At 39.0% G+C, this 67,928-nt stretch overlaps 10 protein-coding genes and 1 non-coding gene across 21 annotated transcripts in view; 5 read left to right on the top strand and 6 right to left on the bottom strand.

Moving 5' to 3' along the window:
* LOC108511170 (uncharacterized) overlaps positions 1-1,721 on the top strand; it is a 6,710-nt gene extending 4,989 nt beyond the window's left edge. Inside the window, exon 2 of the transcript XR_015967581.2 lies at positions 1-1,721. This exon is cut by the window's left edge and continues 2,150 nt beyond it. This is a non-coding gene — a transcript (uncharacterized LOC108511170).
* A 1,525-nt stretch (positions 1,722-3,246) lies between these two features.
* Positions 3,247-8,500, bottom strand: LOC103703738 (isoflavone reductase-like protein). The gene is made up of 5 exons (XM_008786692.6): positions 6,767-8,500; positions 6,499-6,633; positions 5,942-6,170; positions 4,598-4,801; positions 3,247-3,619 (listed from the first exon to the last, which is right to left on the bottom strand). The coding sequence occupies exons 1-5, from the start codon at positions 6,950-6,952 to the stop codon at positions 3,450-3,452; spliced, it is 924 nt and encodes a 307-aa protein (XP_008784914.3). The 5' UTR covers positions 6,953-8,500; the 3' UTR covers positions 3,247-3,449.
* Positions 8,501-8,657: 157 nt separating this feature from the next.
* LOC103703736 (NmrA-like negative transcriptional regulator family protein) lies at positions 8,658-13,303 on the bottom strand. 9 transcript variants are annotated; one of them, XR_015967580.2, is made up of 7 exons: positions 13,013-13,300; positions 12,574-12,708; positions 11,488-11,725; positions 11,082-11,285; positions 10,467-10,600; positions 9,952-10,012; positions 8,658-9,297 (listed from the first exon to the last, which is right to left on the bottom strand). XR_015967580.2 is itself a non-coding variant. In XM_088701922.2 (7 exons), exons 1-7 carry the CDS (start codon positions 13,292-13,294, stop codon positions 9,252-9,254), a joined length of 1,104 nt encoding a protein of 367 aa, XP_088558048.1. In that variant the 5' UTR covers positions 13,295-13,301; the 3' UTR covers positions 9,002-9,251. The 9 variants fall into 9 exon arrangements, 8 of the variants coding, with proteins under 8 accessions (XP_088558049.1, XP_088558050.1, XP_088558051.1 ...); XM_088701922.2 differs by having other exon boundaries at positions 9,002-9,297; positions 10,463-10,600; positions 13,013-13,301; XM_088701923.2 differs by lacking the exon at positions 9,952-10,012 and having other exon boundaries at positions 8,658-8,964; positions 13,013-13,301.
* Positions 13,304-16,534: 3,231 nt separating this feature from the next.
* Positions 16,535-21,706, bottom strand: LOC103703735 (alpha/beta-Hydrolases superfamily protein). 2 transcript variants are annotated; one of them, XM_039127037.3, is made up of 7 exons: positions 21,468-21,706; positions 21,280-21,372; positions 20,254-20,392; positions 19,464-19,634; positions 17,818-18,061; positions 17,151-17,242; positions 16,535-16,979 (listed from the first exon to the last, which is right to left on the bottom strand). In XM_039127037.3, exons 1-7 carry the CDS (start codon positions 21,538-21,540, stop codon positions 16,706-16,708), a joined length of 1,086 nt encoding a protein of 361 aa, XP_038982965.1. In that variant the 5' UTR covers positions 21,541-21,706; the 3' UTR covers positions 16,535-16,705. The 2 variants fall into 2 exon arrangements, with proteins under 2 accessions (XP_038982965.1, XP_088558047.1); XM_088701921.2 differs by lacking the exon at positions 21,280-21,372 and having other exon boundaries at positions 21,468-21,674.
* Positions 21,707-24,192: 2,486 nt separating this feature from the next.
* LOC103703837 (alpha/beta-Hydrolases superfamily protein) lies at positions 24,193-31,622 on the top strand. The gene is made up of 4 exons (XM_088701920.1): positions 24,193-24,894; positions 29,084-29,186; positions 29,836-30,044; positions 30,375-31,622. Exons 1-4 carry the CDS (start codon positions 24,233-24,235, stop codon positions 30,631-30,633), a joined length of 1,233 nt encoding a protein of 410 aa, XP_088558046.1. The 5' UTR covers positions 24,193-24,232; the 3' UTR covers positions 30,634-31,622.
* A 1,944-nt stretch (positions 31,623-33,566) lies between these two features.
* On the bottom strand, positions 33,567-35,578 carry LOC103703734 (uncharacterized). The gene is made up of 4 exons (XM_008786684.6): positions 35,262-35,578; positions 35,056-35,174; positions 34,826-34,947; positions 33,567-34,072 (listed from the first exon to the last, which is right to left on the bottom strand). The coding sequence occupies exons 1-4, from the start codon at positions 35,311-35,313 to the stop codon at positions 33,931-33,933; spliced, it is 435 nt and encodes a 144-aa protein (XP_008784906.3). The 5' UTR covers positions 35,314-35,578; the 3' UTR covers positions 33,567-33,930.
* Positions 35,579-38,605: 3,027 nt separating this feature from the next.
* LOC103703733 (polyphenol oxidase, chloroplastic-like) lies at positions 38,606-42,380 on the top strand. The gene is made up of 2 exons (XM_008786681.4): positions 38,606-39,216; positions 40,651-42,380. Exons 1-2 carry the CDS (start codon positions 39,089-39,091, stop codon positions 42,161-42,163), a joined length of 1,641 nt encoding a protein of 546 aa, XP_008784903.3. The 5' UTR covers positions 38,606-39,088; the 3' UTR covers positions 42,164-42,380.
* A 3,496-nt stretch (positions 42,381-45,876) lies between these two features.
* TLP2 (tubby like protein 2) lies at positions 45,877-49,753 on the top strand. 2 transcript variants are annotated; one of them, XM_008786679.5, is made up of 5 exons: positions 45,877-47,314; positions 47,454-47,541; positions 48,259-48,321; positions 48,436-48,568; positions 48,651-49,753. In XM_008786679.5, the coding sequence occupies exons 1-5, from the start codon at positions 46,952-46,954 to the stop codon at positions 49,321-49,323; spliced, it is 1,320 nt and encodes a 439-aa protein (XP_008784901.1). In that variant the 5' UTR covers positions 45,877-46,951; the 3' UTR covers positions 49,324-49,753. The 2 variants fall into 2 exon arrangements, with proteins under 2 accessions (XP_008784901.1, XP_008784902.1); XM_008786680.5 differs by lacking the exon at positions 48,259-48,321 and having other exon boundaries at positions 45,913-47,314.
* A 3,913-nt stretch (positions 49,754-53,666) lies between these two features.
* On the top strand, positions 53,667-54,861 carry RD2 (Adenine nucleotide alpha hydrolases-like superfamily protein). Its single transcript, XM_008786678.6, has 5 exons — positions 53,667-54,038; positions 54,147-54,226; positions 54,338-54,456; positions 54,530-54,606; positions 54,705-54,861. Exons 1-5 carry the CDS (start codon positions 53,804-53,806, stop codon positions 54,728-54,730), a joined length of 537 nt encoding a protein of 178 aa, XP_008784900.1. The 5' UTR covers positions 53,667-53,803; the 3' UTR covers positions 54,731-54,861.
* A 148-nt stretch (positions 54,862-55,009) lies between these two features.
* NFD5 (pentatricopeptide (PPR) repeat-containing protein) lies at positions 55,010-59,552 on the bottom strand. Its single transcript, XM_008786677.6, has 2 exons — positions 58,297-59,552; positions 55,010-56,354 (listed from the first exon to the last, which is right to left on the bottom strand). The coding sequence occupies exons 1-2, from the start codon at positions 59,350-59,352 to the stop codon at positions 55,293-55,295; spliced, it is 2,118 nt and encodes a 705-aa protein (XP_008784899.4). The 5' UTR covers positions 59,353-59,552; the 3' UTR covers positions 55,010-55,292.
* Positions 59,553-62,532: 2,980 nt separating this feature from the next.
* Positions 62,533-65,583, bottom strand: LOC103703728 (basic helix-loop-helix protein 79-like). Its single transcript, XM_008786676.5, has 7 exons — positions 65,155-65,583; positions 64,514-64,723; positions 64,281-64,415; positions 64,080-64,151; positions 63,292-63,501; positions 63,076-63,178; positions 62,533-62,784 (listed from the first exon to the last, which is right to left on the bottom strand). The coding sequence occupies exons 1-7, from the start codon at positions 65,446-65,448 to the stop codon at positions 62,747-62,749; spliced, it is 1,062 nt and encodes a 353-aa protein (XP_008784898.4). The 5' UTR covers positions 65,449-65,583; the 3' UTR covers positions 62,533-62,746.
* Between the last annotated feature and the right edge of the window lie 2,345 nt (positions 65,584-67,928).

Genomic DNA, 67,928 nt, shown 5'->3' with positions numbered 1-67,928 from the left:
CCGACTCCGGGAACAGTTGAAGTCCTTCTACCCATAAACAATAGAGGTTATATGCACATAAATAATAGAAAGAAGAGCTTTAGCATCGTCGGTAGCAGGGCATTAACTGATACGTGGTGAATGGTTGATTGTTCATTGATGGTGATGCTTGGTGCTTGGCTTTGAGTAATGATTTTCAAATTGGATGCAAGGGTGTGAGACTCGCAGTGATGCATCTTGTTCATGCCTTGAACTTCTCATCTTCCAGCTTATAGACTGCGGCTTTATTTTCTCTCATATCGTAATTCACCATGATATCCTTTGTTCCCTTCTTTTTTTTTTTCCTCAAAAAAAATAATTCTCAAAAAGTTCATCCAACATCCTATATTTATATAACATTATTATATTAACTATACAACTACTGAAGAGGCTTTAAACAGTATGAGAATCCGTGCGGTCTATATGAGGACCGTGCGGGCGTGTATTTAGTCATATATTAGTTATTTGCCGAATATATCTTGCGTACTTATAAATAATACTTTCTAGCTAGCCATTTTGGATAAGGTCCTGGACTGTTACAAACAGAGTTTCAAATTTCAAAATCAAAAGTCTGAGATTTGAAGACAATAGATACATAGGTGGATAGAAATTTCTCTCACATTTAGCAAAATTTAGAGAACATGTTCACCATCAAACAACTGCGAGCTCTGATCTGATACTTTTGATTCTAATCCAATATTGTGCAGCAAATGTTAAAAAATCAGAGAAAAAAGGTCAAGCAAGATTCCTCAGCTTCGCATGCATAAAATAGGATACACAAGGCCATGGATTTATTGCAAACTAAAATACAATATGATAGACCTTTACTTTAGCAAGGGAAGGTCATCATGCTCTGAAATGACTGATAATCCTGTGGAAAGTGAGCTGATGAAAGACTGTCTTGCAGAGTTTGTCTTTGGACAAGGCTTGGGTGGCATTTGCAAGCTATCCAGATCCCCTTGCAGCATCTCAATGACTTTGCCCATGGATGGGCGATCGGGCGACTTCATCTGAATGCACCATAAACCCTTGTCGAGCGAGTTGATCATGTATCCAAGGGGGGATAGTATATCTGGGCTCGAATTCTCCGCTCTTGGATCCACATCCCTTCTCCTCCCTGCCATCTCCATTAGTAACGTTCCACAACAACGAACATCAGATTTCTCAGATACGACCCCAACGTTCCTATTGTCCCCCTGGCAGCACTTACGGACACTAGGCATCATCCTTTCGATACAACTTTGCAGGCCCAAAATCTGGTATCATTGGCATGAAATTATGGTCTAGGAGGATGCTGTGGGGCTTGATGTCAAAGTGTAGAATTTGCATATCCCATCCCTGATGATTGATGCCTCAAGCTACTCCCAAGGCTATATCAGTGAGTTTATCCCGAGTGAAGGGACGATGACTTGTTTCATTTGAGGAGAAGATGTACTCATCAAGTGATCCATTAGGCATGTACTCATAGAGGAGAGCCCTCTTCAATCCCTCTAAGCAGAATCCAACGAGCTGCACATATGGTTCTCACCTTTTTCCAGGCTGCGTTTGGTTCATGGATTGAAAAATAGAATAGAAAAGAAAAGTTTATTCTTTTCCGGTAGGGCAGGAAAAAGATAAAAAAATGATAGAGCCTGGATAAAGTTATTCCAGTTCCTTCTTGAAATTCTTGATCTAGAAATAAACAGATTTGATGGGAATAATAACTATTCGTCCCAGTAAGAGCATTAAAACCCCTATCTCCTGTAAATATCTCCCCTTGTCAATACTGTCCTGCTTTCACTCTCTTCTCTCAATAAAAGTTCGGGGAAGTTCTTTATTTCCTCCATTTTTTCCTAAAGAAAACACCGGAATAAACTATTCCTCTCCTATGTTGCTTCGAATATGTCTGGTAGAAGCAAGATTCTTAATCCAAGCTTCATTTCTGCTTTGCTCTTGCACAATTGCAGCTTGTGTTAGGGATATCTATCAACTACCGCTTTATTTAGCACTTCCTCAAGGTTGCATTTGAAATTCATTGGTCTGTTGGCCACACTATTTGCTTCGCCGTGCACATTCTAATCCGATGCTGAGAAGCTCACCTCATTAATCAATTTATAACAGTATAGATATGATATTAAGATATCTATGCTGATATTAATATAAAATTAATTTTAATGCAGTGAACAGTGATTTGAACTACCTTTCTGAAAAAGAGGAAAAAGTAAAGTAACTTGAGCTAATAAGGAATCCGAGATCAAGACTCCTAGCCTCTCTCTAACCACAAGGTCTTTGCACCCATAGGCTTGGATATAGACATAGAAAGGCATTTATGCGAACACTAGATTTTGTAAGAGTTGCATGATGCCATTGAAGCATGATGAGTCATGCCGTGTATTTAGATTGCCATATTGTTGGCTTTCACAGCAAAAACTACATAAGATTGTTGTAGTGACCGTTATAAAAAGATATGTTGTTGACAAAACCTAGTTTACTAAATCTATAATGATGAAATATAAATTGCCATCGGATTTTTGTTACGGGAGTTGAAAGCCATGTAGAAGGGTTTGTCTAGCAACCTAATCCTATAATAAACACCGTAACTCCTAACTTTATTGATGAAATTAGTGACAAGAAGGTTAAAATAAATCCCAAAACTTACTCAATTTTTTTTCATAATTTAACAGCTTAAATTATTCACTGCTATTTATTTGTGAAGCAGAGGCAGAGCCAGAATTTCAGCTAAGAGGAGCAATAGTAATAACTAATGATCTATAATTTAATTTCAGAAATTTAAGAAAATAAAATAATTTTACAAATCTTTTTAAATCCATTTTCTTGAGCAGAAAATAAGTGCACAAATTACAAATAAGGTATATAAAACAATCTATATTTCCTAGTTTCCTGATGAAGCATCCAGAAAACAAAGTATAAGTACCTCTAGTTCAAAACTAGTATCCAAGGTTCAAAGTAGAACTTTCTTCAAATCCCATATACGAACACTACACTCTGTTATTTGGCTCCTATGATTTAAGATACGACTCAAGCTATTTGCATTAAGGTAGACAGACTCCTGGCACAACATAACTAATTAGTGCCAACCAACAAGACAAGACAAAATTACTTGCTATTCCCATGATGCACCTATATGAGGCCCCAAATACATTCATATAGCCATATTACCCACTACATGAACAAAACAGCATGACAAGAGAGAGCAAGTGTGGCACTAGTTTTCGGCATGCATCAAGGTAGATAACTTGGGCAAATAGATTAGATGTTTAGCTTGAAAATTTGCAACTTTGAGGTCAATTATTTAAGCCCAACAAACCTCTTACTGAATTTACAAACACATAGATGTCACTTACATATATGAAAGATATTACATTACTTAAATTGAAAGATGCAAACAGGCCAATTCCTCAACTCAAAAGCAACTTGCATGTTTTGGGGGTTCACTGGATAACACGGTTAAGATACTCTTGAACGCTGGTGTATTTGACATCAGGATAGAGCTCAGAAGCATCCACACCAATTGATGGTTCAATTTCAATGTTAGCAGTGTCTCCTTTCACAAACACCAAGTAGTTGACTGCCAGCAGAATGTTGAATGGGAATGGAGACTCTGCAATGAAAAATAAAGCAAAGATAGTTAAAAAAGGAAAAATGATTGTAAAATCAGTTCATGTGGCAAAAAAAAAATAACTAAAAATTAAAATAATAATAATAATAATCATCTCCTTTTAGAATTTTATTTAAAAGATCATGTTTGCAAGAATATATACACAAAAATCATTTTTTGACTACCGTTTTCTTGGTGGAGATCACTTGACTCTTGTTCGGTAATATTGATGATGAAAAAGGGCAGCGTTCTATCGGTTATTGCATTTCTTTGGTTACATAAACTGGTTCTCTACAAGGCTACTTTGGCTACTGAGCATTAAATCTCAAAAGCGTAAGCACTTAAGAACAAGTTAACAAAATATATGGGTCTTAAACACCCATCAAGATGCATGTCTTTTTGAGAGATACAGACTATTAAGTAATATCTTAGGCGAACCTAGCAGCGTCAAATCCTAAATTGTTTGTGTCCATGTGTGTGCATTCCTTTAGCACATTATTTTCTGCCTAGTTTTCCATATATATGGGCACAATGCTATTTTTTATATTTGCTCATAGAATCTTGTTGCCTGTGCTGCATCTGCCATTCAGCTTTTATAACAAACACGTCTCATCTTCAGCATATATCTAAAAGCTTGTCTATCAGATGGAAGGTTCTATGTACATGCTAGAAGAGTGAATTTGTGCTCGATGTAGCTAATACATGCTAAGTTAAATGTCATATCCTTTTATTATGGAAATTTAAAATATCTTATGCATCAATCATTGTGAACTAGCATTTCTAGAAGATAATAATCATGTAATTGTAATGACCAGCAATGGTGGGTGACATGTAAATTGAAAGCAGAAGAACATAGGCCGACTTATTGAGTCCATGATTTATAATGGTATTATATAAATTATTGGTTTAAATAACGATGCTTTATGCATGCAAAATTCTGAAGGAAGCTGGCATTTGAAACTATCGAAAGTTTCGACTCACCCTGGATCTTCTTCAAGACCTCTTCTTCCGGAAGGTAAATCTTCTCCAATGTCTTGCCGGTCTTCCTTTCCCAGAGGGAGACAAGCTCGTTAAAGGAGTAGATGTTGGCAGGAGGTTGCACGTACAAAATCTTGTTCAAAGTCCTTGGGTCATCTACAGCTTTGATGGTATATGCGGCGATATCTTCTTCACAAACGAAAATAGCTGAACATAAACCCAGATATGACGAGAAGAACGTTAGAGAGCATTGCCTTTAAAATATGAGCATCTTTCTTCTTCTTTTTTTTTAAATTTTTCTCCAGATCTCGAGCTTCTTTGATTGGTATGGTGCACATGGTGTAGGGTATAATTTCTCTTTCTAGAAAAGCCTAAATTGGGTCTAGGTTTAAGAGAATATGTCTAGATTTTTTAGATAATTTTTCGTGGCCGAATTAGATTCTGTCCCTATATGCCAGATCCTGACCTGATTTTGTCGGCTGAGTGCGGGTCTTAGACCAATATCTATAACGGACACATGGGTCTGATCTACTCCAAACTTCTAGGGCTCGTTTGGTTCGCGGAAAAAGGAGGAAAAGTATGGTCAATGGAAAAATAAAGAGATGCCTCTTGTTTGGTTGAAGTTTTCAAAAGATAGAGACGGAAAAGTTGTATTTTCGTGGAAATATGATTCCCATATTTCATGGAAAAGTCTTTTTCATGAGAAATATGAAAAAGTTACTTTTCCATGAGCCGAGAATCAAAATATTTTTTTTTTTTTTTCAAAAAAGCCCTTCAGCATTAAAAGGTATTAAAGACCTAATTTTTATTAAGAGTATAATGGGAATTACACATAACTTTTCCAGAAAAGTGGAAGATTAACCAAACATAAGCACTCTGAAAATCTGTCACTTTTTCATAATCAACCAAACATAGCAAAAGTATTTTTTCAGGCATTCTCTTCCTAGGAATCTGCTTCTCAGAAATTATATTTCTATGAGAGAAAATGCTTTCCGAGAATCAAACGAGCCCATGAGGTGAATTGAGTCTAAAACTAGTTGATTATAGGTCATGAAACTACCATTAGTTTTGTGCATGGGTTTGCATGATCGCATCCTTGTTCTTGCACAGAATTCCATATTTATGCACCTAGTGCGTTGATGAACCTCATGAGGTTGCACGAATCATAGGGCAACTGGATCTGTTCCACGGTTCAGATGGATCCAATGATCATGGTAACTCCCTCACCGCATGCTAGATTAGAGTTGATAAATTCAGATGGAACACTAGATCGATCTATGTACCGATGTGACATGCATTGTTCGACATAAATCGCGTCCGATCTAACAAATTAGGAAGATAGATTACCTTTCGGATTTCCGTCGCCTAATATTACAACTTTGTCTTTTGGAGGCTCTGGCTGAGCTAGTGTTGGAAGAAAGTATCCGGCGAAGCAGTTGCTGCACACGATGGTGTAAGGGATCCCTTCCGCCTCAATGACCCGCCGAATCTGAGCCTTGAGTTGGAACACCGACGTCGCCGGCTCCACTTTGTGTATGCGGTCGACGTCTAAACCAAACTCGGAGGGCAAGAACCTCTGCAAAACACCATTATTTCATGATTCACGAACATGAATTAGCCAGGTAATTAATCTTATTTAACAAAGACCGTTTACGTCCTAAATGTCAAACTTAACTGTAAAAAAATATAAAATATGTAAATAAACCTACCTCATTCTACTTTTTGGGACAATTGAATTATAATTTATCCTTTGCTCGACCCTACCAACCATTTTCCAAAGTTTAAAAAGTAAACGAACGGTCCCGCACACGTCAGATAATGATGGATAGGGCCATCGATTTGATACAGAATAAATAATAATTCTCTACCAGATCCGAGACACACACACACAGAGAGAGAGAGACCTTAATCGTTCCGACTTCTTTAATGGCAGCAATGATCTTAAGCTGCTCAATCGCCTGCGGTGGGCCGACCGTTGAGATTACGACGTCCACTTGTTTAATGGCCTCCACCAAGCTCCCGTGGTCATTTAAATCCCCCTAAAACATTGTTACCGCATCAATGTGATGGCGAGAAGCAAGCAAAATCTTAACAAAAGTTTTGTTCTGAGTCCAATCTTCCGGAATTATTAGTGTTCAAGGTACAAAATAAAGAAAATATGTAGTTAATTACTTTGAGGATGGTGACGCCGGAGTTCTTGAAAGTCTCCAAGAGTTGGGCCTTGGCTGGGTCGGAGGGGGCGGTATTTCTCACCAGGGCGAAGGTGGGGTGACCGGACCGCGCGCTAGCTCCGACGACGAACTTACCGAGGTACCCAGTCCCTCCGATGATCAGAATCCTGCTCTTCTCCCCTGCCATCTGGACCGTCGGATGATCGAGGGCAAAAGCTATTACGTTGCTCCGCCGGTGCAAGCGGGACGAGGGAACCCTTCGAGACGGCCGCGATCGGCGGCGTCCGATCGCTCCGCTTTTATATCGGCGGAGTCGGTGTGCGGTCACCGTCGCGTAAACTTTACGATTAGCTTTTTTTCGCGTTGGAGGGTGCGAGATTTGGGACAGCAGCTCAGCTCGGGACCCGGGTTAGTTGGCTTACCTACTAGAAGGTGGGATTCAGCGTATCAGGTTGAAGATGGAACGCCATAGCTAGCAGATGATATTTTGGCATGTAGCTCCTTATGCTGTTTCTTTCTCTATGATTATCTAATGAGGTTACGTGTCGGCTTCTAGTTTGGGGCAGTTATCTGTGCGGTGTGATGGAATCTCAGGTCAGGTATACACTTATATAAAAGGACGGTACTGGCGCACCTACCGCACTCTTAAGTTGCCGCATCCAACTGCTGACAAGCGCGTGCTATTGAAAACTAAAAAAGAAAGGGTACGGTTGAGGGTCGAGGATCAAAATACAGTTTTAAAGGTGGTTTATGATCATGATTAAGATTTTCTCTGTTTAATATTGTTTTTAGCCGCTGCTCTATTTGACAAAGACTACAAAGTGAAGTGAAAAAAAGAAAAGAAAGATAAATTAAAGTGAATGCGTTTAATACAGCTTATGGATATAAAATTATCTTCGAAATTCGGTAGGGGAATAAACTGCTAAACAATCTGACCATTAGTTAAAATAACAGGAAAGATTTATGGCGCGGATGATTGATAGAATGAGCCATCCTACATTCATACAACAACCAGAAGACTCTTCATATCACTACGAGTTAATCCTATGTGGAGCTTACATTCTTTTCTAGTCGATCATTGTTTCAAGTCTTTATGGAGTTTGCTAAAGCAGGCTTTTTAAAGTAAAGGGTCTCCATATTTTATATCTAAAGTACTTCACTTGATCTTTTTTGCAATCGTAAGCTTTCACGGTATTTATCATGCACTTCTTGGATATGAGACTCTTGAAGAATGTTTTCTATTTTTCGGTTGTGTATAGGAAGATAGAAATAAAATTTAATTTTGGATGATCCAAAAGTAAAAGATTGAGAAACTCAAAATTGCTATGCTCGAACAATTTGGGGACAGACATTTTTGTGATAACTCTACTATCAGTTTTACGTCAATCAATAGATGGAATAACTGTCGATCCGTAAATTTTCTATAGACTATGGATGGAGATTGAGAAAAGTTAGGCAAACTTGATAACTAGATTGAAACTTGACAGTAGACTTCACCCACTTGCATCCATTTTCATGACATGGTCATGCAGACATATCACAAAACTTCCAAGTCAGCATAGGAGTTGTAGGAAAGCAATGAGCCCTTAGGCCATCGAAGATACGACCACTCTAAGAAGGTACACATGTTGATGGCCAACCATTGTGATTGCTAATGCACCTAGGTTTCAACAAGAGTAGGGTTTGGAGGATAGAGATGGGGGTTCTGATATTAAGGTTTGCCTTCTAGCTTCTATTTTGGAATGGCATTGGCTGGAGAAGGGAGGTTGGCCGAATGGGTTGTCCTGTCTCTATTCACACTTTATTCTTATTATTTTTCCCCTCATCAGATCATTTTTATGAAGATTTTTCAGGAAAATAGGTCAAGTTTATCACTTCGATTATTTCCAGGATTTTGCAGGACAAAATCAGTATATTATGGAATTAGCAAACAGCTTGACGTTACATTTGATTCTTTCCGGCCTCCAGCTTGGTAGCAAAAACTGTTCACACTCTCACACCAGCGCCGGTGCCTTGAAATGTCTCCAAATGAAGCTCCTTTGGAGAGGAGAGAATTGGACCTGGAGCTTAGGTCGGGACTCGGAGGGACGGACAGAAAGGAAGAGAGACGGCAGCTCTCCAATTCGATCAACTAACGAGCGTTCTCCATCAATCAAGCTCGGCGCCCCTCTTACAGTGCTCCCGTCCATCCAATGGCGTCTGCAACTACCGAGAGTTCTCAGTCAAGCTATAATCGTGAGCGATAATGTTGCTTCCTCCCGTGTCTCGTAATTTTGACGTATTCAAACTAACAAGGGAGATGATGGATAGATTCTACCACCACCTCAAAAGAGAGAGAGAGATTCTGCCACCAATGCATGGTGACCCAGAAATTCACTGCTCATTCCACTACATTTTACTGCATGGTTTCTTTTTAAAGTTGTCAAGATAAATCGTTTTCATTCTCACAGTATCCTAATTACTTTCGACTCTTCTCTTTTCTCGCTTCAGCTTCTCAGATTCCTGCTGTTCATCTTATATCCTTTATTGAAACTGCAAGGCAAACTAAATATTAGCACTAAATTCTTTCAGGTTATTGCTGCTCGGGTGCCTGAATCATCCATACAATTGTTTTGGTTTTGTGAAGATGGAGATTACAATTTCATGTGCATAAGTGTCTTAATTGTACAATTTGGCAAGTCTTTTAAGTTGTGGTAGTATCAGTATCGGTTTGAATGAAATTCTGCTGGTGGCAAGTTGTTTCTTTGGATGACCTAAGGGCTGTGCTGACTTCCAAAGCATTATCCGGATGTGCAACTTTTTCAACCAGTTGGCCAAAAATGTTGGAGGGGAGTCCCTTCTGTCGATAAGGCAAAACCTACTTCGGTATTGGAAACATTATCTGGATGATTAGCTTTTGTTTATTTTGGCTTCTTTCCTACTAAAATAATTTAAATAATCATGACAAACAAACCAGTTTCATTATTGTAGCTACTAAGGATCATTTTCAGTTTTGGGTTTTCCTTAACTTCTTTAGGATCTGAGATCAGCATTTTGGGCAATGCAAACTTTGAAGGCATGGTACCTTTTGGTCTGTTGAGAGAAACAGTTGTTCAACAAATGAGTGTAATAATTATTTATCGTCTTTTGCAACAGAAAAGTTGATAAAATATACCTACCAATGTTATTGCAACATCAAGTCACTACCTGAAGGGACTCCCCTCCCTGGTGTCCTTGGTGACTGCCGATATCCTGTCTCGGCCTAAACCTGCAAACCTCACTCAATTGAATCACAATGGGAGGGAGCTTATCTAAGCAAAGAAGGAAAGTGTCGAGATGGTGACAGCTCTAATTGGAACAATGTTGCAGATATCCCTGAAGAGTCTTCAGATAAATTGCAATCAAGCACTACTGCAGGCGGCCAAGAACATGCTACCAGCAGACAGCCTTATATCCAGTTCCAGTATTTGTTGGGGAAGGGATACTTATGGTTAATCCTATCTTAGAGACAGGGTTCTCGGAAACAAAATCTTATCTTAGCGACAGAAATAATTATACATTTAGAGTTCCCAAAAACAAGAATGTAACCTATAAAATTATGAAAAATGGTGCATTCATGGTAAAGTACAGTACACTAAGAGATAAGAAAGAGTGAGATCACCAGAATAATTCCAATTTTGATTAGAGTTTTCTTACAAGAGAGAATCCAAATACTCACTCACAGTGGTGTATTTCACGTGTGGATATAGTTTGCTTCCATCCAAGCCAGATGAGTCGATGCTAAAGTATGTGTGATCACCCTTTATGAAAGCAGAATATATAAAAATGAAATCCCTGTTGCCTGGAAATGGTGTCTCTGCAATTTAAAACAGTCGTATCACCATACAACAAAACAGTAAAACATGTCTTGGCAGGAGAAAAAAGAACAACCGAATCATTTATAAAGATGAGTTGACATATTGCAGTCTACTGCTATTCGAAGTTTCTTGAAGATTAACACCTGATGCATGATCTATTTTATAAGTAGGAGCAAAAGAAATAGTGAAATCATTTATAAAGATAGGTCGGCATGCTGCAAGCTTGCAGAGAAGCTATATTGTAAGTATTCTTGCACATCAATGTATCATTTATGATCTGTTTTATATAAATATATAATGCTCTTGTGGCTAATTTTAGATTTAAGAATCCTCAGCGCTTTCTTTTATGAGATGAACAAAAACAAGTAATAGACTAAAACTTTTGCTTCTATTTTTCTGTTATGGATGTCAATAAGAAGATGTTACATACTCATCAAAACCATTGGCCATATGCAGCAAGTAACAATGTTTTTAACATACCATGAATGATTCTAAGGAGTTGCTCCTCTGGTATATAAACCTTCTCAAGAATCTTTCCGCTTTTCATCTCCCACATCTCAACCAATTCATTCATTGAATAGACGTTACCTGGGGGTCTCAAATATAATACCATATTTAATGTCCTTGGATCATCTATGGTACAGATTGTGAAGGTGGCAACATCAACATCCATTAAAGAGACAGCTGCAGAGAACATTGCCACTAAAAGTATTAATATAAGATAGAGCATCCAATCACCATAACCCAATTCATGGAAAGAAATACAAACGGAAGCCAGTAATACTCCAAGAAAGCCAAATACAACTAGAAGAGTATATGTAAAATAGAGAAACTATGTTTCACGGCTATTAAAGGTAATATTAAGCATTAAGATTTGTCAAGTGACCTTTAACATTCCCGTCGCCAAAGATCTTTATTTCGTCTCTTGGAGGAGTGTTTAGACCTGGTTGCACAAGCGAAGGAAGCAAGTACCTCATCAGGAAATTGCAAGAAATGTAGGTGTAAGGAATGCCTTCATTCTCTATACAACGTCGAATTTCAATTTTCTCCTTATAATGGCCATGGTCCATGCCAAGGATTTGAACTTTATTAGGATCGGCTCCAAATTCAGATGGAACAAACCTCTGCAGCCATTTGGAGTGAATTCAGTAATAAAGACACAATAAGTTGCAGGACAATGTTTGCACGCCATTTCTCTTGACAAAAAATGGAAGATAATGAAGCTGTTTCATTAACCAATTATAGGAGGTAAAAAGGTGTGGGTAATTACAGTCAGACTGATGATCCAAAGTCTTAATGCAGAAAAAACCTTTTAAACAATTAATATCACAATGCAATAAACATTACCAACAAATTAGTCGTGTAAGCTCATGTTTATTGTTTCGGCAAGAACATAATTGTGTTACTCTGCCCCTCCTTCCATCAAGGAATTTATATAAACAAAAAGGAGAAAGTAATTTATGCTTGTCAGCATAAGGAACTTATACGTTCATCAACGAAGCCATAGTTATACCAGAAAAGCCTTGTGAGAAATAACTGCATTCAGCCACAGAAGCCCCCAACTACTTTCATACTATTCCAAGGAAGCATGTTCATACACCTGCCTGTTTTATATTTTTATTGAGTTATTGCAAATTCCATACCCCTACCCCCCTCCCCCACCCAAAAAAAAAAAACTCCATTTCATTTCTTGTTCCTAAAGACGTTGTATAGAAGCAATCGATTCATATTTGGAGATTTCCATTGACACAATGAATGAGTTTTGTCGATCATCTGTAAGTGAACAGTTAATTGTGTTCAACCAAATTCATGCTCTGTGCTGGGGTACTTCCATCATAAGTTTTACTTTAGAAGTTCGTTGACGTAGAAACATACTCAGTCAGAAAGGCCTCAAGGACCGAACAAAGAGTTGCTAGAGCAAGATGAAGATAAATTTTCTCATAGGTATTAAACAAATTGCAAAATTTTTCACCTTGATGCACCCTGCCTCTTTTATAGCTCGAATAAGAAGCTTTTGATCCAGCGTTTGCTTTGATGGCACCGCACATATTACAACATCTACTTGCTTGACAGCTTCAAGAAGACTTGGAAAGTCTTGTAAAGAACCCTAAATCAATTAAACATATTAACGAATAAGCAAAGCAAAGGATCCTAAGTCATAACTAACACGAAATCAACCGTGTATGTAGGAAAAAGGCTAATTTTTAGAGACCAACTACCAAAATCAGCATTTCTTTTCCCTTCGAATTATGACATACATATTATTTTGACGGGCTAAGAAGGATTTCATCAAGCGAACAGAGCAGTTAAGTCCTTTGATCCAGCGAGACATTTTAGCCATCAACATGAGCACATTTTCTTAGATGGAATACAGAGGGACAGAGAGAGAGAGAGAGAGAGAGAGAGAATACCTTGAGGAGAGTGACGCCGTCGGCGGCGAAGGAGCGGAGGAGGAGAGACTTTTGTGGGTCGGAGAAGGCAGGCTCCCGAACGAGGGCGAAGGTGGGGTGGCCCGCCGCAAGGCTGGCCCTCACCAGCTCCCGCCCTAGAGTCCCCGTCGCCCCGATCACCAGGATCCGGCTCTTGCTCCCTCTCTCCATCGCCATGGCCGTCGTCCAAAAAGCTCTCAAGTCCCAGATATCGCTCGAGAAAATGTCAAGGCCAGCGTCTCGCTCTCTTTCACCTCCATCCATTTGGGCATCATAAATAGATATATCGCGTCGTGTCGGCTTGTGGGCTAACGCCGACCCAACCCAACCCAACCCAATATGGGTTAGAGTGGTGTTGGGCTGGGCTCGTCAGGGTTAAATAGGATAGATCAAGTTGTATAGCCGTACAGGCAATTTAACATTGTTAAAAAGTTTGGATATTTTGTCTTAGATTAGTTAGTGAGGTGGTTGAGATTTCATTTGAATTCACTTACACAATTATAACACCTAAAATAAATTTTAATTTTTATAAATTTTTACATGAACATAAGTATACATTTATTTATTTATTTATCATATTTAGCAGTGTTGAACAGGGTTCAGATTGGACTGAAGTTAGAGTTGGTTGTTGAGTACAAGCTCAAATCTCATTCAACCCTATTTGTAGCTGGACTGAGATTCTTTAGTGCTTTCTCTGCCCAAGTTCGCAAAATCTCTATGTATTCGACTCAACAGGGGATCGAGCTGATCAGGTTTGCTTGAGTCCATGCCAAGCTGCCTTATGGGATAATGAGAATTAATAGGTGCAACTATATAGTTGTATTTCAAGATAAGCATCTTGATTTTTCTTAATTTGTGTACTTCAAATTTGGCAAATTACAACCGGAATCAACTTTTAGTAGTTTATCAAGGCAATAAGCTGGCCATTTAACATGTAACAAATCATACAACCTCTCTAGAGATATTTAGTTTTTAAAAACCAGCATATAGATACATACAATGCATGTTTAGTGAATGAGAACAAATTATTTAAAATAATAAGTAATATTAAATATATAAAGAAACACAGAAAATTAAAATGAGAGATGGATTTTGGTTGGGAATAATAATTTTGATAGAGAGGGATAAAGAGACAAAGGAGAATTTAGATTTAGCATGATATTTCTGTAAGCATTAATATCAACAAAAACTTAATTCATAATGCACAAGGAATTTTAGTACATTTATTATGGAGGTGATTGACGTAATTCTACATTTGATTGGATCGAAAAAATAGAAGAGAAAATAAAAGAGACAAGAAAGAAGAGGTCTAATAGCTATCAGCCTGTTTATAGGTTTTGCAAGTTGAGAAATCCTGCTAAAAAAGAAACCTTTTATCCAATTTGCTACCTCAGATATTATTTATATGAAGATACTAAGAACTACACCACTTAATTCAACAAAATCATATAGGGCTCGTTTGGTTCGCAGGAAGCATTTTCCTTTCTAAGAATATGATTCCTGGGAAACAAATTCCTAGGAAGAGAATGCCTAGGAAAATACTTTTGGCATGTTTGGTTGACCATGGGAAAGTGACAAATTTCCAAGGTGATTATGTTTGGTTGGCCATCCACTTTCCTAGGAAAGTTATATATAATTCCTATTATGCCCTTAATAAAAATTAGATTTTTAATGCCTCTTTAATGCTTCTTTAATGCTGAAGTTACTTTTTGGGAAAAAGTAAAAATGGAGTGATTCCCGCCTCATGGGAAAGTAACTTTCCCATGTTTCTCATGGGAAAGACTTTCCCATGAAATGTGGGAATCACATTCCCATGGGAATACAACTTTTCCTTCTCTCTCCTTTGAAAACTCCAACCAAACAAGAGGCATCTCATTACTTTCCCGTTGACCACACTTTCCCCCCTTCTTTTCCCGCGAACCAAACGAGCCCATAAGCATTCTAAAGAAGACATGTTTTCTAAACATGTACTTGCTAATGACTGAGGAAAAAAAAAGAACAAATATAGACAGATCTGGAAATGCCAACAAGCTGATCTTCTGAATTGTCCCCCAGAAGTGAGCTCGAGTGACTCCAGCTTATAGTCTGAATAAATGTGTGTGTGTGTGTGTTTGTTTCGGTAGCAACAAATGCATGTTATAGGTCACTTTTTCAGTGACTTTGATTCTTCAACTTCATTCAACTTGCATTGATTGCTACCTGTAGATTTCTCCCAAAATCTTGGTAATTGTGTCATGTCATTTCATTGGTTTTAATCTTTGAGAATGTTTGCCTAACTTTGCACGACACATGATGCTTCTAATGATGTTAATCTTCACATCGTCTATATATTCCTTTCCTCTTTTGTCTATACCTATTGAAAAGAGGTGAATACAATTTTTTTCCCTTTATGAATAATCAAAATTTTTGAATCCTCTTGTATTGTTAGTTTGTGCAAACAAATTACAGAAACATGACTTATGAATAACTTTGTTCAGACAAAAGATCGCTTCTTTTGGCTCTAGACTCGACTCTTCAAGATGCAGATTAAAAATATTTTATTATTGCATTGATATTCTCTGGATTAACAAGAAAAAAGATAATTGTATTTAGTAGTGGTAGAGTGGTATTTAAGGGTAGCAGCGCATGCTCCAATATTAACAAAGCATCAAATTTAATTGACTTCAAGGAGTATCAAAAATACACAATTAACAGTCAGAAGTCAATGTGCCGTGTCTCTTAAAGATGGTATTTATTTATTTATAATAGTAGCATCGTCTTGTCCAACTTGAAAGAATAGTTGTCATTGTTCATTAACATCAAACCACCAAAATTTCTATCAAATTAAAACAAATTAAATATAACACCAAACGAAAGTATAAACAATCAAAAAGGATCAATTATATTATTTGGGAGGAAATTTGGGGTAAAGGTATGTAAACAAGAGCATCATCCTACTAACATTGTAGAGGTACCGAAGGACCCAAGGGAACGAAAAAAAAAAATCTGAGCAACAAAATAATAAAAAAAAAACAGAAATTGGTGAACTCAAAGTCTGTATCATTTCTTTTTTTCAAAATCCTCCAATATCTTAAATATTATAATATTATAATATATTGATTTATTTTATTGTGATAGAAATATTTTTTTTGATCATTTTTGATGTTTGTAAGAAAGTTGGTTTTATATTAGTTCCTATCATAAAAAGAGGACTGCATCTACACAGCGAGCACATGACTCCATACTGAATGCATGACCGTCAAGCTCAAGTATATGGCATGTATGTATAAAGAATATTATTAGATAACCATGTTATGAACACCTATCTATAGTCTATATCTATAACAAATTGCCAGGCAATTTCATAAAACATGCCATGTCAATAGTTCAAGCCAGAATATAATATCTTGGACAGTTGGACCACACCCAACTCATGGTAATAATGTTGATAGGGCCACGAAAGCATAGCATCAGGTAAAATCGATTTTTGCTAGCACAAGGGAAATGCCAGGAACAGAACTCCCATCGCAAAGTAGACTCCAATTTTACAAAAGCTTGTTTATTTACAAAAGTTGATTTGAGTGCAACTGCTAATGTTTCAAATCATTTTCAGAGCATTTGAAGAATACTGTAACGGACAATCCTCTGCATGGCATAAATCAGGTAGTATAGCGGATGAGATTAAAAATGGAATAACTACAATGCCTGGAGGCTGGCTTCAAGCTGCAATGAAGATAACCAATCCAGTAAAGCACTATTGACAAGCTCTGGGACCTCATCATGTGGACAATGCCCTGCCTGCAAATTGACAATAACTGTATTTGGATAGAACTCCTTAATTCGGACTGCTTTGGCAGGCCCGACCCAGGGATCCAAATCACCCCATAATAGTAACAACGGGCATGACAGCTTGCTGAGGATGCTGTCCAGAGTGTACTTGCTCTGATTCGTCATAAATTTCGTCATCAATCTACAACAAGAATAAAACTGGGTAACTATTTTTTTTAGTTTTTCCTTTTCTACAAATTAAGTAATCGACACCAAAAATTCATGCTTCCATTGGAAGTTTTGAACATCAACATCTGCTATTCTACCAGCTATGAACTTGAAAATTGGACTACTATATGTTTAATGTCATCACCTGTAATAAACTTCGCCTGCATTGGGATCTCCTGCTGGTCTGATTATCGATTCCACGAGATAATCATCCACATTAGATGCATTTATATATACCTGAATTATTGGATAACATGCTCATCTAGGAAATGCCAAAAAGTGCAATAAACAACAGATAGAAACAGAATACTGTAGTCATAGACAACAACTAAATATTCATAACCATTTTAGGAAGCCCATATTCCATTGGCCATGGACCAAGAAGGTTATAAAGAGTTGTTGAAGAACAATTTGATTCGAAACTATGGATGATAAACAAGCATGACAACATGACCATAGAGGTGAAGAAAGATCCCTTCAGAAAATACTTGTTTCAGAAGGAAACATATCCTTCCAGACATTTCAGTAGGAATTTATAACCAGCTTCTTGCAGTGATAAAAATTGCCGGACTCGACTAGCCACATAACCTCTAGGATTAGGCACTTTTCCATTGGTCTTCTCCTGACAGAACCCTACTTGTCAAGGCCTGGGCCCTGTCAGGCACCGACCAGTAGAAAGCATTGCATCCTACATTGGAAGTGACTCCAGAGTCCAAACAGCACTGCTTCTTAAATTAGATATTCTAGTAATTTTTGCATGTCAATTAGAACGAAAAGAATGATCCACAAATTTAGTTAAAAAATCAACGTACACTTTTCAAGACTTTTTCAACACGAGCAGGTTGCTTTGCTTGCCAGAATAGAAACCCAAGAACGATACGCTGGAAAACTTCCTTCAGTGGGTTGACGATGAACTTCTTTATGACTGTTTCTTCATCGCTGCTATTAGATTGTCCATTCGGGTTCCCGAATTGTCCAGCAGAATTTAATAGTGCAACTCCAAGAACTTGCTGAGGTAAATATGCTGCAGTTATCAAAGCTGTAAATCCTCCAAGACTGAGAAGCAAGTGCAGGTTAAAAGTCAGCTCTTCCCAAAACTACTCTCATAATGGTCATCAATGAATAAACAGAAAGTCAAGATTAGGGATTCCATGGGAAGAAAAAAAAATGAAATCTCTTTTCATGTTGATATAACAAATATAGTCATAAAAAATTGCTATTTGCCTCGTATTAGAAGATTGTTTGCAGGGCCATGATATTTAAAGTAACAGAAGTAGAAAAATGTTGGTGCTGTTCAAGTAAATAAACTGTCCTTGCAAGCTGCGAGGATGTTTCATTCTTTTTTTTTCTTCTTTTGTCTGCGCCTCACAATGGTTTTCCAACTGATCATAGCTAAAGCCTTTAAAACCAGCTTCAGTGTTAAGTGTGCTCTTCAATGCATAGCAGTCTGGATCACGATTATATCCTTGGATATTGTGATCCAATTGAATAAGACCACAAATTGGTTGAGGAAAAGGAAGATATTACTGAGAAAATTTTACTATAGTTGCTTTTCATGGATTGGCAAAAATAGGAAAACTAACCTAAACAATATAGCATATACATTGATGGAAAGCTCAGATTGAAGGACGATCGAGAGGTGGGGGAAGGGGGGCTAATGTGGTTGTGCAACTTGGGTTGTACATAGAAGACCAAATACTAAAATCCTTCCATTTACTGATTTCTTCATGGGCTACATGATCATAATTCCTAATACCCCCTAACTATAAAAGAAGCAAAGAGATAAACCACTGAAATAATCTTATAGTCTACTAATGGGAAATTAGATGTATCTAAAAGTTATATAAGTTAAAGGAACACTGAGTAAGCAACTAAGAGCTGAATGTACTAAAGCAGGGAGGGTCTTGGATAAGTATGACCAAACCAAACAGGGACCAAACAGAGGAGGATCAGTTAGTGCTTATTGCCAGGGAAGTGGAAATTAACTACTAAACAAAGAGTGGCCGTGGAATGTGGATATCTTCACATATCAAGATCTCTCAAGCATGATGAAAGAAAGATACATGGGAAACACTGCATATATGAAGGTGAGGAAAGATTTGTTAATATAGACATCCAAATCAGCCTCGCATGAGCTATTAACCAATGCTAGATCTCTATATAAGCTTCTGTTGATACATAAGGTACACTTGGCCATATCGATATACACTGAATTGGAAGCCAAAGGATTATGCATTTAAAAATGTTAGGCAGTCATAGGTAATGGACCTTTTTGTTGGGTGCACATGGACTACTTACCAGACTAGATAGCAATATGAACCACATTTGCTACTTAATAAGATGAAGCAAGGAGTTACAATTGATCTGAAGACCACTTATCCGATGATGCTTAGAAAGCAAGCTGTATATATGGTCACATCAAAACTAAAAGAAAAGTGCCATCTTAATATTACATTACCTGTTTCCCACTAAGACTGCTGGTTCTTTTACAATCTCTTTCATGAAATCAGATACCTGGTCCCTCCATATTATTGCATCATACTCAATGATAGCCTTCTCACTCCATCCAAACCCTAGCAAATCTATGGCATAGACCTTATACTTCTTTGCCAACTCCGGTATATTATATCTGCAAAAGGAGTAATGAAAGAATTTCACCATATTGGTCCAAACAACAATCTATAACTGACAGTATGATGTGTTGAAGTAGACCAATTCAACATTTGTTATAACGTTCACGTAGGAAATTATGTGGAGATACAGTATTTATTACCAAAAGCAAAGTCTAATATCCTTAGATTTTGTATATTTTAATAGTAGAATGTTGTTCGCAATACTCAAGAACATGAAAATAGAAAAGAGAAAATATAGAAGAAATTGCCAATTAGAAAGTAAAATCGTAATTCATAACCTTTCAAGTATAGATATAGATCAATTCATATTACCACATGCATGAATTTAATTATTAATGGTCCAAACAACAGAATGCAAACGATTGCACCCTGATATATAGGCACCAAAAACCAGAATTTGGAGAAACTCTATCAAGTGCAAGTACTATGCTCCCATTCTGAGCAATAAATTTTGAATTTAAAGTGACAAATCATGATCCACTGCTCACAGAACACTGTATTCAAATTCTTTGATCAACAAGAAAATTGTGCTTTTGAAAATTTGAAATCAAATTCTTATTGCAGGTTCATACATGCCAGTTGTTCCAAGTAAAAAGAGGATAAGAATTAGCTAACCTCCAATGAAATGCTGAAGCACCAAATCCATGTATAAGTACAACCGGGTGCCCATGTCCTTGTTCTATATAGTGTATCTTGCGACCTTTCCATGTCCAAAAATTATAGCCTTCTGGCTTGAAAGCTAACTGATCCATTCCTAGAAATACAAAAACGAATATAAAGATAAACTCTATGGTAGAATTCCATCACCGAATAAGTTTTAGTGATTGAATATAGAAATAAAAAAATTTCATGCGTATAATAAAGATCGACTCTGAGATAAAACCTTTTTATGCGTACAAGTTGAGATTTGCCACATAAAACTGCTTCTCTTTGTCATTCAATATTCAAACATCTTCCAAAAAGAATCTGAAATTGATTGAATAACCTAAAAGTAATTCTAGATAATGAAAGACATGCACAAGAATGACACTAGGGTACAAACCGGACTATCAGATCTTCCCCAAAATTACAACGGTCACTCTAGATTAATGCATTCTGAGTTTACTAGAATCTTAAAAAGGTTTCAACTAAAAAACTCATGAAAAGACGTAGATAAAGTTCCTGGCAAAAATTATCATGATATATCACAATGTCGAATTATTTTTCATAGTCATCAAAATTAAAGTAGGAGCTAAATAATCAATAATTATCAGTTTATAGTCAATTTTTTAGCCAACTAACCCTTAGCAATGCATAATCATAGTGGACAAGTGCGTATGTTCTACATCATGGTGATTGGCGACTTTTGGATACACACATAGAATCGGAGGCTTTCTTCACCTCTATCCTTTACTGGGTGTGACAAAACTAACCGCAGCAAATATGTTATTCCTTGTGAACAAATCCAACATTGTGTGTGTGTGTGGGGGGGGGGGGGGGGGGGGGGGGACAAAAAATATAAATATACAAAAGGATTGTTCAATAATCTTTCTCCTTCCAGCGGACATTCTTGATGAAATTCCCCACATAAATAATCCATATTATTAGAACATTACAACATATAAACACTCAAAATGAACGTAAAGCTACTCAAAATCGGACCTTGAACCGGATGGGTGCTCAATAAAGAACCGAAGACCGAGAAGGCGATCCCTTTCGACACCAGATTTCTTCTCAGAATACCGCATTTACTTCCTTTCCACAAAAAAAAGACAAAAAAAAAAAAAAATCCAGTCCAAATAGTAAAGAATTGAACGAAGATTTGAACCGACTGGGGATTTAAGGCTGACCATTGAGACGCCGGTTGCCGGATTTGAAGAAATCTTTGACAACGGAGGGTGATGGAGCGAAGGAAGCAGACATCGAAACCCTAGAGTAACAATATTTAGGAAAACAAAACCATAAAAAGCTGCGAGCTTGGACGAGCAGTGAAGACTGAAGACACGAGACACGGGCTCTCTCGCCGCTCGTTTGGTTGGCGGGCGTTTGGATCTGTGGCACTTTTTAAGCCAACCAGAATTGTGGAATTGAGTTGACGAGAGAAGCGGGCTGGCAAATTATAAGTGAATCCGCATGTGCCCGTCTAATGTACCTGTTTTATTTTTTGGGTGGATGTGCTAATCCTCTCGTAAATTAGCAATTAAGGGACACGAGCTTGGGTGAGGACCTTAGACGACGGCCTCAGTCACCTAAAAATTGAGTCGGCCCTAATAAGAAAGAATTTACTTATTTCTTTTTTTTTTTTTCCTATCATGCCCCGTTGCTGTCCTATAAACATGTTGAAAAAATTTAGTATTATTTTTTACTGGTTGGCTTTGTGGGTAGGCCTCTCTACTCGCGTACGTATGTGTGTATATATATATATATATATTAATTTACCTCTTCATTCGGTCAAATGGTCTACTCTTCTAAAATATTATTTTATTTGAATCTTCTTTTTGAAAACCAAATGACTAGTTCTAACCCCTAAATTGGTTTCTTGTCTATCCTTGGATTTGGACTAGAATTTTGTGATGGTATTTTTGACGATATCAAACATTTGGTTCAGAAATAAGATTTATTTGCCCATATATATATACCAACTCATTAACATCAAACAACTTATGTCACTAGCATCACATCTTCGTCCCATCATGATACTTCTTTTAAAAGCCAATAAGGTTTGGATAAGCACAAAGTACTCTGCGAACTGGATGATAAATTGCACCGAAGTGGAGATTACTTCGATATCTCCTAATCCACATAAGTTAGGGGTCGACTTTGCTCTGATATCATTTCGTAACAACTCAAGATCTCATCTAAAATAGCTAGCTGGAACGTATTATTTGGGTTTCTTGATCTTGTATAAGTATCTAAGATCTATTCGGTAAATAACCGATATGAGCTAAACATACGCCCGCACGAGTCTTCACAACCCATATATGGCATGATCCAAACCTATGCACAAAAAAGGGATGACAAAATGCAACTTAGGAACTCAACTCGGTTGGTTCTTGTTATTAAACAAATGTGTGCTCCTCTTAAGCTCGTGGTTGTTTCTGTAATGGCAAACAAGGAACTTGGAGGAGCCGTTAGAGTTATGGGAAAGGGCTTCTTTTTTCTGAATTTGAAAACAAAAGAAAATATTAAATATGTGGAGCCAAGGGAGAGCAGATAAAGAAAATAGCAATACCAATTTCAAGAAATATATATATATATATATATATTGAATATGGGAACAGGGGCCTTCCAATCGCGAGCTCCCACGACGCCATCCATCCTTTCGAGGTGATTTTTTTTTAGCTTTTTTTTTTTCCTTCCCTGGTCATCTCGGTCAGACCGGGGGTTTGGCCCTTTACTCGGTTCAGTTCTGATGACTTTGGCTAACAGTAGAATAAGATAAAGACGAAGGATACCAAACCCTGAGCATGGAGAAGTCGTCTTGGTGTTGCTTATAATCTCCAACCTCCAAACAAGCCGCACTGATGGAGGTGAGCAAGCAGAAGAGAAGGCCAGAGGAGAGATGGTAACGGCACTCTCCGAAACTCAAAAAAAAATCGATGTTTCATAGAGGTAATAGACTCATTATTTCTCTTGAATTTTGTGAAATATTTGTCGATGCATCCTGGCTTTTTCTTTCAAGCACAAAAATATATGCAGAAGAGGATGGATGATGGACAACATGAAGTCATTCATCATATTTTACATCTCTTTGAGAGCAAGTATACAACTCAAAACAGATCTCTTGGTATGTTTTTAGAAAGCAAACATTTAAGTTCACCAGCCCCTACCAAACCAATCTTTCAAAAAAATATTTTAAGCATGTAACACATTGTAGACTAAGGCTGAAATTGAATCGAATACGAATTGGATACTAGCATATCCATATTCATATTTGTTTTACTTGACGAGTACAAATATGGATACCAATGTTAGTCGGATATAAAAATTCATATCCATATTTGTTTTAAACAGACACAGATACAAATTGGATACCAATATAGATATAAATCGGATAATTAAATTTTGTCCACAAAATCAAATATTTAATAAGTGGATGATAAATGAAGTTGATAGCATGTTAATACGGTCATCTATTTTTCTTAAATATTTATGAGTACCATATAAAATTAACTAGGATTATAAATGGAATCGAATATTCAGATACATAGTTGTCTATCCATATTTATATTTATTTATTTTTGACGTATATGGATACGGATAGTTGAATGCTCAAATTTTTATCTATATTTGAATAGATTTGGATTTGAAAATAGTTCTAAAGGCATATTATCCGATCTACTTTTATTCTTCTTATAGGCCGCGATGAAAAATGTGGGTAATCAAAATTTAAAAATACCATAACCATGTCCGTGGTTACGGCTGCATCCGGACCCAGCCCAAATAATTTATTTTAAATCCAGTGCGGGCACATGGGCCCGGTTTGGCTCTATGGACCGGGTTTGCTTTACTGGCTACTAGTGGCCCGGTCCAATATCTGCCCGTTTGCGGAGAACGGCCCCGTTATCAAAATATATGCGTTGGCATCTCGTCACCGCCTCCAATCTTCTCGCCTATGGAAGCTTCCGTTACCGTTAGGCTCGTCGGTTCCACCGCTGCCCTCCACCGCTGCCGCCTCCCTCTCTTCCCTCTCTCCCTCCGAAACCCTAACCCTAGAATCCTCACTAGATATGGCGACCTCTCTCCTATCCCTCCCCTCCTCCCCTTCCCCTCCTCCCAAGCCCCTTCTCGCCCTCGCACCGCCCTCCGATCCGCCTGGTTCCCCACTTCGCCGCTCCCTCCCTTCGACTCCCTCCTCTCACTCTCCTTTTCCCCCATCTTCCCCTCTGTTCCTCCCCAGGAACGCCTCGACTGCTTTAACTCCGCCTCAAAGGAGGGATTTTTACAGTGGGATCGGAGTTGGGAGGGCTTGGATGGAGGGAATCCAGGGTTCTGCGGGGGAAAGGGGGCGTCCTGGACGGTGGTGCTGCTGGGTTGGCTGGGGGCGGAGCAGAGGTACTTGAAGAAGTACGCGGAGATGTATAATTCTAAAGGGATTAGGTCGGTGCGGTTCGTTGTGCCGGTGAAGGACGTAGTGGGGCTTGATTTGGGGAGGAAGGTTGAGGGGAGGATTGCTGGATTGGCTCGGGAGCTGGTTTCCTGGTGCTCGGAGAGGGAGGAGGATGGGAGGGAGCGGTATTTGCTCTTCCACACCTTCAGCAATACTGGGTGGCTGGCGTAAGTGTTCGCTGCCTTTTTTTTTTTTCTTTAATTCTGAAGACGATGAGATGAGACAAAGGGTAGAATTTTAATCAACATTTCCTTCAATAAGTTAAATCTTATCTTATGAATTACAAATCTTGGAATTCTGCAGAGTTTCTTATGTGTAATCCCTATCTCTACCGTTTAGCGATGCATAGTGATAGTATTCAGCAAGGGCAAAGCATAAATTTATATTGAGTCAAAATGACACTTTAAGATGACAGTTGTTTGCGCAAAAAGTATTGGATCAAAAGCTTATTGATTTGAATGCTGTACAGTAAAAAGCACAATACTTTACCAACAAAATAATCTCATGAAATATTGTTGTTTTGAATTGAACGAAGATTAACTAACCTTTAGCTACATACATGTAATGCATGGCATTAGTAATACCCTTTGTGTCTATAGAACTTCCATTATCAAAACCATTTTGCATGGTTTTAACATTATAAGGCATTATTTACCCACAAAAAAAGTTAACGACATGCTTTTCAATCAGTTACTATTTATTTAATTAATCTTTGTTACTATTACAATAACATATAGTGGCAGATTAAAATGGAAAAATAGCATTATATCTTTTCAGCAGAGGAATAACAACATTATAAAGATTAAAATCTGTATGTTTGACATTTTTCTAATTTACAAAATAATAAAATAAAGTTCTTAAAGCAATTGTGATGTCAGTTAATGCCATTATGACATTGATGTTGTTACTAAAATTTGAGGCTTATACATTTTCACCTAATAGGTGCCAGCTTACTTAGCTAGTTAAGTCTTTGGTAGTTGAACCAGATGACCTAGGATCAAATCCCCTCTTCACTAGGGTTTCAGGGTTAGGGATACTTGGAGAGGCCTACCAATTATTGTGTAGCACGTTGCATATAAACCCTTTCTTAGAAAAGAAAAATGGGGCATATAACTTGACAAAGAAAGTACAAACATTTAGAGTGATTATCCTTGCACCTATACATGCATACATGAGTGCTTGCATATGATCTTGCGCGCCTAGACCTTATAGCTCATAATGCATACGCAACACAAAAACTTTTGGTGAATTTAATGAGAAGTAACAAAGAGAGAAAACATATTAGAAAAAATAAAAAAAATCTATACCTTGGTGCATAATGAAACAAAGTTACTGCACAGATCATAGCTTTCAAAGAGAGCTGAACTTTAAATTATATAATTCTGGGGTGGGTCTGAATATGCCATGGCAGCAATTGGTTCCATGGCTGAGAATTGAGTGGCCATGGGCCATGGGTTCCTCATGGTAAACCCCAGTAATAATCTGAACCTATGGAGTCAAGTAGTTGCATTGGAGTGGTTGTGGTTTCGAACGGGAGAAGAAATCTTGCATAGAATCTAGGACGGAAGAAGAACAGAGGGCTTTGATGCATGAGGAAATGGATGCTTTAGAGTTTTATTTGGGTTGGAATTGGTTTAGAGATTCAGATGAAACTCTATTTTCTCTTGAATAGGAAAGAGCAATGGCGCATGACTTGGCATAGGAGCCGTGTGAAATTGAAGCCGTTGAATAAAGACTTTACACATTTAATATTGTAAGATAGGCATCATCACATGAGGGAACTCTAGAATTTAAATGTAATTCTATCACTTTTTATAAAATTGTTTAAATTGAGACACTCCATACTCAGTCATAGTTATCCATGTCCAAAATTCCAATCATTGGATCAATGACCTATGAGGCACAAATTTAAGTTTGAGATGGATTCACCACTGATTATTTTTTTTATTTTTTTTTTGGGGGGGGGAGGGGAATTTGATAATTTCATGGTCTTGGACTCCCCTAGCTATATAATATATAATGCAAGGTACATCATTTCGGTACTGGGCCCCCTACTAGTGTCATCCTATTATTGTGTCGGTACGCTCGGTATGGAGGCTGCTTCGGTGTGCCGAGCGTCAGTAATCTTTTCGTACCACATACCGGTTTGGTACCATTATGGTACAATACGATATGCCTCATACCATCTGGTTTGATAAGGTATGGCGTACCTTATATAATACCAAGTCTTTTGTAGCCAACGTCTTTTTTGAAGTCAATCTCCCCTTTCATGTCTGTCCTTTTTTGGTTTGGGAGGGTGTGGTCATGCTTTAATTAGAGTCCCAATACAATCAGAAGAGAAAAAGAAAAAAAAAAGGAAAAGCCTTCACGATTTATTGTCCTGATACTCTGCATAGGAAGTGTTATAGTAGTACTTAATGCTTGCACATGCACTGGATATGCCAAATCTAGTCTGTGTAATATGAGAGCCTTCATATATTTGTATGAAAAAACCAATGCCGGAAAATCTTAATTTCAGATGTTTCATCACTCAGTGGGATCATGACTGTCTATTAAACGCGAGGTTTTTAGATCTCAATATATCAGTTGTCTTGGTTAGTAGGTGGAGACTGAGATGAACTTTTTTGATATCTTGGCCAATATGATGTGTGGGAAAACTTGGAGGAAATTGAGATTTCTGATATCTAAGCCAATATTTCAGGCCAAGATATCAAAATCTTGCAAATATTGAAAATCTAAGCTAGAACTATATCTAAGAAAGTAAAAAATATAGAAAAATATCAGCCAATATGAATGTATTATCAGTTGATATCTTGGATTTTATTGGTTTAAAACAGCCAAGATAATGGGGCCAAGATTTTGATGTATATGTCGGGGGATGCCCGATACTAGTACAAACGAGATCTTGACCGACATGAAAACCTTGATTAAACACAACTTTACTCTAGCAGCCATGTCCAGTATACATGCCTAATGCTCGTATCTATGACTAAAATAAAACTAGAGTCATTACCATCGAGCCTTCGCTCAATTGTTTATGAATCCCGCTCACCAACTATTTCTATTATGGCTTGCTTTGGTATTATTGCAAGCTTTCTGAATCTTTGTTTATAGCTTCTAGCTATGTTACTTTGGATGTCTCCATCCGTATCCTAAATCCATTGACAAAGATTCAATTATCTCTCCCTATCAGAGCCTCATGTTTTTATTATACATGCTCATGCCACCTTTAATTCCATCATTTTATTCTAAGTGATGTAAGTTTCATGTGCATGCCCATATTATCTTAGATTTTGTTGTTGTTTCAAATTTCCAGAGGCCAATCTAGAAGCCTAAACCCTTGTTTTTACCAATGTTTTACACAAGATTTTTAAGTACCGACTTGTACCAGCTAGATTGAGGTGTATCCTATCTAGTACAGTACCATACGGCATGGGGGCTTGATGCACACCCTAGTGACACACAACATGGTTGTTGTACTGACTCCAGCATTCCATGTGTCGATATGGGGGGTAAGGATATTTTATTACCAGTAACATTGAGTTACTGGTATGGGGTCTAATATTGAGACTTAAACCATCGATTTTAGAAATGCAATTATCTTTCATTGGTGGTTAGGAGACTACCAAAAAGTGGATGCTTAGATAGTTGTACCAAGCACAAACTTATAACTGCAAAACTAGAAAATAAGAAATAAATATCAAGAAAGTAAAGGAAATAAAGTTAAATTGTGGGAAAAATTTTACATTTATATATGGACTGCTTTTAATGCAACATGACATGTTAAATAATATTACTATACCATATAATAAATTTGATCATTCAAAAAAAAAAAAAAAGGAATGCTCAACTGTGACAAGTTAAGGCAATTAGCAGATTTATCAATGCTGAGTAATAAATGAATATCTTGTATATAAACATTTAAGTGAGGATCTTAGGACAAATGAAGTTTGTTGGGTGTAACTAAGTATGAATTTTTGTTACCAATGATTTAAAAAGTGGGTTTTTGCAATTTTGCCAACCTGGCATGCATGATACCTTATTTGCCCCATCTAATGCTCAACCTCCCTTAAAGAGTGGTCCGAACTCAATCCACCTAAGCCTCGGTGGGTTGGCTTGGGACTTGCTGGGTGGCTCACTACAGCAGCACAATTTTTTCTGATTTTTAATTGGGGCACATCTGGATTCAGATTTATCAATATTTCAACAATCCACTGAAGTAATTGCATGTTCCAGTCCTCAAATGATTTTTCTTTTTTTTCGTTTTTAATAAATCTTTAGGTTATCTTTTCCTTGACATTCGAGTGCCACTTCATCTTTAATAAGAAGCGGCATTTTTTTTCACTGGATTTGCAGTTATGGTCTGATACTTGAGAATTTGCGATCAAGGACTGATATTATTGAGAAGATCAGAGGTTGTATTATTGACTCTGGACCTGCCCCGGAGATAAGTCCTCAGGTTTGAATCATGATTTCCCCTCCCTGTGATTTGTAAGGCAGTGGACTGTGCTGGATTATTGGACCAGATATACAAGCTAGCAGCACTATTTCAAACAGAGAGGGTTTTGTAATTAAAAAGGACTAAACTGCACATTATTGTAGGTTACCAGAGTTATGTTTCCTGTCACTTCAGTATAAAGGGATAAAAACTCTCTTTTTTTGCTGCTAACTGGATAAACAATCTCAATGGATGGTTTGCAAAGCAGGAGCAATTCAACATTTTGGCACAAGAAAATTATATTATGATCAATCCTATTCAAATCAAAGCAACTATGAGTGGGGACTAGCAATGGTCTGACATATTCTTCTTCTTGTTGTTGTTGATGATGATGATGCTCTTATATGGTGGATGAACTCACCATAAGATTTACTTTAACTACTAGTACATTTTGCTGCAGAATATTTTATCAGTTTCTAGTTTTATTTTCCTTTTTAAAAATCCTATATGATCTATGTATTAGAAACTTATGCTCAGTAACCTTTAAAAGTCAGTAATTCTAATTACTTCACAATGTAAACAGTTCCAAAGAGTGGTTCGTTGTTCAATTTGCCATTTGATGTTCCATATTATGTATTTAAATTCTTTTTAATTTCATTTATGTTAGCAGGTCTGGGCTGCAGGATTTTGTGCCGCCTTGCTGAAAAAAGGTAGCTTATTGACATATTCTTCAGTGAAATCTATGGAAGAAGGAAAACTGAATGGCGATGTCAATAGATTAAATACAAAAGACATCAGACCACGATTGATTGAAATGATTCTTTTGTCAATTTTAGAAAAATTCTTCTCCATACTTTTGATGCTTCCAGATGTAAATCAGTAAGTCATTTATTATTTTTTATAAACTGTATTTCCTGGACCTGCATGTCTATTCTTAGTAGAGTCCTCTTCAATATCCTCATCTGGTTGTACGTATAAGTAGCTGGTGGTTATCTTTGTTTATCCATGTGGTAGAAATGACAGATTTTCTTCAACATGTTAGCAAATGACTAGAATGCTTTTATCATGCAAAATTTCTGTCCAAAATGGTGCTGGAATTATATGAAATTTCTATGAGGATAAAGATTAGGTTGCTATTTCATTGTATTTCCAGATAACAACCGAAACTTTTCCTTTTGGAGTACTAAATTATTCTTGGGTGTCGTTCAGGAGGTTGAGCAAGATCATCTCCATTCTATCAAAGGACCAGCCTCTGTGTCCTCAGCTCTATCTTTACAGCTCAGCTGATATGGTAATTCCAGTTCACTTGGTTGAAAACTTCGTCATGGGGCAGAAGGCACTGGGAAGAAATGTTTATACCCATGATTTTGGTTCATCGCCACATGTTGACCATTTCAGGAGTTATCCTCATATATATTCTGCTAAAGTTTATGAATTTATTAAAGAGTGCTGTTCTGCAACGGTTTGACCTGGCTCTAGATTACAGATCCAACTTTAATTTTGGTTGGGTCTCATTTCCCAGTATGCTATTGATTTGTTGAAGACCTTAGAGAGTAACGAACACTATCTTCTTCTGTCTTCTGAGTTAATGTGACAGGTAATCTCCAAACCACTTCTGCTTCATTTTTATATGACTTCTCAGTCTAGATCCTAAATATGAGGTCTTTTCTCCTTGTATTTACCTTTGTTGTGCACCTTTGGTAAATGGTGAAAGCTAAAAGTCCAGCATTTTTTCAGATCCATGCATTTTATTCTCAAAATTCAGTGAGCATTTCTTTATTTTATGAAAATTTGATTCATTGTCACTTAGTTCATTGAGATTCTTGGCTTGGATCTTAATTGTGAGATGTTCTTCAAAATTCTTTACATAGCCTTGTTCATATTTCTCCCCTTCGATAAATAGGTCGTGACATGAATTTTCAGCGATTTTGGATATAATGAAGCAAGTGAAAACCATTAAGTTATTTTCACTTCTGTTTTTGAGAAAAAAATGTAACTGTTACAATGTTGTTACTTCAGTATTATCGGTTACATCAGTTCTACATTGTGATGGAGAAACAGAGAAAACTAGGGAGACCATAGTAAATTCCAAGGTAAATTTGTTACTTTTGTTCTGACAGTAACTTTCTTAGTTTGATCAGGTGAACATTCCTCATTTCAAACATCAACAATGTTCCCATGCTGGGGGATTGGAGGCCAACAAGGGTTCACAGGGATCAAAGCTGGGAATTCATGGATTAGCTTCTGAAATGATTTCGTACTTGCTTTTGTCCTTGGAGGGGGTTCGCCCCTCTCTTTCCCTTAAAAAACTACCAATGTGACTTTGATTTCTTGTGGATACGGTCAGATGGATATCCTCTTTGTATTTAATCTACTGTATCCATATTCAGGTGGTGTTGCACTGGAATTTGAGTGACACATTGGATTTTTAGCATTTGGGAGCACATTATTGTCAAATTGGCTGGATTTGTCCTCGCATGGTCAATTTTTCGTCCAAGACTCAATGGGTGGAGTTCTGAAAATGGAAGTGACCTTGTAGGATACGTGTGATCACATTTACTGTTCGGCAGCAAGTTAATAGCGTTCAACCCAAGTCAAATTGGTTTTAATTATTGACTTATCCTAATTCAACCAACTTACTCAGTAGATGGTTTAGAATTATAGGACTAAAACCTCTCTTTGTGACTTTTTTCTTGATCAGGTCTGTCTCTGTCATGTCTGTTCTGATTAAGATCTCCCAATTTCATGCTGGCTATGGTTGGCAAATCTGATTTAGGTTCAGGGCCAAATTCTGTACACAGCTCCAGATGTAGGTTTGGGTTGGATTCGAATATATCTAGTTGATTTGCATCAACCCGTATTTGGTCTTATTAGAGAATCCTGTTTGATAAACCTTCATGCTTATTACATATATATCCAATTCCATTTTATGAGCACCTTCCAAAGGTCCAATCCTATTATAAGCAGAAAAAACCATGACCAAAATTTATTTCAGTTAAAACGCTGAAGAAAATTTACTTGTGAAGTATCTCGGCTTCCACCATTTCTGACAATTACTTGAGCTAAAAACTTGTCTTGGAAGTTTGTAAAAATTATTTTCCATAAGAAATCTAATGTAACTCTTCGAAAATAATTGATTGCAGAATTGCTAATGTGTTCCATTTGTCAGAAGTTAAATAATTACAGCTGTTATAGCAAGTTATGAATGCAATAAAATATAATTACACTATTGTTTTTATGCAATTTCATAGCAGCATTTTATAATTGTTATTTGTAAACAACACCATTATGGGAAGTTTTGCTTCTAAGAGTCTGTTCTTGTCCTCAGATAAAAATGGTGCTGCAAAACATTGTTTGGCAGAACGATCAGAATAAACTGGGTTGCTCACCCTATGCTGCTTTAATCCCGAGTGTTAACCATTCTAATATTTTGGTACTGTCAATGCTAAATTTGGATTTTAGCTAACTAGAAATGATCAACCAACATCCATAAGCCATCAACCATAGTTCTAAACATTGAGAGAAATGTGTATTTCATTAAGATCCAAGAAGAGGACTGGCATCGTGTCCAGGTTTTAGGAACCAAAAGTTTAGCAGGCTTTTTAGAAATTACATTTGGGGCATGATAAAATGCATGGTGTAAGCACGGTTCAAATTTGTCTCTTTTTTTTTTCTTGATAACAGATTCAAATTTGTCTTTGATTTCTAACGTACTCGAGTTGCTAGCTCAACTCCAAGTTCCCTGGGGATTGTTGAGAAGGTTCAGAGGCGATTGTTGACAGGTCTCCCTCTGTCTCTCTTGATACTTCTTTCCAACTCATATGGGGATTATAATATAGGTGTCACTCTCGCTCTCTCTAACACACACACACACACACACACACACACACACACACACACAAAAGGGAAGAGAAAAAAAACGTCTGTGGAGACTAATCGAACTATTGCTTTAGCACTCAGAATCAACTAAGTTCAGTTTGGGAGAAACCAGGTATAAAATTCTTTTTTGGTTATTCAAGACATTGCCGGGAGGAATTGAAGTCAACAGAAAGAGAGCTGAGAGAGTTATATCTCAGTTAAAGGTCCGAACTTGGCGGCAAGAAAGATCTTATATATATAAGACCTTTCATTCTTTTGATGGTAAGTTTTACTACATTAATAAGACTTGAGGCTGAAGAGGCCGTGAAGAAGCAACAACTAATCCATCTAGATTGTACCACATAAATACAGCATAATTTATACAAAACCATATATTAGGAGTAACTTCATTCTGTTTTTTGGTACAGGTAGCTTCATTCTTTTGATGGTAACTTTTACTACATTAATAAGACTTGAGGCTGAAGAGGCCATGAAGAAGCAACAACTAATCCATCTAGATGGCACCACATAAATACAGCATAATTTATACAAAACCATATATTAGGAGTAACTTCATTCTGTTTTTTGGTACAAGTAGCTTCATTCTTTTGATGGTAACTTTTACTATATTAATAAGACTTGAGGCTGAAGAGGCCATGAAGAAGCAACAACTAATCCATCTAGATGGCACCACCTAAATACAGCAGAACTCTATATATTCGGATTCACAAAAGTTCCATGACGAAATGCACATTTTAACAAACTTTTCTACACAGCCAAGGCAGACCTATATACAGTGACTGAAGTGACCAGACCTCCAGTGACTATCGTAGTTCCATTGGTTATCAACCCTATCCATATTATTTGATCACCATGACACTGATTCCGATGAGCAATAGACTACTGTTTACACACTGATCTCTGAGTTGTTTGCTGCACTCGAGCTGCCGAAATTTGCGACATGGTACTGTGAAGCATACTTGTAGGAAGGGCCCTCCATGGCTGTCACAGGAGGTTCATTCAGAAATGCCCAATTGCTCCAGGTCCACCTGCAGGGCCACAATGAGCAGATTCTGAGATCCAAATACTGTATTAAAATTACAGGAAGCCAGAAAACTGAAAATTTAACTTGAAAGAACTGGATCATACAGCAACAGATTATTATTATATGCAAACCCAGTTGAAAACAATCATAAAGGATTCTAGTAAACAGCAGGTGGTCAAAGAATAAGGGGTGTTTTATCATTATTTCTTTGATGTTTGTTTCAAGGATTGAGGGTATCAAAAAAAAAAAAATCAAACAAAGTATCTGGAGGTGCGTAAGGGATCCAGATAATGTGGTATCTTTTGTTGTTCCCCACTTTAAATCTTGGCCATAAGAAACCCTGGAAGATTACTTTAGCACCTATCCAGATTCCAGATAATAACTCTAGATGGAAGTATGAAGGCCAATCCTTCCTTAGCACCTTGTCAGTTATGTTCTAGAGTTCGTTGAAGATAAAAAGAAAATCTTGGATTACTTTCAAACAAGAAGGAAGATCCAGTCTACATGGCGAACGTGTTTGCTTATCTTCTTTGGTTTACATGTATTAGGTAAATATGGTTATTCAAAACGCATACTATGATTTGAGACCTGAAGCTAAAGATTACTGAAGTCTAGATAAAATTGGTGGAATTAATTGGCACATCAGTCCAATCTTACCACAAAACTGGGAAAATAGTAACTTGGTGGACAATTTTATCAAGTCTATGAAGTGATGAAAGCATGAACAAATTTGTTAAGACATAGTTCATAGTAATACCAGCAATTTGTCTTGTTGTTCCTCTCATCATGTGATTTAAAGATATTGTTCAGTGAGCCCTCCCTTCTGTCGGTCAGAGGCAGCGAGCTTGACCTCTGTAGCTTTTCCCCAGAGCCTTGACCCTGTCAGTAGCACAGCTCGTTGCTGTTTCTAGCTTCTCCCCACAGAGAGCAGACCACTAAAAAGCAAAAAAAAATTTGAAGTTTGGCAAGCTTTAGTAGATAACTTACCTGATTATTCTCTACGAAACCAGAAAGTTCCCTAAGATGTTCTTCCTCAGTCTTCTTCTTGGATTTCCAGTATGCATCAATCTCTCCTCTAGTAAGTGATCTGTTTCTCTGATATCTTGCTGAACAAGTCCGAAAAACCAAAGCTTTCAGCATCAGTTGTTAGTCTAAAGATTACCATTGAAAGATGGTGAGATCATTCACATTACCAGCCTTAGGATCTTGAACTGGCGTGTTCCATCCTGCCATTAGAGAACCCATGACTCCTCCTGAAGAAGAGAGAGCACGGATCGCTGATTCCAAGCGGCACTCGTGAGTGAGTCTTATCCCCGGACCATGTATATATGAATCCAAAAAGTCGATGGCTTTATTTTTGGGCAATAAACAAAGTGGGTAGCTGACAAAAACTCAGCACTTTTCTACTGGGACTTGAATCTAGCTCTAATTTCACCGAGATGGCGGAACAGTAGGGGGACGACGCCGCTGTTTCTTTTGCTGTTTCCCCTCCTGGTTGATAGCCTGGCTCCTCCCACTTTGGACACGTCTCCTTTATTACCCCTCTCTAGAAGCTAGAAACGATGTCATATTCCTTGCAGGAAAAGTGGAATTTATTGAATGAATGAGTAAAGGTGAGAATAGAGTTCTTGTTCCTTATCCTGTCTGCCAATATTAATCTGGAACTGTCCAGGAGAATAATATTGTGGCTTTCCTCTGTGTGTGTGCGTGTGTGTGAAAGTGGACATGATAACCACTCTCTAGAATGGTGATTCCCAGCTATACCATTAAGCATGCCTACAGGGAGTGAATGATAATGACCTGTTGCTGGAGCCCTTTCAATTAATTGCTTAGGGAAGTGGTGGGTTCCCATATTTTCGGTGCGTGCTTCTTTTCCAAATGATGGCGAAAGCTTGGCCAATAGAGACATAGGATCTGCAGAATATCTAAGTTATCCTTGCTTGGTTGTTAAGGATATGCATTGTGATGACACAAAATTCTGAAATACTGTTTGCCTGACACGGGAGATGGTGTTCTTGCATCAGAGGAAGATAAGTAGATTCTTTTACCCAAAAAAGAAGAAGAAGAAAATTAAGATGTACCTTCCGTGCCATATTTCGGCAAGGAGTTGGCATGAGTTTATAATTGGATGAATAACGTTGATAGAACGCCATTCTATGAAAATATCTCGTTGTATGACCTTGAGCTTCTGAGAAAATTAATCTGAGCGCATTAGTTTCCAGCTAGTTAAGTTGCTAAATTCATAAGAGACGGACGTCGCTCCAATGCATATGCAATGTTGCTCTAAGTAATTGATGCTGTTGGAATAGAGACATGCACGAAGTAATCAAATCAAAATAAAATTGTCTTGCTTCAGGTCCATAGGGAAGGGATACCAACCAAGCAAACAGTTAGTGACAGGGTAGGCTAAACTGGTGTCTCAATCGTTACCAAAAATTCAAGTTTTATTAGCCACAACTTTCTAGATGAACTCGCTCAAACTAGAGATGCGTCTAACCTGCCAAGCTCAATGGGAGGTCTGTGAGCTGGTAGTCTCTTGGTATGGACACAAAAGACCTCGGGTTAATTGTGCCCTTACCAAGCTTTCACCGGTCTTAGTTGAGAGAGAGAGAGATCTCTTTGTTGAAATATTTGCAGAAAAAAAAGAAAAAACAAAAGAAAAGGATGAAAGAGAGAGAAAAGTAATTTTATTTTTCTGTTTCATCATATTCGGTACATCTCAAGAGTTATATATACTTGTATACAGACTTTATACGAGAAAAATAATATGCATTGATATAGGATCACACTAACAATAGAAAATATTATTGGCTGATCAAGTTATTATATAATCTCTAAAATCACTCTTAATAAGATCATGCTTATTCATGCTAATAAAAAAAATAATATAGGTTGATACAGAATCACGCTAATAAATGAAAATATTATGAACGATGCAGGTTGTTACGTGATTTCTAAAATTAAGCTAATAAAAAAAATATTGGCAATTTACAATGTGAACTCTTTTTCTTGATGACCATTATATAATTTCTTTACCTGTAATAAATGGTTATATGTCAGGTCTAGATACATGAGGGTCATTTTCCCATTTGGACAAGTTGGATGCATGTGAAATCCTTGTAGTGTATGGTAGTCTTCATATATATTCATATTGTATAAAAAGATCCTACAACGCAGTAACAGTTTATGAATGAGTACATAGGGATATCAAGAGGATATCCTACCATAGGATGGGTGTTTTCAAATGACGTTGAAGTGGGTGTGTTTCATCAAAAAGATGTTGAGGTGGGCACGTGATCAAACGGATAAGAACAAAGCAAGAAAGGGACATTTTTAAATGTAACACAAACAGACAGTAGAGGGCAAAAATCTTCTTTGTTTTTTTTTTCAACAAAAAAAAAAATCTATACCAACTCCTCCACACAAATTCTGGATAGAGATCAGAAAAACAAATCTGTAAGTTTTTCTCATAAAAAATCGCTTTTAAAGTTTCCACGCGCCTCCAGTACAATGATAACGAGGCTTGTCGGCAGGCTAAAGCGTTCATCATCAATGGGCCCCTTGGCATTCGATAAATATATTTGTTGGTCCCCCGATGGAGAGGGAGGAAATAAAAAACCTACGCTGGATCCCCGATCCAAGGTCTCTCTCATGGTTGAACAGTCAACGCTGTTGGGGAAAGTTAGGAACGAAGGGTGAAGTAGCACCCAAGTACTTAATACCAAGTAGATTAGAAAACGGAAGCCTGTACTCGCGTTTGTAGAGTTGTAAAATCTGGTGGTAATTATATTGTATTAGCTAAGGTGCAAATAACTGGATCTTTAAGGCGCTTTTCCTATGGAAAAATTAATTAATGGAATCTTTGGCCCTCATGTTTCCATTCTCATATACTAATAGATTAAGGGGTACAACAGTTTAGTCTTCTAAGATCAACAAAATAGAGTTCTTCATATTCAAAAGATGATAGTACAACAAAAAAATATTGGTCTAAAAATTTTTGTGAAATTACTTGGAACTTTCAGATGATGAATGCTTCTACTTGTAGATCTGGATGAGATTCTTTCCTCCATTACTTTTTATAATGATCAATATTTTCTATTCTAATTATCAGATACTTAGTTTGGAGTCATTTTGCTTCTTTTTTTTCCATCTGTTCCTCTCCTCCTTTGACAATATAATTCATCTTCGTCCCTCATCTCTATTATAAATATGGTTAATCTTCAATAAAAATCGGGTGTCTCCTTTTTGCCTTCCTTTACATCAAAAATAGATATAATGAAATTAAATATCTAAAAAAATAGAAATAAATTTAAATTATGTTACTATGAAGTATTATTTCGATGAAAATATTATATTTAAAAAGTATTTCTTCATAAATATGGCTTGACCTGGAAAACATTTATATCATCTTTTTATCTCAAATAAGTTTTAGAAAGCAATTTTTCACAAATATGAACCAATTAAGAAACAATCTTTCTACATTTTTATTAGGTGGCTGTTCAAAAACAATGCAAAACCATTTCTTTTTTTCTCTTTTCTTGGTACACCATATCAAAGATTAATGGGAGGATATTTTTGGTATACAAAATGACCAATGAACACTATTATTTTTATAAATATACACTATAAAATATGCAACGTGACAAGATGCGGTTCAGGCCATGGCCATACTCTTTTGTCTTGGTCTCATAATGAACGTGGTACTGGTCATGCTGCTCTGATGCTCGACTTCCTCATCTCTCCATAAAACTTTTTTACTTCAGCTTCCCCTCTTTCCTAGAAATTTCTCGTAGTTCTGCTAGTAAAGACGAAGAAGGCGAGTACCAAATTCCCTCTTCCTCGAAGAGTGGAACTTTTGCTGCTGAGCAAATGCAGGCAACCATAAGTGCCATTTTGTTTGAGCTTTTGCTTGTTTCATCCTTGGGTGCTCCCTCTCCTCTCTCTCTCTCTCTCAGAACATTGCAGGCTAACGTGGTGAAGTTCTCAGGGCTCCCCACCTGCATACCTGATAACTTTATAGATGGAAGCCAAACTATGGCTGGTCCCCATCCTTCTCACATTTGCTTCTGCTGGCCTCGTCGTGAATCTATTTCTCATCGACACCAAAGAAGCTCCAGTTGCAGACGTCGTAGGGAATTCGCGTGACAGGTATGATGCTTTCTCTTAAGTTTTCTACATTTTGCCCGAGTCTCTAGTTTTGGGCCAGAAAAAATGCCTTGTGAATGCGAGTGCTTTGAGATAAGCTGCAAAGAAAGAGGGAAAGAATCGGTTCATGTTTTAGCCTTTTTTATCTTCACCTCTGAAGACTATATTTGCGAACAGTAGCTAAACATACCAAAAAGCAGGAATGCTTTTTATATTAATAACCCCATCTAAGTAGTTTCTACTAAAACTTATAGTTGCAATACGCTTTTTATACGCAACTAATTGGGTCTACTAAGGGCTGTTGGCTGACAAAAGTAACCGAAACCAAGGGGGGAAAGTCCTCTTAAATGTTGAGCAATGTTCTGCAGATCAGCCATCGACTTCCTAATCAGTAATCAGACTATTATTTTGATTATTTAAAACAAATAAATTTAAATTTATGAACAAAAAAAAAAGGAAAAAAAATACTAAGCAGAGCCATCAGTTCAATTAGTTCGGAGATGGAAAATAATTTTTTTTTCCAAAAAAGTAAGGATAACATTTAGAAAAATATTCTGATCCTTGAGTAGATAGCACAAATGTTCTTTTTCAAGGTTTTAGAATTCTGCAACCTCAGATTACCCTGTCAAAGATTAATCCCCTGTTCAAATAACTTTGGGCATTGAACATTAATAGCAAAAATAATTATAGAATTTATTTACTATATAAATCGCAAGCTAGGCAGGATCAATTAAATCGCATCCTTAGAAAAACTTATAAGTAAAATAGTTGTCGTCTTTAGTATGGTAGAAAACACTTCGAATTTGTTCCAAAAGAATTGCTATGAGTAAGTACTTCGAGATTTTAATTGGTTGAAGACCAGGATCCCAGGTTAAACTAAGAAAAAAGAGAGAAAAAAACAGCCACTTTCTGTTGAAAAAGCGAACATTGTGTCCTGTAAAAAGATCACAAAAAGAAATGCCAGTGTAAAAATTTCTTCTAGTTACGAATTATGAAGTACTTAAAAGCAACGCATAAGAAAACCGAAGTGGCAAAGCCTATCTTTCTCATCTCGTAACTGAATTTATAGTCATCTTCCATGAAAATACCCATTGCAGTGTGGTTGAATCATCTGATCACTACAACCTTGAAATGCATCCATCCTCAATCCAGACCGATGCGGCGCAGGAGATGATCCATCAACTGGACAAGCAGATGCATGATGTTAGAGGAAGAAGCTCAATAATTTCTACAATACCTCATTTATCATCGCTATCATTTTATCATCAAAGCGCTATACAATCTTCATGACTTATTTCATCAGAAGTGTTAATTTCTACAGAATTAACCTTAAGTCCTTAACTAATAAGGTTCAACTAAATTCCATGTTCGGAAAACAATGCTAACTAAATTTGATCATGGTAGAGATCATTAACACTTATCTCCTGCAATGTGCAGTGGCGAAGCAGTGGACTTTGGAGTCAAAAGAAACCTAATTCCCTTCCCCTCCACAGCGCTTGAATGGTTCGGAGGAATGATAATGGGAATGGTAGAAGAAGCAGAGTCCATTGGTGATACCACAGTTAGAAGCAAGAGCAACAAGTACCACAATATTCCCTTCAGCCCCAACCCAACAACATGCCATTGCCCAGCCAATGGACCGAGCTTCGGCTCTGCTCCTGCACCCACGGACTTTGAATTCCCTGATCCTTCCTCGCCCATGCGAGTCCGTCCGCCGGCCCATCTTGTCAGCGAGGACTACTTCGCGAATTACTCGAAGGCGATCGCTATAATGAAGCAGCTCCCCCCCGATCACCCCCATAGCTTAAAGGGCCAAGCTGAGATGCATTGGATCTACTGGAATGGAGCCGACAACCACGTCAACTCCTCTAACATTCTTAAGATCCAGAGATCATGGTTCTTCTTCCCGTGGTACCGGATCTTCATCTACTTCCACGAGCGCATCATTGGAAAACTTATTGGAGACGACGCATTCGCACTTCCCTTCTGGAACTGGGACTCCCCTGATGGGATGATGATACCAGATATCTACACAAAGGGCTCTCCAAGCGACACCAGAATTGTAGACATCGATTTCAACGAAGCGGATAGCGGCCTGGAACCAGAGGAGCAGATATCTACCAACCTCGGAATCATGTACCTTCAGATGATCTCCAGTGCGAAGAAGCCCGAGCTATTCATGGGTTGCAGGCTAAGGTCTGGTGAGGAGGGGGACTGCGATGGGCCTGGAAGCATCGAGTCGGCACCCCACAACACGTTGACTAGATGGTTGTGGAGGAGATTCTTCTCAGCTGGCCATGACACATTGCTCTATGCACACCATGCAAACATAGATCGGCTGTGGACGGTGTGGAAGAAGATGAATGGAAACGAGCTGGAGTTTGCGGACACCGAGTGGCTCGATTCGGAGTTCTGCTTCTATGATGAGAATTCCCGCCTGGTCAGGATCAAGGTGCGAGATTGCCTCGACACAACCAAGCTCGGGTACAGGTACGAGGATGTGGACCTGCCTTGGCTTGCTGCGCGCCCCGAACCTTCCACTCCGCCGAGGATTGCGCATGATATGCTGAAGATGAGAGAAGCTGGCAACGTACTAAGAATGCCGGGTTCCGCCGGTGAGCTCGTGGACGTCGGGCAAACTAGCTGGACGTTAGACAAGTCCGTAACGGCGAGGATCCACCGGCCAAGGAGGCAGAGGACCAAGAAAGAAATAGAGGAAGAGGAGGAGGTCTTGGTGGTCTACGGAATAGGCGTAAAGAGAGATACGTACGTCAAATTCGATGTCTTTGTTAACATCATTGATGAGACGATGGTTAGCCCCAGATCAAGGGAATTTGCAGGGAGCTTCAGCACCGGAGTCCGCCATGGCAAGAGGCTGGTGAGGGACAAAGGTGACGCGGTGACGAAGTCCAAAAGCAATCTTAAGTTGGGGATATCTGAGCTATTGTAAGATCTTGAGGCGGACGGGGATGAGTACATTTGGGTGACGTTGGTGCCGAGAGGGGGAACCGGGCTGGACGCGACGGTTGATGGGGTTCGGATTGAGTACATGCGATGGTAGGACAGCTAGTTGAAGCAAGCGGATGCAATTGTGCTAGCTTCTCTTAATATCAGTGGTCCTATTGACAATTCAAATATGAATCCATAACAGGTTTGCATTGACCAAATTCCAACTCAACCTTTAGCTGCTTCTTGTTGTTTTTTTATCCTTTTTTTTTGTAATAAGAAAAGCCACCATGTTTCTGCCATTGGAAACACCAAGTAGAAGATGAGGCTGGGAAGCTTTGATTGCAATTATGGATACAAAACAACAACAAAGTTGAGAGGGCTAGCGACAGAGAGAGATTCTTTCCTTATCTAAGGAAAAAAAAAAAAAAAACTTTCATCGAGAATGCAGCACACTTTTTCTTTTAACAAATTATAATTGAGTTGCAACTTAATTATGCGTATGTCACAATCCAAAACTCCATCCAAAAATACTAGACATAAGGTATTATTTAGATTTCTTGATCCTATATAAGTACCAAAGATCTATTCAACGAATAACCGATGTGGAACTAAATACACGCCCGCACATATCCTCACAGTGTAACGCCCCAACTCTTATTCTATTTTTTAAATTTTGTATTCTACAATGTAACAGCATTCACAAAAGAAGTGATCTGAGTGTTGGAGGCTCGAAACACTACGAGGACATTAAGGACCATAGGTGAAAAGCAATGATAATGACGAAGAATGCCATTTTCATTTTTCAAGTCTTTTTGTAGCAAGAGAAAAGTGTTAGTAGATGTACGAGTAAAGCATGTTGGTCAAGTCAAGAAACATCAATCTATAATCTTGGCATCTTAGTTAAACATCAATCCAACCAAATTCACCACATAATTCTCCTATTCAAGCGGCCAAACTGGAATCTTGAAAACAAAAATCATGTCAAGCAGAGGCTAACCTAGGGCTTTGGAGTATATCTATCTTTCTTTTTTTTTTGTAGGGAGACTTTGGAGTATCTATCAAAAAAATCGAAACTTAAACAAAAATATACATAACACATACTAATTATTAGGTGCATGCATGCATATGTATATAATGTTACATGGCGGAGGCTAACTAGCGTTGATTTTAAATGAGTTTTGAATGTCCGAGTCTAAATACAAAGCAAGCCGAATGCAACCAAACAACAAATGTAGCATATAAATTTTCTTAAAAGTCTTGTTAAATAACCATTGCGATGGCTCGTTCGGGTCTGGTCTACTTGACTGGCTTAACCCGAACATTGCACAGCCCAAGCTCTCATAAAAAAAAAAAAATCTGAATAGGAGATTGCGATCCCCTGCTCGAACGACCGCTGTTGGGATGAGGCTGAGGGAGGTGCAGCCAGCGCGAACTCTCTGGGGCCGATGCAAATAGCCGGTGACCATTGAGGATTGTTACAACTGGCGAACGGCCGGCCGAAGCTGCCGATGAGTCGAGGTTATCCCCTCCCCTAAAACTTCTACTCAAACCCCTTCTTCCCTTCGATTGATCCATCACCGTACACCTCCTTCCTCCTTCTTCGGTGGCTTGCCACCCCGGCCGAGCACCACCGTCTAAAACTACTTCTTCCTCCACTTAAGATCTTGTTCCCTATTTTCATGGACCGAACATAATCGCTCTTCTTCTACCAAAAATTGCCACTGCCAATTGAGAGTCGCCATCCACACCACTCGCCGGTGAGTTCCCCCTCTATGTTGATGCTTCCTTAGGCCAAGAAGGCCGCCACCAAGGCAGCTAGGGATGCTGCCCATCTCCTTCCCTTACTCTGTTTTGGCCAAGCATAGACGTTCCCACCGGCCGTCGTTGGCCGCTCTCCATCACCTGCCACCCCTTCTGGCTGCCACCTCGCTGGACCACAATCACGACAGCCACTGGTCCACCCTCTACCTTTTCCTATTTACCAAGAAAGAAAACAATAAGAAGGGGAGGAGGAGAGAGAGAACCCATCACTCTCTCTCTTATTTTTTGCTCTTCTCCCTCTCTCTCATCTCCCTCTTTCTCTCTCTAAAGACCTATGGACCCCGGTGAAGGCCTCATCTTCTTATTCCATGGACTTAGGTTGACTTTTGTAAAGAGGGTCTGAACCGTTCTGGTGCCCGGACTGTCTACCAAATCGATCACCCCAGCCCCGTTGAATGTTTCTGAAACCACAATTAATGAACCTTTTTGAATGATCTTGACCTTGATTGAATCGGTGCCCTATAATTTATTGAGCGAATCGTTTAGACCCAACCCATCCGAAACTATTGTACTTTCAGTCATGTCTTCTCTTATTATTTGTAATTTTATTAAAGTCATCGAATAAAAATTAATTTCACCTTTAATATTTTAAATAGATTTAGCGAAGTCACATAGCAAAGTTTGACAGTCTAAGACGAAAGAGATAAGTAGATTTTGCGCTTCTGATTATTTTTCAAATTATTATATTTTCTATGCATAAGATTTGCATGTGAAGATATCATATTTTTCTTAAAATAATAAATTGACATATGTGTTATAAAAATCACGCTTTATTATGAAAAACAGTTTTATAAATATTTTAATAAAAATAAATTTGTGAATATTTTAATAAAAATAGCTTTGTTATTAAATATGAATATGATCGTGTCATTTAGTATTTTTAATTTATTCATGTGTTTATTTTAAGAAAAAGATATAAATATTTCAAAAGCTCTCAAATAGTTATGAATGACCTCTATAATTAGGGAAGATCACACATGGAGCTAGCATCCATATGAAACACGACCCTACCGAGGGATACAAAGTTGGCATACGAAAAATGAATCTTTATTGATTACGAAATATGGCCATGTCACCTTGTAGAGTGACCGTAGCAAAAATATTTGTGAGCAATATTTTGAACTATGATATGCTAAATGGTAGAAGAATGATTTATGAATTTATTTACAAAATAAACTTGAAATTATGTTTATAAAATATCGATGGTTGTTGCGTGCACAATTGACGTTATGGCTTGCCTTAATATATTGTAGTATGAAATGGTTTATTTTTGCAATAACCGTTATTTTCATTAAATAATGCATTGACATTAAATGGTTTATTGTACTTAATCTACTAAGGTAGCGTAAAATTTACTTACTAAACTATGTTGCTCACATATCTTTATTTTTCTCTTTTTGGACAAATAGGGTTGGCAGGAATGAAGAATGGTCTGGGCTTAGAGTTCATGCTAGCAAGCTTGACGATCTATGTAGCATAACTTTAATTCTTCAGTGGATATGAATATTGAGGATTATGGCTTAGTATTTATAGTTGGATTTAAATCTTCTGGACCAATATTTATTTTATTATTTAATAGATTATAAAATTATATTTTTATTTATTTATATTTTGTTTGTAATGAATATAGAAGCTAAGGTATAATAGTCAGCTTCGTGTTGTTATGATCAATAGTATGGCAATGTTAATTCAGGGTGCCACAACTGTGATATTGTAAGTCGATGCATGGCCTTGGTCCACCGTCCACCCCTCGCTCTCCCCTCCTTAACTATTTTTTCTATTTTTAACATTCAATTTTTTTTCTGCCTCTATAAAGATAGAGAGAGATAAAAACGTTGGGTAAGGGGAACCTCGACTTATAACGATAAAATCGCAGTGCTGGCCAATTCTAGCATTAGAAAACGCCAGAGAGAAAAATGTAAATAAAACGAAAAGACCGTAAATTTAGAGAGAGAGAGAGAGGGCCGGCATTGAGATCGTTGGGAGAAGGAGAAGGGGGGTCTTCTGTTGGCGCCGGAGATGGGAGATTTGTGGGGAACAGATGAGTCCTTCGATTAGAGAGAGAGAGAGAGAGATTTGAGCCTTTCTCGAATCCGCCTGTTGGAAAGATCATTTTTTGGGGGGATTTGAGCCCTTCTCTTGGCCCGATCTCCCTCGAGGATCCCATCCTCGACGTGGCTTCGTCGCCATCCTGTCAGAGCTGGAAGTTGGGCGGATTTCAGGAAAGGAGATTGTATTTTTCTTCGAAAGGAACCTATATTCTCTTTTCTGGGATATTTTTTTTAGATTTTTTTGGGAGAAAATTGATATGTTTGCTGTTTTTGGATCTCTTCTGATTTGGATTGGAGCTGGAGGCACAAAAGGTTTTTAGGCAAAAAAGATTCCATCTTTATCCTTAAAAATCCCGATTTTCCTTTCTTTTTTTTGAAATTTGGGCTCTGGGGCTTCAATGGAGAAATCTCTACTTCTCTCCTAGTTCCATTCTGAAGAAGGAAGAGGCCGAATAGAGCTCCTTAGAGAGACTGGCTCTTTCACATCCAATCACTTCAATCTGTCGATCTCTCTCTCTCTCTCTCTCTCTCTCTCTCTCGTATTCTCCCTCTTGTGCATTGCTCCTATTCTATCATATCGGAGGTGAAAACCGGCATAATTTGGGAAAAAAGAGGATTTTTTTTTTAGAATAAAAGCATAGATTTTTCCTTATGCGATTTTTAGGTAAATCGGAGCCGTTTGCTCTCTAGACGAGTTGCATTCTAATGAAGAAAGGAAAAGAAAGAGGCTTTTCCTTTAAAATCTGAAGCCCTAACTCATATTCGGATGCTCATCAGATCCCCCCCAATCCTCGCATGTACAGAGTCGTTTGAATGCCGAAAATCCCAACTTTCATCTAATTTGGGCCATCCAGTTTCCCACCCATCTCCCCATATCCTACAAAATCCACCATTTTTAGATCCGGGGTGCTGGAAAGATGTCTTTTAAGAGTATAGTCCGGGAGCTGAAGGAGATGAGAGATAAGTTTGAAAGCATGTCGAGGAGGAGAGGAGGATTGGCGGAAGCAAGGGCCAGGCATAGGCATGGAGGGCCCCGGCAATCATGGCACCAGCTCGAGTATCCCCAGCAGGAACAGCAGCAGAGAAGGTGGGCAAACCTGCCCCCAGAGCTGCTGCTCGACGTGATCCAGAGGGTGGAGGCATGCGAGGTCTCCTGGCCAGCAAGGAGGCATGTGGTGGCCTGCGCAGCGGTGTGCCGAACCTGGAGGGACATCACCAAAGAGGTTGTCAAGACCCCCGAGCAATCCGGCAGGATCACCTTCCCTATTTCCCTCAAGCAGGTTGCCTTTGTCATCCCATTCCCTTATGAATTTGAGCTCAACTTTTTGTTGGATGAGTTTACAATGGCGAAGGGGAATTTGTTTTTGCTTTCATTCTATTGAAAATTGGATTCTTACACTGGTTGTCTGTTGAAAATAGCCGGGGCCGCGCCATTATCCAATTCAGTGCTTCATTAGGAGGGAACAGGCAACGTCAACTTATAGACTGTATCTTGGACTGAGCCCATGTAAGCCACTATTCTTCGATTTCATCCTTGTAGCGCAGGTTCTAGTTCCTTCCTTTATTTTTATTTTTCTTTCTATTGTCTGTAAGGAAATCTATCCCACTGCATGATTTGAAGGAAGATTATATATTGCCTAACATGATATCATCTTAAGTTCTGCCATGATTTATGCTTTGTTTGATTAATTAATGCTACAGGCCTCCCAATATGTGCACACAAATAATTATCTTGAGATGTGGCAAGAGGGGTAGGGTGTAACTTATGGGATTTGTTGCCAATTGCAAGGGTTTGGTTGATTACAGAGTTGCCAAATCAGCAGTTGCGGACCTGGTGAACATTTCGTGTGCATATCAAGGGCATCGCGAAGCATTTTCCTTGTCGAAAGAAAGAGGGTGAAATGGATCGGGCTGCCCAAGTTTTGTTATGCAATGAGTTGGTAGATAATTTGAAACTTGAAAATGAACTTCACAAACTCTACCGGAATTTCTTGTTCATCATTTGGTGAATCCTTTGATTGGGTTGATTGATGTCACGTTTAAAAAACACTAGCAATATCTGTTGCATCTGTGTAAATAGTATGCTCTTTTCCTTAAGAGGGACATAATATGAGAATGGTAGTGGCAATAGTACCTCAGAGAGTTGCATACATTTGGCATTTCATTCTTTATGCTTGATAACTGTTATCATCGACAACATTTATCTGCTTAATGCATATGTCAGATGGATTTTCGCGACCAGAGATCATTCATACAAGATCATATCAGGATTATACATCAAAAAAAGGCTAGTTCAAAGCGAAGTCAGGAATGCTTTAATTTTAAGATACAGTAAGGAATTGAGATATGCCTAGGCTCCGGCACAGGTTTGCTAATATTGATACTGTTATTGCAACTGCAGCTCAACAGGGGGAGAATGACAAACTTTTGCTGGCAGCCCGCAAAAATAGGCATGCTACCAGCACAGAGTTTGTGATATCATTGGCCTCAGATGATTTCTCTCGAGCCAGCAGCTCATATATTGGGAAATTGAGGCAAGTAATCTTGTGCATTGCAGTTAGTGTCACTGTTTTATCTTTCCTAGTCTCTGAGTAGTCTTTTGGGGAAATTGAACAGGTCAAACTTTCTAGGTACCAAGTTCACTGTTTACGATAGCCAGCCTCCTAGTGATGCTGCAGTTTCATCAAGCAATCGTTCAAGCCGAAGGATCCATTCCAAGCAGGTCTCCCCAAGAGTACCTGCAGGCAATTACAGCATCGCCACTATTTCTTACGAATTCAATGTCCTCCGAACCCGAGGACCAAGGAGGATGCAGTGCATCATGAACTCAATTCCAGTATTGGCAATTAAAGAAGGTGGCACTGCCCCAACTCCCACAGGCCTTATTCATTCCGTTGATGAACAGTTCTCCAGTTTATCAGTTGGGAAGGGCAAGGAACCACTTACAGTGTTCTCCTCTACAAGCCTTACTGGGCCATCTGCACCTGTTCCAAGCAACGAAGAGCCACTGGTACTAAAGAACAAAGCCCCTAGGTGGCATGAGCAATTGCAGTGCTGGTGCTTGAATTTTAGAGGGCGGGTGACTGTAGCTTCTGTCAAGAACTTCCAGCTCGTGGCAGCTGTGGATCCTTCCCACCAGGTCTCTCTAGCAGAGCAAGAGAAAGTAATTCTCCAGTTTGGGAAAATAGGCAAGGACATCTTCACAATGGACTATCTCTATCCACTCTCTGCTTTCCAGGCTTTTGCAATCTGCTTGACCAGCTTCGACACAAAGCCTGCATGCGAATGAACCGTGAAGATACAGAACTGTTTCTTCATTAGCTTTCCCGAATATTTGCTTCCTCGAAGTTGAAGCTGTAAATATTCTTCATGTGAACTTCTTTGCTTGTCATCCTCTGTCATTGTTGACAGCTTATTGGAGCAAATGGAGGTTATATTTGGGTTCAAGGATCATGTGAGGTTGGTGTCTTTGCATGTCTAAATTACCTTGAAAGTGAGGTAACCTTGTTGTCACTTACATATCTGTAACTCCTTTCTTATGCATTTTTTATATTAACTATATGGAGATTTGAACTGTATTCTCAATTGCATGAAGGGCATAACTCATGCTATCAAATGTAAACCTGTCTGGTCTGATTGAGTTATCTGAGTTGCATTTATAATGCATGGAAACATAATTTATAGCATTATTACAATACATAGTATAAATAATTTGTATATGTGAGTCCAGGTAGTTGCTGTGATAGTTGTTGCACTCTGATAGCTACAATGAGATTGCCAGCATCAACAATTTCTAGTATCTTTTTCATGCTCCGCTGGTACATTCTTCAGAATATTTTGCATGGCTGTTGATTGTGGAAGTGCCATCTTGTTCAGCCTTTCCCTTCGCTTTTCTCTTCACAGCTATACTGAGACTTCTGAAGGTTCTCCTAGTCGCCGTCACTAGATTCCATGAGAAGTCCTCTAGGATGCTTCCTGATGTTTGAGAGTTTCTGAGCTGCTCACAGCACTCCTCAAAGTTTCAATTGATTCGGCATTTTCCTTCATTTGAGAGGCTTACCTGGTTTGATAGGGAGAACCAGGTGAATGCCTGGATCTCCTCCGCTGCAAGGACTCTCATGTAGCAATGAGTTGTTGATGCTCTGCACATTGCTATTGATGCTTGCAGTGATTGCTGGATTTTTATTACCTGTATGATTCAACAACTGTTTCTGGATCTCTTTATTACTGCTGCTTGCCTCGGCTTTGTTGTTGTTAAGCCTGCGGCCTCTGCGAGTGTGGAGGATGCCTTGCATGTTTGCGGTCTCATGTCCTATAAACATGGTAGCCCCTTTGTTCTCACCTGCTAAGGTTATGATTCTTGTTGTGCCCTCGCTTCCCCAGCTGCTGCAACTGCCCAAGATTCAGCTTTTGGACCAATTTGGGCAGGCCCTCCTTGATCTCTTTATGAAAGCTTGCTCGTTCTCCAGGGGATGGTGGAGTCCATGGGATACTTCTAGGCCTAGGCCCCATAGTTTTCTCCCTTCCTTTGGAACCTTTCAGATTTGCCTGTTGCCCTGAGCTTCTAAGTTGTGTTACGAGCTCTCTTGTGGCTGGATGTAATCTGGATGTCTGGGAGTCAGGTTCAGCACTAGATGACATGATTTCCATTCCGTTCTTTGACTCACCACTAGACAAAGTTGATTTCTTGGCTAGCTGTACTTCTGGTTTTGTTTTAGGCTCATCATTTTTATTTCCTTCAGATACAGTTTCTGACTCAGGGCTTCAAGGTTCCATATTTTTTTCAGGTTTTCCTTCTACTTGTAGCTGATATGAGGTTTACATGTCTTGTTTTAATTCTTCATCCTTCTGAGGCTTTTCCTCTACTTGTGGGAGCTCGGATGGTTCGCTATCTTCCTCTGATTCCGTACCTATTCGGCGTCCTTCTTCTACTAGGGGCGGTTCCTGTTTCTTGGCTAGGTTTGTTGTAGAATTTTCTTCCGTGATTTCCTCAGGTTCTCTTTCAGATATATGATTTTGGCTACGAGTTGTGCTAAGAGCAGTATCAACGGATATGTTTTAGGCTCCAAGTGCTCCGTGGGCTGGTTTCCAGCCTCGGTTCTCCTGGAGCAGCTGGAACTAGTTTGGATGGGCTTTGTTCTTGTGCTTGAGGTCTATTTGAAGGCTCGGGTTGGGGTTGCGCGGTGGTCTGAGAGAATGGCTCAACGGGGGCTGAGACACTTCCTGAGTTGTTGCTTCTTGTTGTGGCTCGGAGGTTTCTTGGGGTGGTGAGGGAGATCTTGACCTTGTTGGAGTTGGAGATGGCTCTGAAGATCTTCTAGAAGATGGTGATGGTTGCTGCAGCTATGTTTGTTCTGCTGGCTGCTTCTGAGATGATTTCTGTGACAGCGACGGTGAGGGCGATGGTGGTGGAGCTCGAATCCTCCTGATCGGTATTTCTGTTGGAGTGGCTGATGGGGATCGGTATTTGTTTGTGTGGCAAACTTGTTCTAATAAGTTTGCATCCGATTCTTCAGGGACTCGTGGTAGTTTTTCAGGATTGGTTTACCCAAGAAACTGCTCGAGGAATTTCAAGTCTTAGCCTACAACAGCCATTACCTGAATTGGTTGAACCTTTGTTAGCAGAGTCCAGAATAGAGGATTAGACTAATTCTTAGAAAAAAAATATGGCTGTGCATTGACCTCGCACATTATTTTGAATCTTGATGATCGGCCAACCATTCTTCAGCTGTACATGAAACTGTCTAGGTTCAGAAATCTTCTACTCCATTCCCTTCTAAAGTTTAATATTTGTCTGTGTTAACTTGGGACGAAATTAATTGGTTTTTTACATAACACCGTCTCTCAAGCTCCAATTTTACCTCGTTTTCACAAAGTTCCTACAGCCATATTAATTCAGAATCCTTGATGCACATCATGAGACTTGAAACTCCCGCCTCCTTCATCAGGAGGGCACCAAATTGCTAGGTTAATCCCTGCTGGCAACAGAACGCAGTTGCTATCATTTACATAAGCCTGTGCGACTATTTTTGCTGTGGCTGGTGTAGCCAGGCAAAAGGGAACGGTCCATATAAACTTGTGTATTAATTTTCACTTCACGTCAAGTATAGTCTAGTTTTTGCAGCAGATGTATCTTTGACACGACCAGAATTTTAATCTGAATCTACTTTTGTTGAGGCTTGTCTAGTATGTGTATTTATTTAACTTCTTTTACCATTTAAATTTACTTTCTGCATCAAATATATCTTTGTCATGGCGCTTAGATTCGGTCAGCTGCTACGCCACCGTGCTTTCTTCAGGTCTGCGATCCATTTCCAACCAGGATGGACCTTTCTTCGGTCCAAGCTGTAGAAGCGCGCACGCATGTGCCACTGCTACTATTCATCGCAGGAAGCCGATCCCGCTCGTGATGTCAGCCAACATACACAGGCGTGCTAGGGTCTAGCATCCTGACACGTATACTAGATTCGAGTCAGATATGGTGGGAGCATTACGTGGCAGGGTGCTGTCCGCCTTGCAGGAAACTTGCAACCACGAGTTCCATTCCGACACGCTATGACTTTTCCGCACCGACAGGTCGCAGCCGCGCCAAATCAACGGTGACCAGCTCGCTTTCACTTTGTCGTACGGAGGTTGATACCCTGCCGCGTGGCCTTGGGTTTAGGGTGCAGATAAAACAAATTCCTATTTACATTTATAGAAAAGATATACTATCCTTTTCATTAAAAATATATATTTTCGAACTTAATGCGATCTTATCCTTGAAGGAATACATGCATTTATTTTTATTTGGGTCGATGCACGAAGTTCCACTCTTCCCAATATTATGCAAAATTCGGTACTACAAATCGACCATTTTAGTTGGATATCAAAAATTTCCGTGTGTGATAGCACATGCACGTTTCAATTATTAAAGCCCTAGCATGCGCTGGTGGGACTCGCTTTCTGCTCCTACATCGTTTTGGTTGATTTATATTTTCAAAATCAGTTTCAATGGTTGTATGATTGGCAAAGGCTATAAAGATGGAGCTTGGTTCATGATCCAATGCCCCTACTCGAAGTTGATTGCAGCAGGTGGGTCATTGATTTTTGATGTCTCGATCATGAGAGTGGTGCTTTTGTGATAGAGCATTCTAGAGCATTCTAATTGTTTTTTACAATATCCTAAACCATCTGTTTTATCTAAAAAAAAAACAAACACTATAAATATAGGGTTATAGATTTAACCGTCTATGCAGCAAATCATGTTGGACATAAAGTCTTCCCTTCTCAAGTCCTAATATAACGGCAGATAACTATATATTTATGACAAGATCATGATTAAATCATTTAATCATTTTTTTAAAAAAAATAAACAACATAGTCCTTTCTTAAATTAGCAAGTCATCTAGTTGGAACCGATCTCCATTTTAGCTGCCCAATTAGCCCAATGCTTGAATCAGAAAATTAACTCATCACAGTTTCTTATCAGATAATTAATATTTTTTCTTGAAACATCTTTTCCTAAATCCGGGATGTCGATTTAGTTTCCCCGTCTTGTAAAATAATTTGACCAAGATTCCTCAGAATGGCTTTCGTAGCTCATCCACCCAATCCACCTTCTAGAAAAAGCCGAGGGCGCGTACGCGAAATCCCCAAACCTAGTTATAGTTGTTGTCCTCCTCTTTAGCTTTGTCCTGTTCTTTTCATCTCTTTCGTCCCTTCTCCTCTATTCTCTCTTCTCCATCCACTCGATTAATAGCAGTAATACTCATAATCATCATCCATCGATGGAGCCGTTGGAGGAGGCGGTGGAGGAGTACAGCTGGAGGGAGGTGGTGCTGCCATCGCTGATTCCGGTGGTGCCGGAACCGGAGCTGGAGAGGGAGACCGGCGAGCGGCGGCGGGGGAGGGACATCCTCATCGCGGTCGACCACGGGCCCAACAGCAAGCACGCCTTCGACTGGGCCCTCGTCCACCTCTGCCGCCTCGCCGATACCCTTCACCTCATCCACGCCGTCTCCAGTAAGTAGTATGCGCAAATGGACCAGAATACCCCCTCTTCTCCTCACCGAATTCTCTTTTTCTTCCCCTCGTATATATAAATATTTCTAATGATTTATAAATCCATAGGTGTGCATAACGATCTGGTGTACGAGACAAGCCGGGAGCTGATGGAGAAGCTGGCGGTCGAGGCCTTCCAGGTGGCCATGGTACTGTTTTCCCCATTCTCCTTTTTCTTCCCTTTTTCCTTCGAGGAGGCCCCGGGAAAAGAGAGCGGAAGGCGGGCAAGGGTAATTTGGGTATTTTGAATTTTTTATTAGGTGAGGACGAAGGCCAGAATCGTGGAAGGTCACGCCGGGAAGGCGATATGCGGAGAGGCGGAGAAGCTGAAGCCGGCGGCCGTCATCATGGGCACCCGTGGCCGCAGCATCCTCCAGAGGTAATGATAAATATCTAATTATATTATCAAAGATCGACCGTTGTTGTCGTATTTAACATTTCCTATATTGCAGCGTGCTGCAAGGCAGCGTCAGCGAATATTGCTTCCACAATTGCAAAGCAGCACCTGTCATCATCGTCCCCGGCAAAGGTATTCATTGATTGGTAAATCTTCTCCAACTAATATTTAATCTTCACTTCTAGTTAACGCTGATCATCTTCTTTTTTTTTCCGGTTTCTGTTTGGCAGATGCTGGCGAACAGTCTGTGATCTAATTGCCCATGACATCCGGCAAGCTATTATTCCAGCCCCCTTTGTTAGTTTTTACCAGTGTGTTGTATTCATGCGTCTGGATTTCATCGTATGTATGAACATGTAAGAGTTTGTTTGGTGGTTTGCGTTTTCATTTGGGTGCCATTATTACGACTTGCATGCAACTAAAGCTTTGTTTTAGCAACGAGAATGCTCTCTCAAGAACAGCTTCCCAACATAAACTGCCCAGAAAAAATGAAGCGGAAACAGGCAAAGCAAACAAAGAAAAATTAGACATATAATTTGTGTTAGCCAGCACTGCCTGCTTCTCCGTATTTATTTAGGGGACCAACAAATTGTTCACAAAAGAATACATAACAGCAAACCGGAGCAGTTGATTGCAGCACGTAAAGCACGAGGAGAATTTCTACTTAAATATTCAGCATTCCGCTGATAGCATCCGAAAGGCATGATACACATGCAACTGTAAAAGAGCTACACAAGAAGCTTGCAAACATAAAACTTGCAGCATAAATCTATCAAAATCTTTGTGCTTAGACCTGAACTTAGGTAAGAGACTCCCTCTCATACTTTACCACCTCTCCTTGGTGATTTCTGGCGAGGGATGGATTGGGCTGCCATGAGCGCTACCCTAGTCGGCTCCGATGGGGTAAAGCCCCGTGCTTCCATCGCATTGTTTATCCTCTTCGCATCTTCCACAAACCCACCTGCCAAAAGACCACTTACAATCCTCTCAAACTGATCGGCTCTCAGTAACTTTTTCCTTGCCTCCAAAATCTTGAGAGACTTGCGAGCCTTCTCCCCTTGCTGCGCCCTAGCATACATGTCACACAGGCTAACATGGATCTCAAAGGGAGCTTCTCCCATTTGAGTTATCTTGTTCAGCAACCTCTCTGCCTCTTCCACTAGCTGCAACCTGCCTAACCAGTCCACCAGAACGGCGTATGTTGCAATACCTGGTCGGAATCCATCCCTCTCAAGAGTAAGGAGCAGGTCCAAGGCTTTGTCCAGGAGATTCTTCTTGACATATGCAGCCATCATGCTGGCGGTGCATCGATCATCCGGCTTGTGGCCGGCTTTCATCATGTGATCAAAGTGGCCCCGAGCCTGATCAGGATCGCCTGCCTGGCCATAGGACTCGATGAGCAATGTAAAGGACTCCAGAGTCGGTTGGATTCCAGCAAATTGCATTGTGTTCATTATCCTCTGCGCTCCGTCAACTTGGCCACGCTCCCCGAATGCTTGCAGCAGCTCCATGTAGATCTCCTTGGTGGGTTTGATATCTCTCGACTCCATTTCTCTTACCAGTGCCTCGCCTTGCTTTGGAATGCCGGCCTTCACATAAGCTGTGATCATTGAACTGTAAACCTTCAAATCTGGTTGAAAACCCTCTTTCCTTAAGCTTTCGAATGCCTCCTTTGCACGATCAAGGTTGCCTGCCCTGCTGTACATATGAACTAAGATGATGGATGTGAGAACATCAGGCTTGATACCCCTTTCAGTCATTTTCTGCAGAATCTTCTCAGCATCTTCTATGCGGTCTGCCTTAGCATGGGCATCGATTAGTTTCGAGTAATCACGGATGTTTGCGTCAAAAGACTCCTCAGTCAAGAGGTGTTCAGCAACCTGCAAATTACAGTAAGACAAGCATCACACAGAATAATCTAAATCAAACAAATGCCATCGGATTGACAGGTTGGGAAATGATCATGCAGACGTAAATGATGTTTGAAGACAAGAAAGATCAGAGTTAACATGACATAAATCCACAATCAGGTTTTTTTTCTCTGTCCTCTTTTATTCTACAAGCAGCAAAAAGATGATTAGGTCATTGAATTTAACAGTTTCATTAAACAAACAAAACTGAGGGCACCATGCTCTCTGTTCCCGTCAAACGAAAATTTGGAAATATGTTCCATATTCAGTGGCCAGTCAAGATATGCTAAGCCTAACAATATAGCATACAAATGCAACAACATAAGGGTTCTGCCTTCTTTGTACTAACTAATTAATGTTTTCACATATTAAACCTTCAAATCAAACTGTAAACACAAACAAGAAAATTTATGCAATCTATTTGCATCAGTTCATCATCCAACTTCATCTAAGTCTCCAGTGGCCTCCTTGTCGCCTGTTGTGTCTCAATTTGAAAGGCATCCTCCTTCCTGTGAGATGTTTCAGACCCATTCTGCACATGACTACAACACCAATGACAGCTGTCCCTAATTTTTTTCCTATGCTGGTGCTACTCCATAGCCCCATCTAGCACTAGCATATGATACCCGTGGCTTTAAAAATTTGTTACTCCACCCTTCAAACATCTACTACTACGATTTGATATATCCACAGCCCCATATGGCTACCGAAGTATAACCCCTGCTATATATCTGTCTCAAGCATAGAGCTAATTTCCCAACCACAAATCTCGCCGATACATTATTCAGTCTTGACTAGAAGGGCTATAACTAGATACAAGCCTATAAAGATATATACCAAAGATTCATAAAGGAGACTCGCAAATGCCAACCAAGACTAAGTTGGGGCAGATCCAATTCTACAATCCAGAAAACCTTCTTGCCAATGAGATAAAGATTAATAAACTTATCCATGATACAGTAACACCTTTTTTGGAAGCCCAATTCACATCTTCCATTCTTTCAAATGAGAATATGGTGATGTGAGGATCACCAGTAAACACTTGTTACAACCAATACGTACTCTGCCTCTCTTATCCATTCCGCAGCTTTGAACAAAAGTTCACCTCCATGATATCCACAAACAAGTTTAACGCACGGATGGAATCTTTAGCTTTGTCGTAAAGCCTGAATTCACAAAGCAACGATTATCACAGAGGTTTTGACAAATTCCATGTATGACATTTCTCTCATGTTTGAGTTCCTAACTAGTTTGACCTTAAATCCTAGCCGAGTATTTTGATTTGGTTACCCACAGATATGATGCATTGATACATGATTCAAAGGAGTTGGTGATGCTTCTTTTTGTCTTTTGCATGTCACCCACACGATTTCTGTTTCAAAAACAAATCCTCACTGAACTTATCATTGATTTCTAAGTATAAGCCACCAAAACCTAAAAATCAAATGGATTATAGAATGAACTATTCGAACGTGATGCAATCTTACAGTCATCCAAATGTCCCAATCATCTCAAGAAATTCATCAAATCACAGAATATTAAACATAAAAGTTTGAATTACTACTTGTCAAGCTACATTTGGATCAAAGTATTTCTGAAATTTGAACGTGTACAAGCAGACTAAATAATTCGATATCCTATACATGATGGAACCTCATGATTTGTGTAGTTGATTCGAAAGGGTTTATGTCTCAGAGTGATCATGGTGACAGTCTACAATCCGATAACTTTGATGGGTGATTTGTGGATTTACTAGATATTAATAACATTGACTAAAAAATGTAAATCATCAGCAGACGAATGCCCAATAGCAGAACTTATCTCAAATATAGAAGAATGATAGGTTTCTAATATACAATTAACTAACTTTCAGAGATAAAAATCCGAAGGGAAAAAAATTGGTAGAACCGACCTTAAAGTACAAATCCACATTGCGTTCTTTGATCCTATCAAGCAAGGCAAGCCAATCGACCTTCTTTGGCTGGAGGAGTTCCGCCCATTCAGCCAGTACTGGCGTGGGGTCATCCCTCTTTGCTTTCAAGGCAAGGAGCTTCTCCTCAACCTTCTTACATTTTCCCTCAACAGGCTGCGGCTCCTCAGGCACAATGTGCTTCTCAGCCTCCTCCACCCTCTCGGCCACCTCTGCCCACTTCGGATCGGACAAATCCAACCCATAGATCTTGTACTTGATCTTCCCCTTTCTCAGGGGTAAAGCTAACACCTTTGTCCTCCCACCCTTCTCTGCTTCTACCCGGCTACTTTCCGGATCAACCCCAGAGCCCGAACTCGATGCTTCTTCTTCCTCTTCTTGTTTCTTGGCTTGCTCCCTCATCTGATCCAAGCTCCGGTAGAACTCGACCTCCTCCAATTTCTCGCGCGCCCACTTGAAGCGGAGCTCCCGAAGCATGGGTCCCCGGATGCCGATCTCCGCGGCGAAGTGGCACATATCCTTGACCTCATCGGAATGAAGATACTTCTTGAGCTCCTCCCTCATCCGGTCCCTCCTAATGGCCTCGTGGACCGAGTTGCTCACCTCCCATATGGTCTTCCACAAATCCTCGCTGAGGTCGATCGGCGAGTCGGCAGCGGCGGCGCCGTCACCGGCCTTCTCCATCTCGGCGACGACTTTCTGACAGATGACGAGCAGCATGGCGTCTAGAGTTTCTTTGGCGAGGGTCGGATAGGCCTCGACGAGCTTGCCGCGGATCGCCCAGACGAATCGAGAGAGGAACTCGTTCATGGCAGCGTCCTCCTCCTCCAGTTCGGAAGCAACTGGGGTGGTCGATTGGAGGATCCGAGAGGGGGGAGAGGAGAAGGAATCGGATTGGGGTGGCGAAGGAAGGCCATGGAGGGATCGAATCGGGGGAGGAGTGAGAGGAGGAGAGGACGGGGGAGGGGAGAGGGAGGGGAATCGAACGAGGAGGAGGCGAGGGTTTCGTCGGAGGTGAGAGACGAGGAGAGCTCTCATGGTGGAGAGAAACCCAAAACCCTAACGCTAACCCTAGAACCTTAAACCCTAACCCTAATTATCGAGAGGAGGAAGCGGGAGGAGAAAGAAGCGGCTGGCGATCGGGAACGAAGAAAGGAGGAATGGCAACGCGTCGGGTTCGGGTCGGATCCTGAAAGATCCGCACCCAAAAACCCGCAAGCCCATTGGATTCCTTTGCACTGCAATATTGGAGAGATTAATTATTTATATAACCAAAACATTCTCTTGAGATTTGTAGACTTGAATTTTTTTTCCCTTTTCTTTTTTTCTTTTTTTTTTTGATAAAACGGACTTGAAGTATTTTCAGTCACCTAACAGAAACTGAAAGCATTTTATATTTTGATGCATTGAATACTAAATTCAGATTTAACACAAAATTTAGTAGATAATTACAAGAATGATAACTTAAGGTGTGATTTTTTAAGCTAAACATGTATTCAGAAAGGCAAACGGAGCCGCAGACTGTATAGCTTCATATATGGTCAGTCATTCTGAAAGTATCTTATGGGTTAGAAAAAGGGAGTTGCCTATTTATTACATATATCCGCACTCGAACTGTATAAATCATTCACTTTAGAAAAAAAAAATATTAGTAGCATTGTTATGTATTTATCAATTAATAATTAATTAAAAAGCAGCATATGCGCATGTCAAGCAAAATGGCAATGAGTTTTCTGTAAGCACATGATCATCTAGCCTATCACGAGGATAAATTTACATCAATCATGGCTGCGGAACTGGCTAGGACTTCATTAGTCCCTTTGGCAGGAGAGGTAATGGGTCCATCAAAGATCGGTAGAGCTTGGCCAATTAGAATTTTATCCCAAAAACTTATCATTTTTCAGGCACATCCCTTGACCTCTTGTAAGCCCACATAACCTCAGTTCAGTCCTGGTATAAAAATTTTGTTGGATTAAATTGACCGGCTTTGCTTATCCTAAACAACAAGACATGCAAATACAAACTAAATTTAATATATATATATTTTTTAAAAAAAAACACATGCATAAATGCTAAAGTTGAGCTTTTCTCTCAAGATTGCTTGTTTCATTTAAATCCTAAATCTTTAGCATGCAAATTTACTACCATGCTTCTTGATTAAAGATTTATAACAACAACAGCAACATCAACAATAGGGTAAGGTACGCATTATACCTAGGGTAACATTTATATACCTACATATGTTTAGAATTGCATGATAAGGTTCCATATTGATAATCCGAGCGATTGGATATAATATGTTACCTCTAAACTATTCACTACATCAGAAACCATATGAATAGAAGACTCCTATATTGTCTATCGACTGATCAAAAATTGAACAATTTAAATAATATGGAACAATGGATTACTTAATGCTTAGGCTAGAGGTCTTTAGATCACATGAGTTTTTGTATGCGAGCATATCAGATGTAGCAAATCATAATTAATAGCTTGAATCATTGATGTAGGACCTCCATCATCTAATTTATAAAAGAATATAATGTAAGAATTACACTGGGTATAAGTTGATTCTAACCCTCGACGATGACACATACGCGGTGGACATGAAAGGTTGAATAGATTTTTTTGACCCAATTTAATTAGCTCAACATAATAATTGATATCGCAGATCCAAATAATGCATTTATTTTTTTGAGATTGGCATTTACATTTTGTTATTTGTGTGCTGCTATAGTTTTTTTCAGACAATGCTATGTTTAAAAGCTAATCAGTTTCATTCAAAAATATGATATCGTATGTTGAATGGATATGATATTAAGTGGACTCTCCACCTTTTAATGGCTTATCTAGTCATCGCCCACACGTCATCTAATGGTCGTCCACTTTATCAAACAACAAAATATCGTGCAGTCATGGATTCTCAAATTTTTTGTCTCTACATTTAAATCATGACAACATGCTTCCTTCTATTAGCACTAGAAGTGCATTGCAATTCATGCCTCTGTGCGCAAAAATACCATTCAAAAATGTAAACAGGTATGAACCCTTAGCTGCAGTAGTCCATTTTTTTCTGATTGAAGCCATTGCTAGCGAGATTCAAAATAATGACTCACAAACGTAATGCGGCATTTCTCGACTTGTTGTGCACAAATATCTCCTATTTGTCTTGGAAGATTACGAGCATTCCCATCCAAAATAGAGTAAGAAAAGCAGACCTTCATCTCTCCTATTGAAATAACAGAAAAGAATGAAAAATTATTAGTTGAACCAAATCCACTCAGCGGTGAATCAATCCAACCATGGAGCAACAGTGCAAACATGCCTTAGTTACTTTGTTTTTCCTTCTTCTTTCTTTTTTTCTTCATGTTTGCGCATATTGCTCCATGGTTGGACTGATTCACCGCTAAACTGGTGTCAACTGTTGAGCTAGTGGATCTGATCCAACAAAAAATGTCTAAGAGAAGATGGTAGTCCTTAACTTCTTTCGGCGTCTAAATGGGCCTAAGAAAAGGCAGAACACTTTGCTATCTCAGGAAGTAAGGAGGATCTTTGTGACCATTAATACGCATGGACTAGGAACCCACTTTTAAACAAGAAAAAGGAATGGAAGATAAAACCAAACCACATAAACCCATGGGGAAGGTGGCTTGAAGGTGCAGTTGAAAGCTAGGCAAGATATTTGGGGCCAATTCAGGATATTGGAACAATATCTAGATATAATGGTCCACCTAAAAAATTTAAAATGAAAGGTCGGGCATCTGTGGCAGCTATGTCTTCAAAGTTACGATAACAGTTTTATTCCAAAAAAAAAAAGTTTGCAAATTGACTGATGTTCATGCTTGTCAAGACTTCATCGAATCAAGTAGTAATAAATTGGTAAATGCATGTTATCGAGTAATTTTTGTCTATATGATCATTTTAAATAATATTATTAAAAAATCATATTCTTGAAAGGAACAGAATTTTTGCATAGGAAATTGGGTTTCAGGAGATTGCAAAATGGAAAACACTAGGGTACTTCCATCTCCTTTATACCTTGATATTGTCTTCTTTGAAGGCATAAACCAAGACAAGCTGCAAATTTTGATTTTTGAAAGTTTATATTATTTTAAACAGCTTGTTATAGATCGTGGATAGAATTTATGATTTTTTTTTCAGTCCTTCAATATGAAAATAATGGGAGAACATTAACATCACTTCAAGAGTTCATTCCAATGAAAACTCAAAGTTGTTTCATGCTTGATTAGATCAATTAGCCATATTTGTAACACCATGTACTGTAAATATGGTACACATTGTTCTTTTTACTGCCACGGCATCTCAATGTATACCTACTTTCTTTTTGGAGGTGGATGATACATATGTACTTAGTAAAAAATCTTCGATCTTCGAATTGGATATTTAACCTCCAATAAGTTTTAATATATGCTTACATCTCCATTTCGAGATTGTGAGGTAAGATATCGCCTGCAAAAAAAAGAAGAAGAAAAAAATCAAGAAAAATTAATGTCATTTTGAATAGTTCTGAATTCTGCTAGCATGATATTATCTTGACCTATTATTAAACAATTAATTTTGTAAAGTATGGTCTCATATGAAAATGATCAACCATCCTATGACCATGCATAGAGATGGGTTCCCTTGGTGGAAAACATCTATGGTGAGGAAGAGAATGAAGTTGAGCTTTGAATTATCTAATGCTGCCCTTTGCTACATATTTAATTCCATGTCCTTCAAATAGGATAGTCGTATCTTTACCTTGCAATGATTGAAAGGGAAAGGCAGGTCCCCTTCCTTGATGGAATTCCACACCATAGAGGTTCTGCAAGCCAGTGTTCCAAGAAGGAGAACATCCATGGACCTGAAAATGTCCTTAAAATGTTACCGAGGGTTGGTGGCCACCACTAGTCTTACACCATTCTCTCATCTTAATAAATTTCATGAACGTGGTTTTAGAAGTACTGAAGTAATTACACTGAGACTCGAATCCAAGATTGTCTCAGGATCTGATGCAGGCAAGCTCATGGTTCTATGGGGAACTGTATCTGAGGAACCCACAGCCATGTCAAGTCCACAACAAGCAGCTGTTGGATGCAAGCAGTTGAACTGAATATAAGAGGGGTCCAATTGCTCAAATGGCATATCAATCATTGGCATGACTCCAGAATTGCAAGCTAGGTTTATCTATACAATATCAAAAAGATTTCAGATTAATAAATAACCATAAAGAATCTAATAATTTTAGCTAATATGACACGGCAAATAGAGTTCGGCAACCAAATAAATGCTGAATTTTAAAACCATCTCTTGCAACAACTTATCTGACGATCAAACTAAGAAGGGTACAGTTTTTTTTTTGTTTTTTTTTTTTTTTTTTTTTTGAAATAGACAACGACTGGTGCCACTTCCTTTTACCAAGCAGCAAGAGATGATGGTACTATCCAAGTAAGATTCTTTTTTTCTTTTTATGATGATCCATGCAAAGAAAGATTCGGTGGTAGAAGGTTGTACATTTTGGGTGCTCCAAATGCGAGTGCATTAGCTTTTTCTCAGAGCCCCTCGCTAACAATGACCACACTAAGGGCTAAGCCAACAATTTTTTCTCTTTTTTTCCCATATAGCATCAATTGAGACCATCAAATGGTAAGTTCTCTTTCTATCAAAGACTATTTTCCTCTCTCTTTCATCTTAAAGAAGGAGGAAGAAATGCTACAGTTTTGAGATCAAAATTTTACTGCTAAAAAAAATGATGTAAAATTCACCTCTGTGTTGAAGAAATTATCAATGTTAAAGTCCAGCCTCGGGTTCAGAGCAGTGAGCTTCATGGACAAGAACTGTTACAAAACCAGAGACGACATAATAAGCGGGATTTTTTTTAAAAAAAAAATCAAAACCTTTTCGAACCTCCATGTCTTATTAAAAAGAAATGGGCCTATGGAGAACAGAGGAAGTTTGACAACTACCTCGACTTGCCTTTGGAGAGATCGAACATAGTTTATGATCTGATCAAGTATGCCGGCTTTCCCTGTGATGTTGCTGCACCCGGGCACCAACTCCTGCAAATACTTCATCCTCTCACTGATCCTCTCCCTCCTCACCTGCACCACAAAATGAGTCATCAGTTTGGAAACAGAGAGATACGGACAAGAGCAGAGCAGGGAGGAATGAAGGCTGGAAATGAGAAGCATGCGCTTACCCTCTCCGCCAAGCTATGGCTATCTGTGGCCTGGCCTCGACGCGCTCTAACGTGGATGTAGTCGGTCTTTGGTGGCTCTGCGTTCTCCTTGGAGGCGTCTCCCGAGGCTTCCTTTTTGTTGCCGGCTTGTGCTGCTCCTCGTCCTCCTCCTATGTCTTCTTTCACTCGCTTATCTTTCATGCCATCCTCTGCGGGGCTGCCGCACCCCACCTGTTCGCCAGGGAGATGAGTTTTACGCTTTGATTTGCATTTATGCTTGCCAGCAAATCTTGTTTTTGAGTTTTCTTTAATTCTCAGAGAAGGATTCCTTTGGAACTTTAACGTAGTCGGTTTGCAAGTTCATGTTAGAAAGTTTTATTTTGAATTATTAATAAAACACTAGAACGTTGAGCTGTCAAAAAAACAATTAATAAGAACTTTGACAAAATAAGTAGATATAATCGTGCAGAGAGTTGAGAAATATTTTGAAGTTGGCAATACCTTCATGATTTAAATTACAATATCATTATATCATAATTATTTCATCATTATTTCATGTCTAAGATATAGAAAAATACTGTCTTATTATTCTTGAGTTTGAAACATTCTGCAAGATCTTCAAAAACAAAAAGAATTAGAGGGAGAGGAATACTCAAGGTTACCTTTTGGTTAGAGATATTCTCGACCTTTCTCTTCCTCGAATAGTTGCTCTGTTCCTTGATGCTTGTTTCCACCTCCCCAATGGTGGCAGCACCAATAGTTAAATATTTAGTGGCAGCAGGATTTGGCGACCCATTGCCATGACTGCCAATTTGGTCATGAATGCGACTGAGATTGCTGCTTGTTTCGTGATCATCAGCGTCGTTGAGCGATTGCATTGAGTTGGGAAGATGCTGCTGCTGCCCATGGAGACATGGAGTGAAATCGGAAGGAGGAGCTTCGAGCCATTGCACCATCTTGGAGCCAGTGAATTGAATAAAAAATAATTATTGAATCCTTAATCTTCTTCCCAAATACATATACGTAGGCCACGGAAGAAGGAATGGAGCTAGTTCCCTGACTCTATTGCTACTCTCTTTCTATTTTCTTGGAGAGGTTTCGTGGAGAGAAGAGAAATATATATGCATAGAGGAGGAGGGATCGGATCACAGGGAGGATGAGCATGAAGGAGATGGGAGGGTGACAGGCTGGATCCGGGGAGCATAGATCAGAGAGCCTCCTATCCGGCATCCATAATCGGGGTCCACCGTGACATGACCGACACGTGGGCGTGTCTAGGAGATCCTAACCAGAGACAGAGGTACAGTTACCGCAGGTCACCGCACAACCTACTTTGGCTGACGTGGCGGACGCTTGCATTCTCGTCAAACCTGGCATTAGGAGGCCTATCCTCTTGCGACGTGTCGTACTGACGTGGAACTAAGAAAAGTGGGGACCACGAAAAATTCAAGTCGAAAATATATTGAATTGGGGAAAAAAAGGGGAAAGTTTTAAGGAGCATTGGATGGCTTTCATCGTGAAACTTTATTATAAAAAAAACTTAAAAACAGTAAAAAGAACTTTTGCAGAAAATTCTTTACATATTTTTTTGTTAATTTGAGAAAATTATGAACATCATTCTTTGGAGCATTATTACGAACGTTAAGGAACCATTGCAAAGTCCAAAAACCAAGATTTATTAAGTACAACAACATAGCAAAGTACTCAACTTGTTCATAATTTTTATTTTTAACATGCAACAATATAAATTTTTTGGTACCTAAAATACTTCATCATGCATAGACTACAATTAATATATTATAGAGGGAATGAGAAATTAAATTTTCTTTGTTTCAATGCTTCTCAATAACATGACGAAAATATCATAGTTAGGATATGTCAACATTTACATGACTATCCACGGGGCGAAGATAGGAGAAAAGGGAAGATAGATTTTGTATTTTTGGCAGGAAAAAAAATCTGGTGGGATGAAGGCAACATCCACCATGCCCCTCTTTTCTTGCATGGTTATCCTTTCTCGTCCTTCCAATTCAACATCTCATACTTGTTTCTCTATCCAATTCTTTATCATATACGCATGTATATATCCCTTTTTTGCAAATATTTTATTAAAAAGTGAGAAGTCTATTTTAAATATGAAAACTTCTCATAAACTTTATAATGAAGGACAACTTGATTGCACCAAAGTAGCACGAACCAAGTTGGGGTGTGTGTGTGCTTGGATACACATTGGGAGATTGAGATATTGGGAATTGAGAGTATGGGAAGCAAGGAAAAAACTTTGCTCCAAATGAATTACAAGGAAATTTTAAGCATGCATTTACTTTGCTATCTACTTGATGAGAAAACAATATTTATCATAGTACAGTTGGTTGGCTCTCCTTTTTCTCAAGGCTTATGTTTGGAAGAGATCCAGAATTACAACCCTCTCTCTCACATACAACAACGAGGGTATTACAATTCAGAGTCCAGTTTAGGATATCTTCAAAGAAGAGTTGGGTGCCATCTCCATTACACGAGTCTTCCATTCGACAGCCCCTCGGTCACCACTGGCCTGCTTTTGTTTCACATGTAGCTTCCCATGCAAGGTCGTGACGTCCCATACATGGTTGTCTCCCATGGTGGCGATAATTTATACTTGACATACACGAAAAGGAGCTAGCATCTGGCTCTATTGCTTCATGCATAGCCTTTGACAAGGTAGTGAGATTCGATCAAAAGTGGATCCTGTTTATCTGCCCAGCTACATCCATGCGAGCCTTTCCATATCTTCCTTCATTTATTACTCTCTCTCTCTCTCTCTCTCTCTCTCTTTCTCATCTTATCATTTTCTGGTCCGAATTGTTGGAATTTATGGATCTCTCTCCTAGCTTCTTGGCGAAGGGAAGATAGCACGCAATCCGAGGAAAGAGAATCTATCGCTTATCGATCTCTCTCCTAGCTTTTTTTTTTCCTCTTACACAATGCTTGTGAAGGACCATATATTTGGGCGATACGTTGTTCGGCTCTTCCTGTCCCTTGGACTGTACCAAGAAATGTTTCTTATTCTTCTTGCTTTCTATAACTCTATCCATGGTAATTGATCAGGGATGGTAGCCATGAGATTTGAGGACCGAGTCAATTTAAGGTACGTATACATCATGTTCTCATGTGATGACTTTATACCTCGGCAAACTTCTTATACTTATCTTTCGGGTAAGGGATGGCTAGTTTGAGAAATCTTTGAAGACCAAGTCAACTTTAAGGTACATTTGGTTGATGAGATACATTAAGTCCTTGAGACCTTATTTTGGATGCAAGATGTCATTCGTAGGATATGGATGCACTTCCTAGTGGCAAGATGACTCAGGTAGCACTATCATGCTGTTAACTTTGGCTGAATCAGTGTAACATGAAGTTTGCAACCTCGAACCATGGCCAATGTCTTTTTACAAGC

Source organism: Phoenix dactylifera, chromosome 7 (assembly GCF_051530095.1).
Source record: "Phoenix dactylifera cultivar Ajwa chromosome 7, Ajwa_hap1_PhDact_Kaust_v1.1, whole genome shotgun sequence".
Taxonomy (NCBI): domain Eukaryota; kingdom Viridiplantae; phylum Streptophyta; class Magnoliopsida; order Arecales; family Arecaceae; genus Phoenix; species Phoenix dactylifera.
This window is presented reverse-complemented; position numbering and strand designations above follow the sequence as displayed.

Bases quoted from the DNA above. Each gene is read 5' to 3' on its own strand.
- LOC103703738 (XM_008786692.6), bottom strand. From the start codon at position 6,952: ATGGCAGGGGAGAAGAGCAGGATTCTGATCATCGGAGGGACTGGGTAC. The intron at 4,802-5,941 runs GTAATCTATCTT...GTTTATGTTCAG, and splicing joins AGGCGACGGAAATCCGAAAG to CTATTTTCGTTTGTGAAGAA. The intron at 3,620-4,597 runs GTGAGTCGAAAC...TTTTCATTGCAG, and splicing joins GGTCTTGAAGAAGATCCAGG to AGTCTCCATTCCCATTCAAC.
- LOC103703736 (XM_088701922.2), bottom strand. From the start codon at position 13,294: ATGGATGGAGGTGAAAGAGAGCGAGACGCTGGCCTTGACATTTTCTCG. The intron at 11,286-11,487 runs GTCACTTGACAA...TGTTCTCTGCAG, and splicing joins TGGCGACGGGAATGTTAAAG to CTGTCTCTTTAATGGATGTT. The intron at 9,298-9,951 runs GTAGTGACTTGA...TTTGCCTTGCAG, and splicing joins AGGGAGGGGAGTCCCTTCAG to TTTCAATAAAGGATATAAGA.
- LOC103703735 (XM_039127037.3), bottom strand. From the start codon at position 21,540: ATGTCTGCTTCCTTCGCTCCATCACCCTCCGTTGTCAAAGATTTCTTC. The intron at 20,393-21,279 runs GTCCGATTTTGA...TTGTATTTCTAG, and splicing joins GAGCACCCATCCGGTTCAAG to GAATGGATCAGTTAGCTTTC. The intron at 16,980-17,150 runs GTGATGACATTA...TTCTTGTTGTAG, and splicing joins GCAGGCGAAGTTTATTACAG to ATTGATGACGAAATTTATGA.
- LOC103703837 (XM_088701920.1), top strand. From the start codon at position 24,233: ATGGAAGCTTCCGTTACCGTTAGGCTCGTCGGTTCCACCGCTGCCCTC. The intron at 24,895-29,083 runs GTAAGTGTTCGC...CTGGATTTGCAG, and splicing joins AGCAATACTGGGTGGCTGGC to TTATGGTCTGATACTTGAGA. The intron at 30,045-30,374 runs GTAAGTCATTTA...GGTGTCGTTCAG, and splicing joins ATGCTTCCAGATGTAAATCA to GAGGTTGAGCAAGATCATCT.
- LOC103703734 (XM_008786684.6), bottom strand. From the start codon at position 35,313: ATGGGTTCTCTAATGGCAGGATGGAACACGCCAGTTCAAGATCCTAAG. The intron at 35,175-35,261 runs GTAATGTGAATG...GGACTTGTTCAG, and splicing joins AGTTCAAGATCCTAAGGCTG to CAAGATATCAGAGAAACAGA. The intron at 34,948-35,055 runs GTAAGTTATCTA...TGCTACTGACAG, and splicing joins GTTTCGTAGAGAATAATCAG to GGTCAAGGCTCTGGGGAAAA.
- LOC103703733 (XM_008786681.4), top strand. From the start codon at position 39,089: ATGGAAGCCAAACTATGGCTGGTCCCCATCCTTCTCACATTTGCTTCT. The intron at 39,217-40,650 runs GTATGATGCTTT...TGCAATGTGCAG, and splicing joins GTAGGGAATTCGCGTGACAG to TGGCGAAGCAGTGGACTTTG.
- TLP2 (XM_008786679.5), top strand. From the start codon at position 46,952: ATGTCTTTTAAGAGTATAGTCCGGGAGCTGAAGGAGATGAGAGATAAG. The intron at 47,315-47,453 runs GTTGCCTTTGTC...TGTTGAAAATAG, and splicing joins TCCCTATTTCCCTCAAGCAG to CCGGGGCCGCGCCATTATCC. The intron at 48,569-48,650 runs GCAAGTAATCTT...GAAATTGAACAG, and splicing joins TCATATATTGGGAAATTGAG to GTCAAACTTTCTAGGTACCA.
- RD2 (XM_008786678.6), top strand. From the start codon at position 53,804: ATGGAGCCGTTGGAGGAGGCGGTGGAGGAGTACAGCTGGAGGGAGGTG. The intron at 54,457-54,529 runs GTAATGATAAAT...CCTATATTGCAG, and splicing joins GGCCGCAGCATCCTCCAGAG to CGTGCTGCAAGGCAGCGTCA. The intron at 54,607-54,704 runs GTATTCATTGAT...TCTGTTTGGCAG, and splicing joins CATCATCGTCCCCGGCAAAG to ATGCTGGCGAACAGTCTGTG.
- NFD5 (XM_008786677.6), bottom strand. From the start codon at position 59,352: ATGAGAGCTCTCCTCGTCTCTCACCTCCGACGAAACCCTCGCCTCCTC. The intron at 56,355-58,296 runs GTCGGTTCTACC...TGTAATTTGCAG, and splicing joins ATGTGGATTTGTACTTTAAG to GTTGCTGAACACCTCTTGAC.
- LOC103703728 (XM_008786676.5), bottom strand. From the start codon at position 65,448: ATGGTGCAATGGCTCGAAGCTCCTCCTTCCGATTTCACTCCATGTCTC. The intron at 64,152-64,280 runs GTAGTTGTCAAA...GTTTTGTAACAG, and splicing joins CTCTCCAAAGGCAAGTCGAG to TTCTTGTCCATGAAGCTCAC. The intron at 63,502-64,079 runs GTGAATTTTACA...GATATTGTATAG, and splicing joins ATAATTTCTTCAACACAGAG to ATAAACCTAGCTTGCAATTC.